The sequence below is a fragment of the Ranitomeya imitator genome, chromosome 8 (assembly GCF_032444005.1).
Source record: "Ranitomeya imitator isolate aRanImi1 chromosome 8, aRanImi1.pri, whole genome shotgun sequence".
Lineage (NCBI taxonomy): Eukaryota > Metazoa > Chordata > Amphibia > Anura > Dendrobatidae > Ranitomeya > Ranitomeya imitator.
This window is the reverse complement of record NC_091289.1, coordinates 132,291,444-132,363,532: the sequence shown is the minus strand read 5'-3', so window position 1 is coordinate 132,363,532 and position 72,089 is coordinate 132,291,444.

Here is a 72,089-nt window from a genome sequence, read left to right as displayed (position 1 = left end):
TATGGCCCACATTTGGAGAGAGAGAGAGATGGCACACCCAGGAGTCAAGACTGGCACACAAGCAGAAAGGGCAATATTAATCTCCCACTGATTTGATTTTTTTTTTGTTTCAGGGAGACTTTAGAAAAAAAAAATACAAAAAAAATGATTTTTTCAGGAATAATTTAGAAACCAAATAAAATAAAATGATTTTTTCAGGGAGAATTTAGAAAACAAATAAAACAAAAAATAGGCTTTCTAGGGCCCACTGAGTGAGAGATGACGCACACAGGAGTCAGGAGTGGCACACAAGCCCAGAGGCCAATATTTATCTCCCACTGATTGATTTATTGATTTTTTCAGGTAGAATTTAGAACCCAAATCAACCCAAAAAATAAATAGGCTTTCTATGGCCCACTATTTGTGAGAGAGATGGCACGCTCAGGACCGGCACACAAGCCCAGAGGCCAATATTAATCTCCCACTTTTTTTTTTTTTTCCAGGGAAAATTTATAAACCCAATAAAAAAAATAATAAATAGGCTTTCTATGGCCCACTATCTGAGAGAACGAGATGGCACGCTTAGGACTGGCACACAAGCCCAAAGGCCAATATTAATCTCCCACTGATTGATTTATTGATTTTTTCAGGTAGAATTTAGAACTCAAATCAACAAAAAAAATTAATAGGCTTTCTATGGCCCACTGAGTGAGAGATGGCACACACAGGAGTCAGGAGTGGCACACAAGCCCTGAGGCCAATATTTTTCTCCCACTGATTGATGTAGTGATTTTTTCAGGTAGATTTTAGAACCCAAATCAAGCAAAAAAATAAACAGGCTTTCTATGGCCCACTGAGTGAGAGATGACACAGACAGGGATGGCACTCTAGCAGAAATGCCAATCTTAATCTCCCACAAAAAAAAAAAAAAAAGGAACAGTCCTTCAATTACTATCTCCCTGCAGTAATCTCAGCCAGGTATGGCAGGCAGCAATAAGGAGTGGACTGATGCACAAATTAAATAAAAAGTGTGGACAAACAAACAAGATAGCTGTGCAGAAAGGAAGGAACAAGAGGATTTGTGCTTTGAAAAAAGCAGTTGGTTTGCACAGCGGCGTACACACAGCAATGCAGCTATCAGGGAGCCTTCTAGGGCAGCCCAATGAGCTACAGCGCTGAGGAAAAAAAAAATGTAGCTTCCACTATCCCTGCACACCGAAGGTGGTGTTGGGCAGTGGAAATCGCTACAGCACAAGCGGTTTGATGGTTAATGGACCCTGCCTAACGCTATCCCTGCTTCTGACGAAGCGGCAGCAACCTCTCCCTAAGCTCAGATCAGCAGCAGTAACATGGCGGTCGGCGGGAACGCCCCTTTATAGCCCCTGTGACGCCGCGGACTGCAAGCCAATCACTGCAATGCCCTTCTCTAAGATGGTGGGGACCAGGACCTATGTCATCACGCTGCCCACACTCTGCGTTTACCTTCATTGGCTGAGAAATGGCGCTTTTCGCGTCATTGAAACGCGACTTTGGCGCGAAAGTCGCGTACCGCATGGCCGACCCTGCACAGGGGTCGGATCGGCTTTCATGAAACCCGACTTTGCCAAAAGTCGGCGACTTTTGAAAATGAACGACCCGTTTCGCTCAACCCTAGTAAAAATCATTATTTCTTTGTTGCGTGGTGACCCTCAAGACTGGGCATTTTCCCTTGCGCCAGGAGATCCGGCATTGCGTGATGTTGATGCATTTTTTCTGGCGCTTGAATTGCTTTATGATGAACCAAATTCAGTGGATCAGGCAGAGAAAATGTTGCTGGCTTTGTGTCAGGGTCAGGATGAAGCGGAGGTGTACTGTCAGAAGTTTAGAAAGTGGTCTGTGCTTACTCAGTGGATTGAATGTGCCCTGCGCATGCGTGAGCACAAAGCTGTGCACCATCTGGCGGTATTCTCTGAGCATAGGCCTGAGCCTATGCGGTGTGATAGGACTTTGACCAGAGCTGAACGGCAAGAACACAGACGTCGGAATGGGCTGTGTTTTTACTGTGGTGAATCCACTCATGCTATCTCCGATTGTCCTAAGCGCACTAAGCGGTTCGCTAGGTCTGCCACCATTGGTACGGTACAGTCTAAATTTCTTTTGTCCGTTACTCTGATTTGCTCTCTGTCGTCCTATTCTGTAATGGCATTTGTGGATTCAGGCGCTGCCCTGAATTTGATGGACTTGGAGTTTGCCAGGCGCTGTGGTTTTTTCTTGGAGCCCTTGCAGTATCCTATTCCATTGAGAGGAATTGATGCTACGCCTTTGGCCAAGAATAAGCCTCAGTACTGGACTCAATTGACCATGTCCATGGCTCCTGCACATCAGGAGGATATTTGCTTTTTGGTGTTGCATAATCTGCATGATGTGGTTGTTTTGGGGTTGCCATGGCTACAGGTCCATAATCCAGTGTTGGATTGGTAATCTATGTCTGTGTCCAGCTGGGGTTGTCAGGGGGTACATGGTGATGTTCCATTGCTCTCAATTTCACCTTCCACTCCTTCTGAAGTCCCTGAGTTTTTATCAGATTACCGGGATGTATTTGAAGAGCCCAAATCTGGTGCCCTACCTCCTCATAGGGATTGCGATTGTGCTATTAATTTGATTCCTGGTAGCAAGTTTCCTAAGGGCCGTCTGTTTAATTTATCTGTGCCAGAGCACTCCGCTATGCGGAGTTATATAAAGGAATCCTTGGAGAAGGGTCATATTCGTCCGTCGTCGTCACCATTGGGAGCAGGGTTCATTTTTGTGGCCAAGAAGGATGGTTCTTTGAGATCTTGTATTGATTACCGCCTTCTTAATAAGATCACAGTCAAATTTCAGTATCCTTTGCCGCTGCTGTCTGATTTATTTGCTCGGATTAAGGGGGCTAGTTGGTTCACCAAGATAGAACTTCGTGGTGCGTATAATCTTGTGCGAATTAAACAGGGTGATGAATGGAAGACGGCATTTAATACGCCCGAGGGCCATTTTGAGTCCCTGGTTATGCCATTCGGGCTTTCTAATGCTCCATCTGTGTTTCAGTCCTTTATGCATGACATCTTCCGAGAGTACCTGGATAGATTCATGATTGTATATTTGGATGACATTTTGGTCTTTTCGGATGATTGGGAATCTCATGTGAAGCAGGTCAGAATGGTGTTCCAGGTCCTTCGTGCGAATTCCTTGTTTGTGAAGGGGTCAAAGTGTCTCTTTGGAGTTCAGAAGGTTTCATTTTTGGGTTTCATTTTTTCCCCTTCTACTATCGAGATGGACCCTGTTAAAGTTCAGGCCATTTACGATTGGACTCAGCCGACATCTGTGAAGAGCTTGCAGAAGTTCCTGGGCTTTGCAAATTTTTATCGTCGCTTCATCGCTAACTTTTCCAGTGTTGCTAAGCCGTTGACTGATTTGACCAAGAAAGGTGCTGATGTGGTCAATTGGTCCTCTGCGGCGGTAGAGGCTTTACAGGAGTTGAAGCGTCGTTTTGCTTCTGCCCCTGTGTTGTGCCAGCCAGATGTTTCGCTCCCTTTCAGGTGGAGGTTGATGCTTCTGAAATTGGTGCAGGGGCTGTTTTGTCGCAAAAGTTCTAATGGCTCGGTGATGAAACCCTGTGCCTTCTTTTCTAGAAAATTCTCGCCTGCTGAGCGCAATCATGATGTGGGCAATCGGGAGTTGTTGGCCATGAAGTGGGCATTCGAGGAGTGGCGACATTGGCTTGAAGGAGCTAAACATCGCGTGGTGGTCTTGACGGATCACAAGAATTTGACTTATCTCGAGTCTGCCAAACGGTTGAATCCTAGACAGGCTCGATGGTCGCTCTTCTTCTCCCGTTTTGATTTTGTGGTTTTATACCTTCCGGGATCTAAGAATGTGAAGGCTGACGCCCTGTCAAGGAGTTTTGTGCCTGATTCTCCGGGTGTTCCGGAGCCGGCGGGTATTCTTAAAGAAGGGGTAATTTTGTCTGCCATTTCCCCTGATTTGCGGTGTGTGCTGCAAAAGTTTCAGGCTGATAGACCTGACCGTTGTCCTACGGAGAAACTGTCCCTGATAGATGGACTAGTAGAGTTATCTCGGAGATTCATTGTTCAGTGTTGGCTGGTCATCCTGGAATCTTTGGTACCAGGGATTTGGTGGCTAGATCCTTTTGGTGGCCTTCTTTGTCACGGGATGTGCGTGCTTTTGTGCAGTCCTGTGGGATTTGTGCTCGGGCTAAGCCCTGCTGTTCTCGTGCCAGTGGGTTGCTTTTGCCCTTGCCGATCCCGAAGAGGCCCTGGACGCATATTTCCATGGATTTTATTTCTGATCTCCCTGTTTCTCAAAAGATGTCAGTCATTTGGGTGGTTTGTGATCGCTTCTCTAAGATGGTCCATTTGGTACCCTTATCTAAACTGCCTTCCTCCTCTGATTTGGTGCCATTGTTTTTCCAGCATGTGGTTCGTTTGCATGGCATTCCAGAGAACATCGTCTCGGACAGAGGTTCCCAGTTTGTTTCGAGGTTTTGGCGGTCCTTTTGAGCTAAGATGGGCATTGATTTGTCTTTTTCTTCGGCTTTCCATCCTCAGACTAATGGCCAAACCGAACGAACTAATCAGACTTTGGAGACATATCTGAGATGCTTTGTTTCTGCTGATCAGGATGATTGGGTGTCTTTCTTGCCTTTGGCTGAGTTCGCCCTTAATAATCGGGCCAGCTCGGGTACTTTAGTTTCTCCTTTTTTCTGTAATTCTGGTTTCCATCCTCGTTTCTCTTCAGGGCAGGTTGAGCCTTCGGACTGTCTTGGTGTGGATGCGGTGGTGGACAGGTTGCAGCAGATTTGGACTCATGTGGTGGACAATTTGACATTGTCCCAGGAGAAGGCTCAACGTTTCGCTAACTGCCGGCGTTGTGTTGGTCCCCGACTTCGTGTTGGGGATTTGGTTTGGTTGTCATCTCGTCACGTTCCTATGAAGGTTTCCTCTCCTATGTTTAAGCCTCGTTTCATTGGACCATATAAGATTTCTGAAGTTCTTAATCCTGTGTCATTTCGTTTGGACCTTCCAGCTTCTTTTGCCATCCATAATGTGTTCCATAGGTCATTGTTGCGGAGATACGTGGCGCCTATGGTTCCCTCCGTTGATCCTCCTGCCCCGGTGTTGGTCGAGGGGGAGTTGGAGTATGTGGTGGAGAAGATTTTGGATTCTCGTGTTTCGAGACGGAAACTCCAGTATCTGGTCAAGTGGAAGGGTTATGGTCAGGAAGAAAATTCCTGGGTTTTTGCCTCTGATGTTCATGCTGCCGATCTTGTTCGTGCCTTTCATTTGGCTCATCCTGATCGGCCTGGGGGCTCTGGTGAGGGTTCGGTGACCCCTCCTCAAGGGGGGGGTACTGTTGTGAATTCTGTTGTCGAACTCCCTCCTGTGGTCGTGAATGGTACTTCGGCGAGTTCTGTCTATGGGCTCCCTCTGGTGGCTGTGAGTGAAGCTGCTGCTTCTGAGGTTCCTTATACAGGTGACGTGGTTTATCCTTTGGTTGGCTGCTCTATTTAACCCCTCTCAGATCGTTACTCCATGCCAGCTGTCAATGTTTTTGCATTGGTTCAGTTTGCTCCTGGATCTCTCTGGTGACCTGCCTTCTCCTGTAGAAGCTAAGTTCCTGATAGTCATTATTTGTTCACTGTTTTCTTGTCCAGCTGGTTTTCATGATTTTGTCTTGCTAGCTGGAAGCTCTGGGATGCAGAGTGGCCCCTCTGCACCGTGAGTCGGTGCGGAGGTCTTTTTTGCACACTCTGCGTGGTCTTTTGTAGGTTTTTGTGCTGATCGCAAAGTTACCTTTCCTATCCTCTGTCTATTTAGTAAGTCTGGCCTCCCTTTGCTGAAACCTGATTAGGGCTTGCGGTCAGCAGAGCTCCCACATCCCAGAGCTCATCCTGTATGAGGTTTAACTATCAGGTCATTCCGGGTGCTCCTAACAGTACAGCTGGCCCAAAGTATTAATGCATCTCAATAGAGGGATAAGAGAACTTCTGAGACCATTTTTTTTTCTTTGCACTGTGTTTTGTCTTTCTTTTCCCCTAGACCTTTGGGTGGATCAGGACACAGGTGTAGATATGGACATTCAAGGTCTGTCCTCTTGTATGGATCATCTCTCTGCAAGGGTACAAAACATTCAAGATTTTGTGGTTCAGAATCCTATGTTGGAGCCTAAAATTCCTATTCCTGACTTATTTCTGGGGATAGATCTAGGTTCTTGAATTTCAAAAATAATTGTAAACTGTTTCTAGCTTTGAAACCCCGATCCTCTGGTGACCCCGTTCAACAGGTAAAAATCATTATTTCTTTGTTGCGTGGTGACCCTCAAGACTGGGCATTTTCCCTTGCGCCAGGAGATCCGGCATTGCGTGATGTTGATGCATTTTTTCTGGCGCTTGGATTGCTTTATGATGAACCAAATTCAGTGGATCAGGCAGAGAAAATGTTGCTGGCTTTGTGTCAGGGTCACGATGAAGCGGAGGTGTACTGTCAGAAGTTTAGAAAGTGGTCTGTGCTTACTCAGTGGAATGAATGTGCCCTGCGCATGCGTGAGCACAAAGCTGTGCACCATCTGGCGGTATTCTCTGAGCATAGGCCTGAGCCTATGTGGTGTGATAGAACTTTGACCAGAGCTGAACGGCAAGAACACATACGTCGGAATGGGCTGTGTTTTTACTGTGGTGAATCCACTCATGCTATCTCCGATTGTCCTAAGCGCACTAAGCGGTTCGCTAGGTCTGCCACCATTGGTACGGTACAGTCTAAATTTCTTTTGTCCGTTACTCTGATTTGCTCTCTGTCGTCCTATTCTGTAATGGCATTTGTGGATTCAGGCGCTGCCCTGAATTTGATGGACTTGGAGTTTGCCAGGCGCTGTGGTTTTTTCTTGGAGCCCTTGCAGTATCCTATTCCATTGAGAGGAATTGATGCTACGCCTTTGGCCAAGAATAAGCCTCAGTACTGGACTCAATTGACCATGTCCATGGCTCCTGCACATCAGGAGGATATTTGCTTTTGGTGTTGCATAATCTGCATGATGTGGTCGTTTTGGGGTTGCCATGGCTACAGGTCCATAATCCAGTGTTGGATTGGTAATCTATGTCTGTGTCCAGCTGGGGTTGTCAGGGGGTACATGGTGATGTTCCATTGCTCTCAATTTCACCTTCCACTCCTTCTGAAGTCCCTGAGTTTTTATCAGATTACCGGGATGTATTTGAAGAGCCCAAATCTGGTGCCCTACCTCCTCATAGGGATTGCGATTGTGCTATTAATTTGATTCCTGGTAGCAAGTTTCCTAAGGGCCGTCTGTTTAATTTACCTGTGCCAGAGCACTCCGCTATGCGGAGTTATATAAAGGAATCCTTGGAGAAGGGTCATATTCGTCCGTCGTCGTCACCATTGGGAGCAGGGTTCATTTTTGTGGCCAAGAAGGATGGTTCTTTGAGACCTTGTATTGATTACCGCCTTCTTAATAAGATCACAGTCAAATTTCAGTATCCTTTGCCGCTGCTGTCTGATTTATTTGCTCGGATTAAGGGGGCTAGTTGGTTCACCAAGATAGAACTTCGTGGTGCGTATAATCTTGTGCGAATTAAACAGGGTGATGAATGGAAGACGGCATTTAATACGCCCGAGGGCCATTTTAAGTCCCTGGTTATGCCATTCGGGCTTTCTAATGCTCCATCTGTGTTTCAGTCCTTTATGCATGACATCTTCCGAGAGTACCTGGATAGATTCATGATTGTATATTTGGATGACATTTTGGTCTTTTCGGATGATTGGGAATCTCATGTGAAGCAGGTCAGAATGGTGTTCCAGGTCCTTCGTGCGAATTCCTTGTTTGTGAAGGGGTCAAAGTGTCTCTTTGGAGTTCAGAAGGTTTCATTTTTGGGTTTCATTTTTTCCCCTTCTACTATCGAGATGGACCCTGTTAAAGTTCAGGCCATTTACGATTGGACTCAGCCGACATCTGTGAAGAGCTTGCAGAAGTTCCTGGGCTTTGCTAATTTTTATCGTCGCTTCATTGCTAACTTTTCCAGTGTTGCTAAGCCGTTGACTGATTTGACCAAGAAAGGTGCTGATGTGGTCAATTGGTCCTCTGCGGCGGTAGAGGCTTTTCAGGAGTTGAAGCGTCGTTTTGCTTCTGCCCCTGTGTTGTGCCAGCCAGATGTTTCGCTCCCTTTTCAGGTGGAGGTTGATGCTTCTGAAATTGGAGCAGGGGCTGTTTTGTCGCAAAAAGTTCTAATGGCTCGGTGATGAAACCCTGTGCCTTCTTTTCTAGAAAATTCTTGCCTGCTGAGCGCAATTATGATGTGGGCAATCGGGAGTTGTTGGCCATGAAGTGGGCATTCGAGGAGTGGCGACATTGGCTTGAAGGAGCTAAACATCGCGTGGTGGTCTTGACGGATCACAAGAATTTGACTTATCTCGAGTCTGCCAAACGGTTGAATCCTAGACAGGCTCGATGGTCGCTCTTTTTCTCCCGTTTTGATTTTGTGGTTTCATACCTTCCGGGATCTAAGAATGTGAAGGCTGACGCCCTGTCAAGGAGTTTTGTGCCTGATTCTCCGGGTGTTCCGGAGCCGGCGGGTATTCTTAAAGAAGGGGTAATTTTGTCTGCCATTTCCCCTGATTTGCGGTGTGTGCTGCAAAAGTTTCAGGCTGATAGACCTGACCGTTGTCCTACGGAGAAACTGTCCATGATAGATGGACTAGTAGAGTTATCTCTGAGATTCATTGTTCAGTGTTGGCTGGTCATCCTGGAATCTTTGGTACCAGGGATTTGGTGGCTAGATCCTTTTGGTGGCCTTCTTTGTCACGGGATGTGCGTTCTTTTGTGCAGTCCTGTGGGATTTGTGCTCGGGCTAAGCCCTGCTGTTCTCGTGCCAGTGGGTTGCTTTTGCCCTTGCCGATCCCGAAGAGGCCCTGGATGCATATTTCCATGGATTTTATTTCTGATCTCCCTGTTTCTCAAAAGATGTCAGTCATTTGGGTGGTTTGTGATCGCTTCTCTAAGATGGTCCATTTGGTACCCTTATCTAAACTGCCTTCCTCCTCTGATTTGGTGCCATTGTTTTTCCAGCATGTGGTTCGTTTGCATGGCATTCCAGAGAACATTGTCTCAGACAGAGGTTCCCAGTTTGTTTCGAGGTTTTGGCGGTCCTTTTGAGCTAAGATGGGCATTGATTTGTCTTTTTCTTCGGCTTTCCATCCTCAGACTAATGGCCAAACCGAACGAAGTAATCAGACTTTGGAGACATATCTGAGATGCTTTGTTTCTGCTGATCAGGATGATTGGGTGTCTTTCTTGCCTTTGGCTGAGTTCGCCCTTAATAATCGGGCCAGCTCGGGTACTTTAGTTTCTCCTTTTTTCTGTAATTCTGGTTTCCATCCTCGTTTCTCTTCAGGGCAGGTTGAGCCTTCGGACTGTCCTGGTGTGGATGCGGTGGTGGACAGGTTGCAGCAGATTTGGACTCATGTGGTGGACAATTTGACATTGTCCCAGGAGAAGGCTCAACGTTTCGCTAACTGCCGGCGTTGTGTTGGTCCCCGACTTCGTGTTGGGGATTTGGTTTGGTTGTCATCTCGTCACGTTCCTATGAAGGTTTCCTCTCCTAAGTTTAAGCCTCGTTTCATTGGACCATATAAGATTTCTGAAGTTCTTAATCCTGTGTCATTTCGTTTGGACCTTCCAGCTTCTTTTGCCATCCATAATGTGTTCCATAGGGCATTGTTGCGGAGATACGTGGCGCCTATGGTTCCCTCCGTTGATCCTCCTGCCCCGGTGTTGGTCGAGGGGGAGTTGGAGTATGTGGTGGAGAAGATTTTGGATTCTCGTGTTTCGAGACGGAAACTCCAGTATCTGGTCAAGTGGAAGGGTTATGGTCAGGAAGAAAATTCCTGGGTTTTTGCCTCTGATGTTCATGCTGCCGATCTTGTTCGTGCCTTTCATTTGGCTCATCCTGATCGGCCTGGGGGCTCTGGTGAGGGTTCGGTGACCCCTCCTCAAGGGGGGGGTACTGTTGTGAATTCTGTTGTCGAACTCCCTCCTGTGGTCGTGAATGGTACTTCGGCGAGTTCTGTCTATGGGCTCCCTCTGGTGGCTGTGAGTGAAGCTGCTGCTTCTGAGGTTCCTTATACAGGTGACGTGGTTTATCCTTTGGTTGGCTGCTCTATTTAACTCCTCTCAGATCGTTACTCCATGCCAGCTGTCAATGTTTTTGCATTGGTTCAGTTTGCTCCTGGATCTCTCTGGTGACCTGCCTTCTCCTGTAGAAGCTAAGTTCCTGATAGTCATTATTTGTTCACTGTTTTCTTGTCCAGCTGGTTTTCATGATTTTGTCTTGCTAGCTGGAAGCTCTGGGATGCAGAGTGGCCCCTCCGCACCGTGAGTCGGTGCGGAGGTCTTTTTTGCACACTCTGCGTGGTCTTTTGTAGGTTTTTGTGCTGATCGCAAAGTTAACTTTCCTATCCTCTGTCTATTTAGTAAGTCGGGCCTCCCTTTGCTCAAACGTGTTTCATTTCTGCGTTTGTGACTTTCATCTTTACTCACAGTCAATATATGTGGGGGGCTTCCCTTACATTTGGGGAATTTCTCTGAGGCAAGGTAGGCTTTATTTTCTATCTCTAGGGCTAGATAGTTCTTAGGCTGTGACGAGGCGCCTAGGTCTGGTCAGGAGCGCTCCACGGCTATTTCTATTGTGTGTGATAGGATTAGGGCTTGCGGTCAGCAGAGCTCCCACATCCCAGAGGTCGTCCTGTATGAGGTTTAACTATCAGTCATTCCGGGTGCTCCTAACCACCAGGTCATAACAGTGTCAGCTGACTATCAAACATGATCGCAGTGTGCCGGAGGTACAGGGAAGCATCGCGCAAGGAGGGGGCTCCCTGTGTGCTTCCCTGAGATAATCGGTACAAAGCGATGTGCTCACCTTGTACCGAGCGTCTCCTCCAGGTCCTGCAGAGAGTACTTCCGGGTCCAGAGAAGGCTCTGGCAACCTAGCAGCAGGGCACGCCAGATCGCTGATCTGACACAGTGCTCTGCAAAGTGTCAGATCAGCGATCTGTCACTATACAGTGATATCCCCATGGGACAAAGTAAAAAAAAAATTTTTTAGATGTGTAAAAAAAAAAAAAATTCCTAAATAAAGAAACAAAATATATATTGTTCCCATAAATACATTTCTTTATCTAAATAAAATAAAAATAAAAGTACACATATTTAGTATCGCTGCGTCTGTAACAACCCGACCTATAAAACTGTCGCACTAGTTAACCCCTTCAGTGAACACCGTAAAAAAAAAAAGGCAAAAAACAACGCTTTATTATCATACCACTAAACAAAAAGTGGAATAACGCGCGATCAAAAAGACGGATATAAATACGCATGGTACCGCTGAAAACGTCATCTTGTCCCACAAAAAACGAGCCACCATACAGCATCATCAGCAAAAAAATAAAAAAGTTACAGTCCTCAGAATAAAGCGATGCAAATATAATTATTATTTCTATAAAATAGTTCTTATCATATAAAGCGCCAAAACATAAAAAAATGATATAAATGAAGTATCGCTGTAAACATACTGACCCGAAGAATAAAACTGCTTTATACATTTTACCAAACGCGGAATGGTATAAACGCCCCCCCCAAAAGAAATTCATGAATAGCTGGTTTTTGGTCATTCTTCCTCACAAAAATCAGGATACAAAGCGATCAAAAAATGTCACATGCCTGAAAATGTTACCAATAAAAACGTCAACTTGTCCCGCAAAAAACAAGACCTCACATGACTCTGTGGACCAAAATATGGAAAGAGTATAGGTCTCAAAATGTTTTTGCAATTTTTTTGCAATAAAAAGCGTCTTGTGTGACGGCTGCCAATCATAAAAATCTGCTAGAAAACCCGCTAGAAAAGTAAATCAAACCCCCCTTCATCACCTCCTTAGTTAGGGAAACATAATTAAAAAAAAAATGTATTTATTTCCCATTAGGGTTAGGGCTAGGGTTAGGTTTAGGGCTAGGGTTAGGGCTAGGGTTAGGGCTAGAGTTAGGGTTAGGGCTAGAGTTAGGGTTAGGGCTAGGGTTAGGGCTATGGTTAGGGCTAGGGTTAGGGTTGGGGTTAGGGTTAGGGCTAGGGTTAGGATTAGGGCTAGGGTTAGGGCTAGGGTTAGGGTTAAGGCTAGGGTTAGGGCTAGGGTTAGGGTTGGGGTTAGGGCTAGGGTTAGGGTTAGGGCTAGGGTTAGGGTTGGGGTTAGGGCTAGGGCTAGGGTTAGGGCTAGGGCTAGGATTAGGGTTAGGGCTAGGGTTAGGGTTAGGGCTAGGGTTAGGGTTAGGGCTAGGGTTAGGGTTGGGGTTAGGGCTAGGGTTAGGGTTAGGGCTAGGGTTAGGGTTGGGGTTAGGGCTAGGGTTAGGGTTAGGGCTAGGGCTAGGATTAGGGTTAGGGCTAGGGTTAGGGTTAGGGCTAGGGTTAGGGTTAGGGCTAGGGTTAGGGTTAGGGTCAGGGTTAGGGCTAGGGTTAGGATTAGGGCTAGGGTTAGGGCTAGGTTTAGGGTTAAAGTTAGGGTTAAGGTTAGGGTTAGGGTTGGGGTTGGGGTTGGAGTTAGGGTTAGGGTTGGGGCTAGGGTTAGGGCTAGGGTTAGGGTTGGGGCTAAAGTTAGGGTTGGGGCTAAATTTAGGGTTAGGGTTGTTGCTAAAGTTAGGGTTGTGGCTAAAGTTAGGGTTAGGGTTACATTTACGGTTGGGATTAGGGTTAGGGGTGTGGTTAGGGTTAGGGGTGTGTTTCAGTTAGAATTGGGGGTTTCCATTGTTTAGGCACATCAGGGCTCTCCAAACCCGACATGGCGTCCGATCTCAATTCCAGCCAATTCTGCGTTGAAAAAGAAAAACAGTGGTCCTTCCCTTACGAGCTCTCCTGTGCGCCCAAACAGGGGTTTACCCCATCATATGGGGTATCAGCATACTCAGGACAAATTGGACAACAACTATTGGGGTCCAATTTCTCTTGTTACCCTTGGGAAAATAAAAATTGGGGGGTCTAAAAAAACATTTTTGTGGGAAAAAAAATAATTTTTATTTTCACGACTCTGCGTTATAAACTGCAGTGAAACACTTGGGGGTTCAAAGCTGTCAAAACACATCTAGATAAGTTCCTTAGGGGGTCTACTTTCCAAAATGGTGTCAATTCTGGGGGGTTTAAACTGTTTAAATGCATCAGGGGCTCTGCAAATGCAACGTGACGCCTGCAGACCAATCCATCTAAGTCTGCATTCCAAATGGCACCCCTTCCTTACCGAGCTCTGCCATGCGCCCAAACGGTGGCTCCCCCCACATATGGGGTATCAGCGTACTCAGGACAAATTGGACAACAGCTTTTGGGGTCAATTTTGCATTGAAAATTCAAACGGCACTCCTTCCCTTCCGAGCTCTGCCGTGCGCCCAAACAGTGGTTTACCCTCACATGTGGGGTATCGGCATACTCAAAACAAATGGCACAACAACTTTTGGGGTCCAATTTCTTCTCTTACCCTTGGGAAAATAAAAAATTGGGGGCAAAAAGATCATATTTGTGAAAAAATATGATTTTTTATTTTTACAGCTCTGCATTATAAACTTCTGTGAAGCACTTGGTGTGTTAAAGTGCTCACCACACATCTAGATAAGTTCCTTAGGGGGTCTACTTTCCAAAATAGTGTCACGTATGGGGGGTTTCAATGTTTAGGCACATCAGGGGCTCTCCAAACGCAACATGGCGTCCCATCTCAATTCCAGTAAATTTTGCATTGAAAAGTCAAACGACACTCCTTCCGTTCTGAGCTCTGCTGTGCACCCAAACAGTGGTTTACCCCCATATGTGGGGTATCGACATACTCAGAACAAATGGCACAACAACTTTTGCAGTCCAATTTTTTCTCTTACCCTTGGGAAAATAAAACAAATTGGAGCTGAACTAAATTTTTTGTGAAAAAAGTTAAATGTTAATTTTTTTTAAAACATTCCAAAAATTCCTGTAAAACACCTGAAGGGTTAATAATCTTCTTGAATGTGGTTTTGAGCACCTTGAGGGGTGCAGTTTTTAGAATTGTGTTGCACTTGGTTATTTTCTATCATGTAGACCCCTCAAAATGACTTCAAATGTGATGTGGTCCCTAAAAAATATTGGTGTTGTAAAAATGAGAAATTGCTGGTCAACTTTTAACCCTTATAACTCCCTAACGAAAAAAAAATTTGGTTCCAAAATTGTGCTGATGTAAAGTAGACATGTGGGAAATGTTACTTATTAATTATTTTACATGACATATCTCTCTGATTTAAGGGCATAAAAATTCAAATTTGGAAAAGTGCAAAATTTTCTAAATCTTCGCCAAATTTACGTTTTTTTTCACAAATAAACGCAAGTTATATCGAAGAAATGTTACCACTATCATGAAGTACAATATGTCATGAGAAAAGAGTGTCAGAATCGCCAAGATCCGTTGGAGCGTTCCAGAGTTATAACCTCATAAATGGACAGTGGTCAGAATTGTAAAAATTGGCCCATTAATGTGCAAACCACCCTTGGGGCTTAAGGGGTTAGGTATGCATTGTTCACTAGAGGAGAAATCTTTTAATGAAAAAGGTAATTTCCCCCCCCCCCAAAAAAAAAAAAAAAAAATAAAAAAGAAAGTGTACAAAAATTGCACCAGATTTTTGGTATAAACTCAACTTATCAAAGGGTGTCAGAAGGAAGAGTCAGGAGTCCAACATCCCTAAAATACATTTGACAGATCTCCTGTGTAATATTGATTTAAGCCGTAAATCTGCCCAATGTTTTAAGACTTTGTAGACACTTTCCAGCATACAGCATGGTGTAGATTTGATGTTTTGAGTGTGGTTATTACCTATAGTCTCAATTTTACAAAAAACGCAAAAAAATAAATCTGCCTTTGGAACCTTGTTGCTGTTTTTGCAACGGCAATTAAAAGTATTATGTAGATTTTTTTTGTCCAATTTTATGGCCAAATATGTCTTTTAGAGGAAGCCTGTGCTATGCAGACTCTTAACGGAAGAGGTGCAGCCTAGCATGCTCTCATTCTTTATTTTAATAGGTGAAGGGAATTTATGCAGGGGTTCCTTTTATAAATACCTGATAATATCATCAAACAATCAGACCATGACCCCATACGGTCAGACAAGGCCATTCAACAGTACACAGCAGGAGCGCATTTATAAGATTATCTCAGCACAGGAACATTTTATTTAAACACATACAATTGTGTAAGTTATAAGTATTCCAAGATCAATTTATTAAAATTAACTTGTGTTCATAGGAAAGCCCCTTTAAAGGATACAATGGCATTAACCAGCATTAGCAGAAAGACGTATTTTATTTACTTTAATGAAATCTGTTAACTGCTCTGTATGGCCCTGAATGGATTTAGTTTCGGCATATAGAGCATAACTACTTTAATGGTTTCCTGTAACTTCAGTTGAACTGGTGATTAACCATAGGGGGTGCAAAGGCAGCAGTCACACTTAGAAGGCCCTTTCTATATAAGAAACGTTCTACTGACCATGAAATTTTTGAGGAAAGAACTGAGAAGATGGTAATGGAGTATTAATTTATTAGGATTGGACCTGCTAATGGGTGGTGTCTATATGCAAAGGAAGTACAGTATTAGGCATTAGTAGGGTTGAGCGACCTTGACCTTTTTAGAGTCGAGTCGTGTTTCGCGAAACCCGACTATCTTAGAAGTCGAGTCGAGTGGAATCGGCCGATTATGGCGAAAAGTCGGGTATCGCCCGAAACATGAAACCCAATGCAAGTCAATGGGGGAGCATAGTCGGCAGTGAGTGGAGGCCAGGAAAACACCTACACTGCCCATTTTAATGGCAAAAACATCCATTCTTGTTACAGAAGCTTGTCAATCGTAATTTAGCTTATAATAATTGGAAGGCATTTGAAATTGGGGGTCATTTGGCTAAAGTTGTGGGGGGTAGGGCTGGTTCAAGTAATTAGTGGGCCCAGGAAATCTGGACCACGTCACGGCAGTGGAGCAGGGAGAGGTAAGTATTTCAACTTTGCAAGTGCTGTGATCCTGAGCAAGCGGGGGGGGGCCCACTCGTTGGCATTGGCACTGGCACAGGGCCCCTCAAAATACAGCGGTGTGTTTGCACGGCGGCGGCGCCTCCCACCGGCAGCAACACTTTTGTGTACTATGAGAGGCCCTGTGCAAGTGACGTCGCCAACTAGTATTCCTCCCCCCACCTGATGAAGGAACCTGCACTTTCATCTGCACCTTCCTCTTTGTCCCCGTGTAAGGTGGTATGGTATGCGGGAAGAGGAACCTGACTTTCAGCAGGGTCACAATTTTGCTGTGTAGCGTGCACGGGGAATGTTGCGTTATGGGTCAATGTACCAGCAGACTCATATATCACTGGCTGGGCAATGGGCAGGATGAGGAGGAAACACAGATATAGGCCCAAAGAATAAAGTTGGCTAAATGCAGTTCAAAATTGGTAACACAGGACTAACCAGGGGGCATTGCAGTGGAGGACAACTGGAATGAGAGGCTGACACAGAGAGTAGGCCAAAATCAGTAAGTAGTCGAAATGCAGTTCAAAATTGGCAACCGTAGTAAACAGGCGGCACAGCTTTGTTCAGTGGAGGAGAACAGCAAGGAGTGGCAGACACCAATAGTAGGCCCCAACCCAACTAGTAGGCCAAACGCAGTCTAACATTAACAACTACTTAACGAGAGCCTGAAAATAGAATTTCAGGACAGGAAACCAGGAGAACAGCAAGGAGCGGCAGACACTGTTAGTAGGCCGCAAACCAACTAGTACGCCAAATGCAGTTGTTCCATTTAACCACTATTTAACAAGAGCCTGAAGATAGACGCTCAGGAAAGGCAACCTGGAGAACACCTTGGAGTGGAAGACACCGTCTCCACACCCCATACCCAATTTGTAGGCCTAATGCAGTGTAGTTTCCAACAACTACTAAACGAGAGAATTAAGATTGAAGCAATGGAGAGGAAACCTGGGGAACACCTTGGAGTGGAACACACCGTCTCTCTACACCCCATACCCAATTTGTAGGCCTAATGCAGTGTAGTTTCCAACAACTACTAAACGAGAGCCGGAAGATCGAAGCTCAGGAAAGGCAACCTGGAGAACACCTTGGAGTGGAACACACCATCTCTCTACACCCCATACCCAATTTGTAGGCCTAATGCAGTGTAGTTTCCAACAACTACTAAACGAGAGCATTAAGATTGAAGCAATGGAGAGGAAACCTGGGGAACACCTTGGAGTTGAACACACCGTCTCTACACCCCATACCCAATTTGTAGGCCTTATGCATTGTAGTTTTCACCAACTACTAAACGAGAGTAGGAAGATCGAAGCAATGTGGACGAAACCTGGGGAACACCTTGGAGTGTAACACACCGTCTCTACAACCCATACCCAATTTGTAGGCCTAATGCAGTGTAGTTTCCAACAACTACTAATCGAAAGCATTAAGATTGAAGCAATGGAGAGGAAACCTGGGGAACACCTTGGAGTGGAACACACCGTCTCTACACCCCATACCAAATTTGTAGGCCTAATGCAGTGTAGTTTCCAACAACTACTAAACGAGAGCATTAAGATTGAAGCAATGGAGAGGAAACCTGGGGAACACCTTGGAGTGGAACACACCGTCTCTCTACACCCCATACCCAATTTGTAGGCCTAATGCAGTGTAGTTTCCAACAACTACTAAACGAGAGCCGGAAGATCGAAGCTCAGGAAAGGCAACCTGGAGAACACCTTGGAGTGGAACACACCATCTCTCTACACCCCATACCCAATTTGTAGGCCTAATGCAGTGTAGTTTCCAACAACTACTAAACGAGAGCATTAAGATTGAAGCAATGGAGAGGAAACCTGGGGAACACCTTGGAGTTGAACACACCGTCTCTACACCCCATACCCAATTTGTAGGCCTTATGCAGTGTAGTTTTCACCAACTACTAAACGAGAGTAGGAAGATCGAAGCAATGTGGACGAAACCTGGGGAACACCTTGGAGTGTAACACACCGTCTCTCTACACCCCATACCCAATTTGTAGGCCTAATGCAGTGTAGTTTCCAACAACTACTAAACGAGAGCATTAAGATTGAAGCAATGGAGAGGAAACCTGGGGAACACCTTGGAGTGGAACACACCGTCTCTACACCCCATACCCAATTTGTAGGCCTAATGCAGTGTAGTTTCCAACAACTACTAAACGAGAGCATTAAGATTGAGCAATGGAGAGGAAACCTGGGGAACACCTTGGAGTGGAACACACCGTCTCTACACCCCATACCAAATTTGTAGGCCTAATGCAGTGTAGTTTCCAACAACTACTAAACGAGAGCCGGAAGATCGAAGCTCAGGAAAGGCAACCTGGAGAACACCTTGGAGTGGAACACACCATCTCTCTACACCCCATACCCAATTTGTAGGTCTAATGCAGCGTAGTTTCCAACAACTACTAAACGAGAGCATTAAGATCGAAGCAATGGCGAGGAAACCTGGGGCACACCTTGGGGAGGCAGACACCGTTAGTAGGCCCTACCAAAGTTGTACCCCCAATGCAGTTTTAAAATTCCTAGAGGCTGAAAACAAGACTATTGACGCTCAGCTTTTTTCAAAGGAACACAGCTGAATTGAGTGGCGCAGACGGACACAGGTAGTAGGACTTAAACCAAAAATGTGGCTCACTGCAGCTTAAAAAAGTTACAGGGGTACACAAGCAGCAGTGCTCTGGGCAGTGGAGGACAATTTCAATAGTGGACCGCAGACAGACTTTGTACGCCTACTATTAAAAAAAGGATGCTCTATGCAATTAAAAATAGGTTCCAGGGGTCCACGGGCAGCAGTGGTGTGGTCAGTGGACAAGTATTGGAAGGAGGGACCGCAGACAGGCGTAGTAGGCCTAACATAACAAAATTAGGCTGTAGACACTGTAAAATTGGTTCAAGGGGTACACGGGCAGCAGTGGTGTGGTCAGCGGAGGAAAATTGGAATTAGGGACTGCAGACAGACTTTGTAGGCTGTCCCCTGTGGACCATGCATCCAACACATTAACCCAGTGCGCCGTAATGGACACGTAACTTTTTGTGGACATGCCTACTGGTCAATGCGTCTCTTGTCAGGTGCACCTTTCTACTGTTTGATTGCCTGAGTGCTATGACAATGCAGACTTTTTCATGCCGGTGGAGGGCTGGGATGGCTTTTCTCGCAAAAGAAATGTCGACTGGGTAGCTTGAACCGTTGCACAGCGTAGTTCATCTGGGCTCTCTAAATATAAAACAAAGAAAAAAAGGAGGCTACTTGCACTTTCAGCTGGGTTCCAGGGGTACACGGCCAGCATTGGTCTGGTCAGTGGAGAACTATTGGAAGGAAGGACCGCAGACACGCTTCGAAGGCCTAACATAATAACAGATGGCTGTAGGCAATTTAAAATTGGTTCCGTGGGTACACGGGCAGCAGTGGTGTGGTCAGTGGAGGCCTAGTGGAAGGAGTGACCGCAAACAGGCATCGAAAGCCTAACATAATAACACATTGCTTTTGGCAATTTTAAATTGGTTCCAGGGGAACACGGGCAGCAGTGGCCTGGTCAGTGTAGTAGTAGTAGAAAGAACGGACCGCAGACAGGCATCGAAGGCCTAAAATAAAAAAATTGGGCTGGCTGTAGGCAATTTTAAATTGGTTCCAGGGGTACACGGGCAGCAGTGGTGTGGTCAGTGGAGGCCTAGTGGAAGGAGTGACCGCAGACAGGCATCGAAGGCCTAACATAATAACACATTGCTGTTGGCAATTTTAAATTGGTTCCAGGGGAACACGGGCAGCAGTGGCCTGGTCAGTGTAGTAGTAGTAGAAAGAACGGACCGCAGACAGGCATCAAAGGCCTAAAATAAAAAAATTGGGCTGGCTGTAGGCAAATTTAAATTGGTTCCAGGGTTACACGGGCAGCAGTGGTGTGGTCAGTGGAGGCCTAGTGGAAGGAGTGACCGCAGACAGGCATCGAAGGCCTAACATAATAACACATGGCTGTAGGCAATTTTAAATTGGTTCCGTGGGTACACGGGCAGCAGTGGTGTGGTCAGTGGAGGCCTAGTGGAAGGAGGGACCGCAGACAGGCTTCGAAGGCCTAACATAAAAAAATAGGGCTGTTGGCAATTTAAAATTGGTTCCAGTGGTACAAAGGCAGCAGTACAATGGTCAGTGGAGGCCTAGTGGAAGGAGGGACCGCAGACAGGCTTCGAAGGCCTAACATAAAAAAATAGGGCTGTTGGCAATTTAAAATTGGTTCCAGGGGTACACGGGCAGCAGTACAATGGTCAGTGGAGGCCTAGTGGAAGGAGGGACCGCAGACAGGCTTCGAAGGCCTAACATAACAAAAATGTCAATATAATGGTATTGTCAGTGCCAGGCATTGAAGGATGTCAGCGCATAGACTAAACATTGGTGGAGCTGTGAGATATAATTTTGCAAGTGGTAGAGCACTGTTTGAGCTGGGGGGGGGGGAACTGTCTTGTGGCCGGCGGTACAGGCCCAGGGCCCCTCATATTACAACGGTGTGTCTGATGTTGGGTGCGCACCACCACCGCCAGAGACACTTTATTGTACTATGAGGGACCCAGTGGCAGTGCCGTCGACCAAAAGCGGGCACACCCACCTCTTTAGACAAACAGCACTCTCACGGGTGCTGGCGCCAAGTGGCGATACCACGGCCCCGTGTGGGGAGTTTGGCCATTTAGTGAGGTGTAAACATGTCGTATGCTGGACGATCAGGTGCAGAAAATTACGAGATTGGAAAAGTCATTCAGAATAGTCTACAGGCAAGACCTTTTCATAGGAAAGCTAGGTGTTAGCCGGGCAAGGTGGGGCAAAAGATTTCGAAATCCAGTTGTGGTTCATTTTAATGAAGGTTAGATCATCTACATTTTGGGTAGCCAGACGAGTCCTTTTTTCTGTTAGTATTGAACCTGCAGCACTGAATACTCTTTCTGATAGGACACTAGCTGCCGGGCAAGCAAGCTCCTGCAATGCATATTCTGCCAATTCTGGCCAGGTGTCTAATTTGGATGCCCAGTAATCAAATGGGAATGACGGTTGAGGGAGAACGTCGATAAGGGATGAAAAATAGTTTGTAACCATACTGGACAAATGTTGTCTCCTGTCACTTTGAATTGATGCTGCAGTACCTGTCCTGTCTGCGGTCATAGCAAAATCACTCCACAACCTGGTCAGAAAAGCCCTCTGGCCAACGCCACTTCTGATTTCTGCCCCTCTAACACCTCTGGTCTGCTGGCCCCTGCAGCTCGTGTGAGAACGATCACGGGCGCTGTGTGCAGGGAATGCTAGAAGCAAACGGTCAACAAGAGTTGATTGTTTGGTTGCTAATATTAGTTCCAAGTTCTCATGTGGCATTATATTTTTCAATTTGGATTTATAGCGAGGATCAAGGATGCAGGCCAACCAGTAATCGTCATCGTTCATCATTTTAGTAATGCGTGTGTCCCTTTTGAGGATACGTAAGGCATAATCCGCCATGTGGGCCAAAGTTCCTGTTCTCAAATCTGCGGTTGTGCTTGGTTGAGGGGCAGTTTCAGGCAAATCCACGTCACTTGTGTCCCTCAAAAAACCAGAACCCGGCCTTGCCGCGCCACCAATTTCCAGTGGCCCCGGAAAAGCTTCCTCATTAAAAATATAATCATCCCCATCATCCTCCTCGTCCTCCTCCTCCTCTTCGCCCGCTACCTCGTCCTGTACACTGCCCTGGCCAGACAATGGCTGACTGTCATCAAGGCTTTCCTCTTCCTCAGCTGCAGACGCCTGATCCTTTATGTGCGTCAAACTTTGCATCAGCAGACGCATTAGGGGGATGCTCATGCTTATTATGGCGTTGTCTGCACTAACCAGCCGTGTGCATTCCTCAAAACACTGAAGGATTTGACACATGTCTTGAATCTTCGACCACTGCACACCTGACAACTCCATGTCTGCCATCCTACTGCCTGCCCGTGTATGTGTATCCTCCCACAAAAACATAACAGCCCGCCTCTGTTCGCACAGTCTCTGAAGCATGTGCAGTGTTGAGTTCCACCTTGTTGCAACGTCTATGATTAGGCGATGCTGGGGAAGGTTCAAAGAACGCTGATAGGTCTGCATACGGCTGGAGTGTACGGGCGAACGGCGGATATGTGAGCAAAGTCCACGCACTTTGAGGAGCAGGTCGGATAACCCCGGATAACTTTTCAGGAAGCACTGCACCACCAGGTTTAAGGTGTGAGCCAGGCAAGGAATGTGTTTCAGTTGGGAAAGGGAGATGGCAGCCATGAAATTCCTTCCGTTATCACTCACTACCTTGCCTGCCTCAAGATCTACAGTGCCCAGCCACGACTGCGTTTCTTTCTGCAAGAACTCGGACAGAACTTCCGCGGTGTGTCTGTTGTCGCCCAAACACTTCATAGCCAATACAGCCTGCTGACGTTTGCCAGTAGCTGCCCCATAATGGGAGACCTGGTGTGGAACAGTGGCAGCTGCGGATGGAGTGGTTGTGCGACTGCGGTCTGTGGACGAGCTCTTGCTTCTGCAGGAGGACGAGGAGGAGGAGGAGGGGGTGCGAACGGCTACAGCCAACTGTTTCCTAGACCGTGGGCTAGGCAGAACTGTCCCAAACTTGCTGTCCCCTGTGGACCCTGCATCCACAACATTCACCCAGTGTGCCGTGATGGACACGTAACGTCCCTGGCCATGCCTACTGGTCCATGCATCTGTTGTCAGGTGCACCTTTGTGCTCACAGATTGCCTGAGTGCATGGACGATGCGCTCTTTAACATGCTGGTGGAGGGCTGGGATGGCTTTTCTGGAAAAAAAGTGTCGACTGGGTAGCTCGTAGCGTGGTACAGCGTAGTCCATCAGGGCTTTGAAAGCTTCGCTTTCAACTAACCGGTAGGGCATCATCTCTAACGAGATTAGTCTAGCTATGTGGGCGTTCAAACCCTGTGTACGCAGATGCGAGGCTAAGTACTTCCTTTTTCTAACCATAGTCTCATGTAGGGTGAGCTGGACTGGAGAGCTGGAGATCGTGGAACTAGCGGGGGTGCCGGTGGACATGGCAGACTGAGAGACGGTGGGAGATGGTATTGTTGCCGCCGGTGCCCTAGATGCAGTGTTTCCTACTACGAAACTGGTGATTCCCTGACCCTGACTGCTTTGGCCTGGCAAAGAAACCTGCACAGATACGGCAGGTGGTGCAGAAAATGGTGGCCCTACACTGCCGGAAGGGATGTTGCGTTGATGACTAGCTTCATTGGCCGAGGGTGCTACAACCTTAAGGGACGTTTGGTAGTTAGTCCAAGCTAGCAAATGCATGGTGGTTAAATGTCTATGCATGCAACTTGTATTGAGACTTTTCAGATTCTGCCCTCTGCTTAAGGTAGTTGAACATTTTTGACAGATGACTTTGCGCTGATCAATTGGATGTTGTTTAAAAAAATGCCAGACTGCACTCTTTCTAGCATCGGATACCTTTTCAGGCATTGCAGACTGAGCTTTAACCGGATGGCCACGCTGTCCTCCAACAGGTTTTGGCTTTGCCACGCGTTTTGGGCAAGATACGGGTCCGGCAGATGGAACCTGTTGCGATGTTGATGCCTGCTGCGGCCCCTCCTCCTCCGCTTCAGAACTGCTGCCGCCTGCACCCTGTTCCCCCAATGGCTGCCAATCGGGGTCAACAAGTGGGTCATCTATTACCTCTTCTTGTAGCTCGTGTGCAACTTCGTCTGTGTCACCGTGTCAGTCGGTGGTATAGCATTCGTGATGGGGCAACAGTCTCATCAGGGTCTGATTCTTGATCATTACCCTGCGAGGGCAATGTTGTGGTCTGAGTCAAAGGACCAGCATAGTAGTCTGGCTGTGGCTGTGCATCAGTGCACTCCATGTCAGATTCAACTTGTAATGGGCATGGACTGTTAACTGCTTCACTTTCTAAGCCAGGGACGGTATGTGTAAAGAGCTCCATGGAGTAACCCGTTGTGTCGCCTGCTGCATTCTTCTCTGTTGTTGTTTTTGCTGAAGAGGACAAGGAAGCGACTTGTCCCTGACCGTGAACATCCACTAACGACGCGCTGCTTTTACATTTACCAGTTTCACGAGAGGAGGCAAAAGAGCTAGAGGCTGAGTAAGCAAGATAAGCCAAAACTTGCTCTAGCTGCTCCGGCTTTAAAAGCGGTTTTCCTACTCCCAGAAAAGGGAGCGTTCGAGGCCTTGTGTAGCCAGACGACGAACCTGGCTCCACAGCTCCAGACTTAGGTGCAATATTTTTTTTCCCACGACCACCTGATGCTCCACCACTACCACTACCCTCATTACCAGCTGACAATGAACGCCCCCGGCCACGACCTCTTCCACCAGACTTCCTCATTGTTTTAAAAACGTAACCAAACTAACGGTATTTGTTGCTGTCACACAACTTACACGGTGAGCTATAACTTCAGTATGATTTAGCTACCCCTTTACAGGTGGGTGAGACCGCAAGGAAAATCAGGCACAATGTTACACACTCTGTTTTTGTGGCAACAAATGAGAGAGATGCCACACACGCAGGACTGTCACTGAAGCACAAATGTAAATATTAATCTCCCACTGATTTGTTTTTTTTTGTTTTTTTTTCAGGGAGACTTTAGAAAAAAAAATAATAGAATAAAATGATTTTTTAAGGAAGAATTTAGAAACCAAATAAAATAAAATGATTTCTTCAGGGAGAATTTAGAACACAAATAAAATAAAAAAATAGGCTTTCTATGGCCCACTGAGTGAGAGATGACGCACACAGGAGTCAGGAGTGGCACACAAGCCCAGAGGCCAATATTGTTCTCCCAATGATTGATGTAGTGATTTGTTCAGGTAGATTTTGGAACCCAAATCAAGCAAAAAAAATAATAGGCTTTCTATGGCCCAGAATTGGAGAGAGAGAGAGAGATGGCACACCCAGGAGTCAAGACTGGCACACAAGCAGAAAGGGCAATATTAATCTCCCACTGAATTGTTTTTTTTTGTTTTTTTTTTCAGGGAGACTTTAGAAAAAAAAATAATAAAAAAAATGATTTTTTCAGGAAGAATTTAGAAACCAAATAAAATAAAACGATTTTTTCAGGGAGAATTTAGAAAACAAATAAAACAAAAAATAGGCTTTCTATGGCCCACTGAGTGAGAGATGACGCACACAGGAGTCAGGAGTGGCACACAAGCCCAGAGGCCAATATTGTTCTCCCACTGATTGATTTAGTGATTTTTTCAGATAGATTTTGGAACCCAAATCAAGCAAAAAAAATAATAGGCTTTCTATTGCCCACAATTGGAGAGAGAGAGAGAGATGGCACACCCAGGAGTCAAGACTGGCACACAAGCAGAAAGGGCAATATTAATCTCCCACTGAATTGCTTTTTTTTGTTGTTTTTTTCAGGGAGACTTTAGAAAATAAAAATAATTAAAAAAAATGATTTTTTCAGGAAGAATTTAGAAACCAAATAAAATAAAACGATTTTTTCAGGGAGAATTTAGAAAACAAATAAAACAAAAAATAGGCTTTCTATGGCCCACTGAGTGAGAGATGACGCACACAGGAGTCAGGAGTGGCACACAAGCCCAGAGGCCAATATTGTTCTCCCACTGACTGATTTAGTGATTTTTTCAGGTAGATTTTGGAACCCAAATCAAGCAAAAAAAATAATAGGCTTTCTATGGCCCACAATTGGAGAGAGAGAGAGAGAGATGGCACACCCAGGAGTCAAGACTGGCACACAAGCAGAAAGGGCAATATTAATCTCCCACTGATTTGATTTTTTTTTTTTTTTTCAGGGAGACTTTAGAAAAAAAAATAATAAAAAAAAATGATTTTTTCAGGAAGAATTTAGAAACCAAATAAAATAAAACGATTTTTTCAGGGAGAATTTAGAAAACAAATAAAACAAAAAATAGGCTTTCTATGGCCCACTGAGTGAGGGATGACGCACACAGGAGTCAGGAGTGGCACACAAGCCCAGAGGCCAATATTGTTCTCCCACTGATTGATTTAGTGATTTTTTTCAGGTAGATTTTGGAAACCAAATCAAGCAAAAAAAATAATAGGCTTTCTATGGCCCACAATTGGAGAGAGAGAGAGAGAGATGGCACACCCATGAGTCAAGACTGGCACACAAGCAGAAAGGGCAATATTAATCTCCCACTGATTTGTTTTTTTTTTTTTTTCAGGGAGACTTTAGAAAAAAAAAATAATAAAAAAAAATGATTTTTTCAGGAAGAATTTAGAAACCAAATAAAATAAAACGATTTTTTCAGGGAGAATTTAGAAAAGAAATAAAACAAAAAATAGGCTTTCTATGGCCCACTGAGTGAGAGATGACGCACACAGGAGTCAGGAGTGGCACACAAGCCCAGAGGCCAATATTGTTCTCCCACTGATTGATTTAGTGATTTTTTCTGGTAGATTTTGGAACCCAAATCAAGCAAAAAAATAATAGGCTTTCTATGGCCCACAATTGGAGAGAGAGAGAGAGAGAGAGAGAGATGGCACACCCAGGAGTCAAGACTGGCACACAAGCAGAAAGGGCAATATTAATCTCCCACTGATTTGTTTTTTTTGTTTTTTTCAGGGAGACTTTAGAAAAAAAAAATAATAAAAAAAATGATTTTTTCAGGAAGAATTTAGAAACCAAATAAAATAAAACGATTTTTTCAGGGAGAATTTAGAAAACAAATAAAACAAAAAATAGGTTTTCTATGGCCACTGAGTGAGAGATGACGCACACAGGAGTCAGGAGTGGCACACAAGCCCAGAGGCCAATATTTATCTCCCACTGATTGATTTAGTGATTTTTTCAGGTAGATTTTGGAACCCAAATCAAGCAAAAAAATAAATAGGCTTTCTATGGCCCACATTTGGAGAGAGAGAGAGAGAGATGGCACACCCAGGAGTCAAGACTGGCACACAAGCAGAAAGGGCAATATTAATCTCCCACTGATTTGATTTTTTTTTTTTTTCAGGGAGACTTTAGAAAAAAAAAATAATAAAAAAAAATGATTTTTTTTCAGGAAGAATTTAGAAACCAAACAAAATAAAATGATTTTTTCAGGGAGAATTTAGAAAACAAATAAAACAAAAAATAGGCTTTCTATGGCCCACTGAGTGAGAGATGACGCACACAGGAGTCAGGAGTGGCACACAAGCCCAGAGGCCAATATTGTTCTCCCACTGATTGATTTAGTGATTTTTTCAGGTAGATTTTGGAACCCAAATCAAGCAAAAAAAATAATAGGCTTTCTATGGCCCACAATTGGAGAGACAGAGAGAGAGATGGCACACCCAGGAGTCAAGATGGCACACAAGCAGAAAGGGCAATATTAATCTCCCACTGATTTGTTTTTTGTTTTTTTTCAGGGAGACTTTAGAAAAAAAAATAATAAAAAAAAATGATTTTTTCAGGAAGAATTTAGAAACCAAATAAAATAAAACGATTTTTTCAGGGAGAATTTAGAAAACAAATAAAACAAAAAATAGGCTTTCTATGGCCCACTGAGTGAGAGATGACGCACACAGGAGTCAGGAGTGGCACACAAGCCCAGAGGCCAATATTTATCTTCCACTGATTGATTTATTGATTTTTTCAGGTAGAATTTAGAACCCAAATCAACCAAAAAAATAAATAGGCTTTCTATGGCTCACTATTTGTGAGAGAGATGGCACGCTCAGGACTGGCACACAAGCCCAGAGGCCAATATTAATCTCCCACTTTTTTTTTTTTTTTTCAGGGAAAATTTATAAACCCAATAAAATAAATAATAAATAGGCTTTCTATGGCCCACTATCTGAGAGAGAGAGATGGCACGCTTAGGACTGGCACACAAGCCCAAAGGCCAATATTAATCTCCCTTTTTTTTTTCAGGGAGAATTTATAAAACCAAAAAATAAAAAATAAATAGGCTTTCTATGGCCCACTATTTGTGAGAGAGATGGCACGCTCAGGACTGGCACACAAGCCCAGAGGCCAATATTAATCTCCCACTTTTTTTTTTTTTTTCAGGGAAAATTTATAAACCCAATAAAAAAAATAAATAGGCTTTCTACAGCCCACTATCTGAGAGAGAGAGATGGCACGCTTAGGACTGGCACACAAGCCCAAAGGCCAATATTAATCTCCCTCTGATTGATTTATTGATTTTTTCAGGTAGATTTTGGAACCCAAATCAAGCAAAAAAATAAATAGGCTTTCTATGGCCCACTGAGTGAGAGATGGCACACACAGGAGTCAGGAGTGGTACACAAGCCCTGAGGCCAATATTTTTCTCCCACTGATTGATGTAGTGATTTTTTCAGGTAGATTTTAGAACCCAAATCAAGCAAAAAAATAAATAGGCTTTCTATGGCCCACTGAGTGAGAGATGGCACAGACAGGGATGGCACTCTAGCAGAAATGCCAATCTTAATTTCCCACAAAAAAAAAAAAAAGGAACTGTCCTTCAATTACTATCTCCCTATCAGGGAGCCTTCTAGGGCAGCCCAATGAGCTACAGCGCTGAGGGGGAAAAAAAAAATGTAGCTTCCACTGTCCCTGCACACCGAAGGTGGTGTTGGACAGTGGAAATCGCTACAGCACAAGCGGTTTGGTGGTTAATGGACCCTGCCTAACGCTATCCCTGCTTCTGACGAAGCGGCTGCAACCTCTCCCTAAGCTCAGATCAGCAGCAGTAAGATGGCGGTCGGCGGGAACGCCCCTTTATAGCCCCTGTGACGCCGCAGACAGCAAGCCAATCACTGCAATGCCCTTCTCTAAGATGGTGGAGACCAGGACCTATGTCATCACGCTGCCCACACTCTGCGTTTACCTTCATTGGCTGAGAAATGGCGCTTTTCGCGTCATTGAAACGCGACTTTGGCGCGAAAGTCGCGTACCGCATGGCCGACAACGCACAGGGGTCGGATCGGGTTTCATGAAACCCGACTTTGCCAAAAGTCGGCGACTTTTGAAAATGAACGACCCGTTTCGCTCAACCCTAGGCATTAGCATTCCTTCTAAAATTACTTTATCGTGAAAGGAACACAAACCCACCCACAAACCCACCCACCCCTATTTCTTAAGTAAATGATAGGTTTAGAAGTGGTATGGCACAATAATTTTAAATGCAAGGTTAGCGGATGGGGTTAGGTTGTGTTTTCTTTTTCAGATTTTGCCTGATATCATAGCTTGGTGGCAAATCATGCTCTGTGAATTTCAGATATGATGTCTACAGGCTCTCTATATCAGTCTGCTGTCTTTCGGGATGGTTATGGAAACAGAGGGCTAGCACTCAACTTAGGGAGTTGGACGGTGCTAGCAAGAAGGGACTCCATACTCAGACACGGCAGTGTCAGCACCTGCAGCTGTACCACCACCGATTGGCGGCTGCCTTATACCTCACAGACTGGCCGTACTTCTCATGCGTCAGTAGGGGACACAATAGCATATGTTCCCTGCACAGTGTGACTATGTGACCAAGGCCGGAACCTTTTGCTACAAATCACTTGTTGTAAATAAAATTACACTACTAAGCATAAAGCTTCATTTTGACGAGTGCAGTATTTTTCGGAATCATTGGCTTTCTGGATGGTGGCAAGTCTGGATTGAATTAATTGGATACTTCAGAAGAAGGGGCACAAAGTTGATTATGTTTCAGATGAAAGGCTTATGATAATTTCTAATAAAGCTTTTCCAATGCACTTGATCCTAAAAGGAAGATCTTATGCATTTTCGTTATTTGAGATCATGGAAGCGATTGACTATTACATACAGCAAGTAGATATGATTGAATACATTTAATACAAACTGAATTTAAGTTGAATTTGCTGAAATTTGCAGGTCTGGGCAAATTTGAACAATGGGCAATTTGATTTGTGTGACTGGCCAAACAACAGCTGTCACTAGTTTAGACATTGTAGTAGATTGCATGAGTCACAGACAATGTGAGATTTCCCAAAATACTTTGCAATCATCATATAACAGAGTAGAGCACCAACAATCGGATGATACTACGTTTCTGATTGTAGTGCTCACTTACTGTACTTGCATTTGAAAATTGAAAATATCTCTCTTTGTCTCGAACACACATATCCCCACATATTTGACTATAATGTTAAGGTACTGTCACACTAGACGATATCGCTAGCGATCCGTGACGTTGCAGCTTCTTCGCTAGCGATATCGTCCAGTGTGACAGGCAGCAGCGATCAGGCCCCTGCTGTGCTGTCGCTGGTCGGGGAAGAAAGTCCAGAACTTTATTTCGTCGCTGGACTCCCCGTAGACATCGCTGAATCGGCGTGTGTGACACCGATTCAGCGATGTCTTCGCTGGTAACCAGGGTAAACATCGGGTAACTAAGCGCAGGGCCGCGCTTAGTAACCCGATGTTTACCCTGGTTACCATCCTAAAAGTAAAAAAAAACAAACACTACATACTTACCTACAGCCGTCTGTCCTCCAGCGCTGTGCTCTGCTCTCCTCCTGCTCTGGCTGTGAGCGTCGGTCAGCCGGAAAGCAGAGCGGTGACGTCACCGCTCTGCTTTCTGGCTGCCCGGCGCTCACAGCCAGACCAGAGAAGCAGAGCGCCGAGGACAGACGGCTGTAGGTAAGTATGTAGCGTTTGTTTTTTTACTTTTTAGGATGGTAACCAGGGTAAACATCGGGTTACTAAGCGCGGCCCTGCGCTTAGTTACCCGATGTTTACCCTGGTTACCAGAGACCTCGGGATCGTTGGTCGCTGGAGAGCGGTCTGTGTGACAGCTCTCCAGCGACCAAACAGCGACGCTGCAGCGATCCGGATCGTTGTCGGTATCGCTGCAGCGTCGCTATGTGTGACGGTACCTTTAATGAAATCCACACTTCTGGTATTGCAATGTCATTTTTGGCATAAAACCCCTCTAATAAGACTAAGGGTTGTAACAAGCTCCCTTGGTGACATAGTTTTCATATCCAACCCATAATTTCAATCACACTTGCGCCCAATTTTTCTCTACCTTATCCTCTCCACACATATGTAGTTGTCTGACAGGATTTACTTGTATTTGTAGCTTCTCTTTCACTCTCTTCCAAATTTCTGATACCCGTTATTCCCATTAAAATAAGTAGCATATACTATTAGGAAAGAATGCTAGCTTCATCATTTCAAAGCAAATGAACTACCTGCAGTTTGTGACAAATTTATTCACCACAAATCAAATTTTGGCGCAAGTTTGGTGAGCCTGGCAAATTTGAATTTCAAAAGGTTCAATTGTTTCTAGTTTTATCTTCTATATATTTGGGGTTTTTTATATAGATTTAGATTTTAGTGATACTTTCAGTCATGCCCTTGTAAATGATTTGGCTTAAAATATTTCTGCCACTTTAAAATGCGTTACTAATATAAATGCTCATGATAGGTGCGGGATCCTGTTACAAATTTGCATTGGGATGTAGGACCTTTAAAGGTTTTTTCCAATAAACAATGTTCATTTTAAATAATAGATCATGGAATAAAAATAAATTCCACAATTGGGCAATTGGTTGTGTAAAAAAATGTTCCTGAGCTGGGATAATCTTCTAAATGTACCCCTGCTGTGCACTGTGTAATGGCTGGGTCTGACCATGCAGGAACATGGTCTGATCATACCACATCTCCTGGGCAGGGGAGGAAGCAAAAGACTATACAGACAGGACAGCATGGGATCACAAATGATTGTTTCTTTCACGTAACACATTTCTTAAAAACAGATAGTGAAATGTTTTATCTCCCAGAAAGGATAAGCTGTGATCCTGTGCTGTAATGTCTGTATACTCTTATGCTTCCTCCATTGACCAGGAGATGTGGCATGATCAGACCATGTTTCTGTACGGTCAGACACAGCCAATACACAGAAGGAGAACATTTATAAGATTACACATGCACAGGAATATTTTTTACACATCCAATTGTGGAACTTATTTTTATTCCAAGAACTGGTGATTAAAATGGACTATATTTGGGGGGGGAAACCATTTTAAGTTTTATTGTTGCCACTGACATACGTAGATCTTAAACATATTCATAGCCTTAACACCTAATATAATTTCACATATCTCTGCTATGTGCATGAAATATAGAGGAAGGTCTTTGATTATTTTTTAGTTCATGGAAGAAATTCAATACAATGGCAAGTGATGGCTGGGTGCAGTGTCACTTTTCTATCATGATATCAAAAGGAAATTGTTACGTTTGGGCTTACTGTCTCAAAAACAATTAGAATTTTACAAAGGGCAACATATATTTGTTGATGAATTGATGAATGTACACAAAGGAAAGATGGCATGAGGGGTGTTCAACTTAAATGAGGAAATAAATGGAGATCAGTTAATTTCACCTTAATTGGATTAAGAATCAGTCTCAAGAATGCAGAACGGATGAGATATCAGCATCATGGAAACTGCTAGCTTAACAAAAAGGGATTAATCTATGGGTCCTTGTCAGCTTGTTGACTAATAACCTATTGATTTATCTGTGATATATGCACCCAGTCCATGCAACTGGAAACTGCTAACTTTCCTGACACCATCACATTAACTTAATGATGAACGCCCATTTTCTTGCTGCCTAAGCTTTGTTTCCTTTGGTGGAAAGTATTGGGTTAAGCATGAAAAGCTGAATAACTGTAATTATTTCAATAGTAGATGGTTTACAACACCTATAAAGTAAAATAGACTAAATAAGTAGTGTGACCCTAATAACAGAAGATTTTACAGGGCGCTATGACAAACCGATGTCAGCTGATATCTTGTAGAGATTAAGGCTAAGGTTACATGGCAACTTTTTGGGCAATACATGTAGAGTGGCCAAAAATATCTACATGGCAGAATAATGACTAAGTGTATCACCAGCCTAATTGGTATGAGCTGTTTGTCATCTGAATTAAAGAGTTCCGATACAAGATGAGTAGTTCACTTTGTCCAATCCTCGGTCCACCATCCAGGTCATTGCTCTCAGGCCATGAAAAGGAGCTGAGCAAATTAACTAAGCTTCCATTTTCCCTCGCTTGGTGTCTTATTTTCTGGCCTGGTGAGATGTTACCAGGTAATAAGTCACCAGTCCGGTGGTTCCCTGTGGGTAAGGAAATTTGCACATCTTCTGTTCATAGCCAGAGAGCAAGGACCTTCAACATGGACCTTGGTTTCACTCATCTCTGATTCTGACTGCTGATACCCCCAGGGGTCCTGATATTGGAGCTCTAGAACAAAAGAATGGTGCTCTGCAGTCAAATCCAGAAGTAGAAGTGCACATATTTGGCCTCCACTGCATTGATTATCAATTATAGGGCTGTCGTAATTAGCAGTACCCTAGAAAAGGACTAGAGAAGAAGGCCAATCATGCACATCTCTGTTTCCTGCCGGCTGCAGAGCCCATTTTGTATGGTTCAAGAGCCACAATCTCAGGAGTCCTATGGTTAAATAGGGATAATTTCATTATTTTAATAACTCTTCAAAGTTAGGTTGCAAGGATCCTGTTACTCTAGAGTTTACCACCTCCCCTTACTTTGATCCCTTCTGATACTAAACATCTGCCTACCAAAAATACCCCATCAAGACTTTTTTGCAGATACTCAATGTTAGGGCTAGCGGAACGCACCAAATATTAAGACAGATAGAGTATGGTGCGTTCGCAACCCGGGGTCCACCGTGCAGAGATGGAACCTGCTGCCAAGTAACGACGGACTATATGGCGGTACTCATAAGTATACACACGTGGGTTAAACTTCACCCAACGTGAAGGAAGCGATCCTGTTGCGTCACAGGACCGCGGTACCGCACATAGAGCGCGAGCAAGTAGTCAGCGAACTCAACCCCAACTAGGATTGAAGTCCGATTAGACCCTTGCTGGCATAACACCGCAACTGGGTGAGTAAGGAAACTAAATAACGATTTTAAGGCACAAGAGTGCATGCGGTGCCGCACTGACGAACGCCACTAACCACCCAGGCTTGGGTAAGGAAAGCACAGAGGAAGTGCACAGCGCCGTACTGGCGGTCACAGCAACTGGACGCTGTAATGTGTGATTCGTGCTGTAGGCTAAGTCGGGCGCTAGATAGCAACCATACACCTTCCGCGAACAGACATTCAATAGGGTAGGGGTATCCAAGGACGACTTGCACTCACAACATACACACATTAACAATTGTACACTAGCGCATGGCCGTGCGGTCATGCGCAGTTTATATAGTTGCAGCACAGGAAGTGGCCACAGAAACTTTGCCCTTCCAAGACCTGCCAAGAGGACCAATGGAATGTGCTGCAGAGCCTGAGCACATGACCCTCGATCTCCAACCGGAGATCTTGCCCTGGGCATGCTCAGTGTGTGCAGACAAGGACTTAGTCCCAGAGAAGTCCGCTCGCTGCTGACCAGCACTGACTTTAATGGCAGAAGCTGAAGAAGCAGCAGTAACTCTCTGTACAGCGTGAGACTGAGCAAGATGCTGGGACCGACGTCCCTGCTGAGCAGACTCCACTGCGGCTGGATAAGAATGGGAGACCGCAGCGGAGATGGCTCGAGATTCCCCCTCTGCAGAAGCGGGAACTCGAGACCTAACATTACCCCCCCTCCTAGGGCCCCCCCTCCTTGGGCCTCGCTACGCTCGAAGGCAGCAATGAGCTGTGGGGCACGAATGTTTTCAGCAGGCTCCCATGACCTGTCCTCTGGGCCATAACCCTTCCAATCCACCAGATAGAACTTTTTGCCGCGTACCACCTTGCACCCCAAAATAGCGTTCACCTCGTAATCGTCCGTAGACGAACCCGATGTCCCGGCAGATTACTCGGAAAACCGGGACATGTATACGGGTTTCAAGAGGGACACATGAAAGGTGTCGGTGATACCCAAGCGAGGAGGAAGAGCCAAACGGTAGACCACAGGATTAACCTGTTCGAGAACCTTGAAGGGACCCAAGTAGCGAGGAGCAAACTTAGTGGACTCAACACGCAGCCTGATGTTACGGGCGGAGAGCCACACCAAGTCGCCAGGAGCAAAGGTCGGAGCGGGACGCCGATGAACATCGGCGGAGGACCTCATTCTCTCCTTGGAGGCCCGAATGGCATCCTGCGTGCGGTCCCAAATGTCCCGTGCCTCCACAGCCCAGTCTGCCACCCTGGAGTCAGCAGAAGACACAGCATGGGCACAGGAACACGCGGATGCTGGCCGTAATTTAGGAGGAATGGAGTCTGACCGGTAGAGTCGGCTACGGCATTGTTAAGTGCAAACTCTTCCCACGGTAGCAAGGATGCCCAGTCATCCTGCCTAGCAGAAACAAAATGTCGTAAATATGTGACCAAGGTCTGGTTGGCCCTCTCTACCAACTCATTCGTCTCGGGATGATATGCCGAAGAGAGATTCAACTCAATACTGAGTAGACGACAAAGCTCTCTCCAGAATCGAGACGCAAACTGGGGACCCCGGTCACTAACAATTTTGTCTGGCATACCGTGTAGGCGAAAGATATGCTTGACGAACAAGACAGCCAATGCCCGTGCAGAAGGTAGACGTGGAAGAGGCACCAAGTGCACCATTTTGGAAAAATGGTCGGTGATCACCCAGATAATGGTGCAGTTACGAGACTTGGGTAAGCCCACCACAAAGTCCATCCTGACCATCTCCCAGGGCCTGTCCGCCACCGGCAGAGAATAAAGCAAACCAGCTGGCCGTTGCCGAGGAGTCTTGTTCTTGGCGCAAGAGACACACGCCCGAACATACTCTGCGACATCACGAGCCATATGCGGCCACCAGTACGTCCTCGCCAGTAACTCAGATGTCCTTTTGGTACCAAAATGTCCACCCACCCTGGACGAGTGTGCCCAAGAGAGAACCTCCGGTCGCAAATTGGATGGAACAAAAGTCTTGCCCGGGGGCACAGACTCTAGCGAAACCGGGGCCACAGTTCTCAAGCTCTCGGTGGGGACAATAAGCCGAGGCTCCTCCTCCTCCTCTGCAGATGACACAACGGAGCGAGAGAGAGCATCGGCCCAAATGTTCTTCTCCCCAGAAAGAAAATGGAGGGTGAAATGAAACCGGGAGAAGAATAAGGACCATCTGGCCTGGCGAGAATTCAACCGCTGGGCTGTCTGCAGGTACACCAAATTTTTATGGTCTGTGAAGACTTGGAAGGGAAAACGTGCACCCTCCAAGAGATGTCTCCACTCCGAGAAAGCCAACTTCATGGCTAGCAACTCCCTGTCCCCGATGGAATAATTCCTCTCTGCTGGTGAGAAGGTCTTGGAGAAAAAGAAGCAAGGATGCTTCCGACCTTGAGCATCCTTTTGGAAGAGGACTGCTCCTGCACCAACAGAAGAGGCATCCACCTCCATGATAAATGGCTTATCAACATCGGGGCGATGTAGGATGGGAGCGCTAGCGAAGTGTGACTTTATAGAGTTAAAGGCCTTAGAGACCTCCTCAGACCACAATTTGGGATTCGCCCCCTTCTTGGTGAGGGCAACCAAGGGAGCTACCAAAGTTGAGAAGTGCGGAATGAACTGGCGATAATAATTAATGAACCCCATAAAGCGCTGCACCGCTTTAAGAGAATGGAGTTCCTGCCAGTCCATCACAGCCTGTAGTTTGGCAGGATCCATAGCCAATCCCTGGGCAGAGATAATGTAGCCTAGGAAAGGTAAGGACTCCTGCTCAAACATACACTTCTCCAACTTGGCATAGAGGGAGTTTGCCCGTAGGAGGTCGAAGACTTTGCAAACATCTCTCCGGTGGGAGTCAATATCTGGAGAGTAGATGAGAATATCATCCAGATAGACTACGACCGAGGTGGAAAGCATATCCCGGAAGATATCGTTCACAAAGTCTTGGAAAACGGCTGGGGCATTACAGAGCCCGAAGGGCATCACCAGATATTCATAGTGCCCATCCCTGGTGTTAAAAGCCGTCTTCCATTCATCCCCCTCACGGATGCGAATCAGGTTGTAAGCACCCCGCAGATCTAATTTAGTAAATACCCTTGCTCCCCGAAGCCTATCGAAGAGCTCAGATATCAAGGGCAAAGGATACTTGTTCTTAACGGTGATGGCGTTAAGACCCCTGTAGTCTATGCATGGACGCAATTCTCCATTCTTCTTCTGCACGAAGAAGAACCCTGCCCCAGCAGGTGACACTGACTTCCTAATGAATCCTCTTGCCAGATTTTCCTGGATGTACTGTGACATTGCCTCCGTCTCCAGGAGAGATAGCGGATAGACTCGACCCCGGGGAGGCTCAGCACCAGGCAAGAGATCAATAGGACAGTCATAGGGGCGATGGGGCGGAATGATCTCCGCCGCCTTTTTGGAGAACACGTCTGCATAAGACCAATACTGCTTGGGGAGAGAGGAAAGATCTGCGGGTACCTCTGTAGTGGCAACCTGAACGCACTCCCTCTGACACCTACCCCCACAAGATTCGCCCCATCCCAGGATTCTGCCAGAGGACCACTCGATATGAGGAGAGTGGTACCGTAGCCAAGGTATTCCCAACAGGACCTCATCAATTCCCTCAGGAATGACGAGCAGAGATATAATCTCCTGATGAGATGGCGACATGGACAGAGTAAAAGGGATGGTCTGGTGTGTTATCTGTGAGGGCAGTGCCGACCCATTCACCACTCGTACCGTTACTGGTTGAGCTAGCATAACCAGGGGTATTGCGTGACGTTGGGCGAAGGCAGAAGACATAAAATTGCCCTCCGCCCCAGAATCCACGCAGAGCTCTACCAAGTGGGAGAATGAGCCTATAGTAATTGTCCCCTTAAAGGACAATTTAGAGGCAAACATCGCCGTGTTTAGTGTACCTCCACCTACTACCACTAAACGCTGACGTTTCCTCGATCGCTGAGAACATCTGGTGGCTAGATGTCCTGACTGCTGGCAAACATGACAGACCTTGAGTGCACAAGCGGTCCGGGACTTAGATCCCGCTTGTGACACTTCCCTGGCCTCATGTGACTCGGGAACCAGGACCGGAGATTCCAGAGGTTTGGCGAAGGTAGGAGCCAGCCGAAACCTCTGCCTACACTGGGCTCGCTCTAACCTCCGCTCGTTAAAACGGAGGTCAATTCGAGTGGAGACAGTTATCAACTCCTCCAGTGTGGCAGGAATCTCCCTAGTGGCCAGAGCGTCCTTAACGTGGTCAGCCAGGCCCCTCCAAAATATGGGGATAAGAGCTTTATCCGACCAATCCAGCTCAGAAGCTAAAGTGCGGAATTGGACGGCGAATTGGCTGACCAAGGACTCACCCTGAGTTAATGCCAGCAGTTGGAGCGCCGTATCATGGGTGACTTGAGGACCTAAAAAAACCTGTTTCAGAGTGCTCAGAAACAGCGGAGCACTCTGCACCACATGATCGCCACGCTCCCACAGCGGCGTAGCCCATTCCAACGCCCTGTCCGACAAGAGAGACACTATAAATCCCACCTTAGCCCGCTCTGTGGGAAAACGTGCAGCCAGGAGCTCGAGGTGAATAGAGCACTGACTCACAAATCCCCTACAAAACTTGCTATCACCAGAAAATGTTTCTGGCAGCGGGAGGCGAGAAAATGTCGGAGCAGGGGTGGCAATGGACAGGGTTGCTGCAGCCATGCTAGCAGCCTGTACAGCAACCGCGGTAACATCCACAGCTGAGGTTGCGCTCTCAAGAGCCGCCATCCTACCCTCCAGCTGCTGGATATACCGCACGGATTTCTGTTTGTCCGTCATTACTAGCCAGACCCTGGCGCTAGTGTAATGTTAGGGCTAGTGGAACACACCAAATATTAAGACAGATAGAGTATGGTGCGTTCGCAGCCCGGGGTCCACCGTGCAGAGATGGAACCTGCTGCCAAGTAACGACGGACTATATGGCGGTACTCATAAGTATACACACGTGGGTTAAACTTCACCCAACGTGAAGGAAGCGATCCTGTTGCGTCACAGGACCGCGGTACCGCACATAGAGCGCGAGCAAGTAGTCAGCGAACTCAACCCCAACTAGGATTGAAGTCCGATTAGACCCTTGCTGGCATAACACCGCAACTGGGTGAGTAAGGAAACTAAATAATGATTTTAAGGCACAAGAGTGCATGCGGTGCCACACTGACGAACGCCACTAACCACCCAGACTTGGGTAAGGAAAGCACAGAGGAAGTGCACGGCGCCGTACTGGCGGTCACAGCAACTGGACGCTGTAATGTGTGATTCGTGCTGTAGGCTAAGTCGGGCGCTAGATAGCAACCATACACCTTCCGCGAACAGACATTCAAAAGGGTAGGGGTATCCAAGGACGACTTGCACTCACAACATACACACATTAACAATTGTACACTAGCGCATGGCCGTGCGGTCATGCGCAGTTTATATAGTTGCAGCACAGGAAGTGGCCACAGAAACTTTGCCCTTCCAAGACCTGCCAAGAGGACCAATGGAATGTGCTGCAGAGCCTGAGCACATGACCCTCGATCTCCAATGGGAGATCTTGCCCTGGGCATGCTCAGTGTGTGCAGACAAGGACTTAGTCCCAGAGAAGTCCGCTCGCTGCTGACCAGCACTGACTTTAATGGCAGAAGCTGAAGAAGCAGCAGTAACTCTCTGTACAGCGTGAGACTGAGCAAGATGCTGGGACCGATGTCCCTGCTGAGCAGACTCCACTGCGGCTGGATAAGAATGGGAGACCGCAGCGGAGATGGCTCGAGATTCCCCCTGTGCAGAAGCTGGAACTCGAGACCTAACACTCAAAACCTAGTTGCATTGATATTCAATTCTTGTTGACTAGATATTTCCTTTTGTCTGCTTTTACTGCTTCAAGCACATCAAGTGAATTAACTAACTTTTTACCTACCGCCTAACAAATACAACTCAATTTCTTTGCTGTTGATGTTGTAGTTGAGCTTATATGCTTTGCTACAAACACTATGCAGACCATATGTCTCAGAGGGAGGCTCATATCAGCAGGGGGGGGCTACATTATAATTTTCCACACTCCCTGTGACATGCAGTGATCTTCCTGTCACATGACCTAAACTGTTAATTTGCTTTTATTTTCTTTGAATAAGTCATATCCTCATTTCTTCCTGTGACCAATGAATTTCTTTTGTTGCTTATTTATTATTTTGATTGATGCTTTATGTCTTTAGTTTTAGGTCCTCGTTTACTGTACTCTCTAAGGTTTGTACTTTAGACTATTACTAGCTCTTCATTTTGACTCATTTTCAGTGAAGCGTTGCTGCACTAGTCACACTTCCTGTCACCTTGACATATATAGCGATTCATTATTTTTACCATACCTGAGGAACTAAAACCCAAAATATATATTCACCCAAATGTTTTTCCTGCTCATTGTACAAAATCCTAAAGTTGGTGAATTATTTCACTGTAGGGAAATGTTTTCTGCTGTAAGATATGCTCCTCTTGATGCCACTATTAAAGTGGAAAAAAAATGATCAATAAAAGGAAAAATAAGATATCTCCCCAGAGATCTTTGATGATATTTTGGGAACCAGGAAGAAGCATCATTGTGGAACGGCATTTGTTGGGTGCAGGGTTGGAAAGCTGCTCTTACCAAGCCGCACTGGCCCACAGCAACACTGTACACTAGGGTTGAGCGAAACGGGTCGGCCAGATTCAGAAGTCGCCGACTTTTGGCAAAGTCGGGTTTCATGAAACCCGACCCGACCCCTGTGTGGGGTCGGCCATGAGGTCGGCGATCTGATCTGGAATCGGAATTCCGATACCGATTCCCGATATGTTTAAGATATCGGGAATCGGTATCGGAATTCAAAATAATGTGTAAAATAAAAAATCAAAATAAAAAATATTGAAATACTTACCCTCGGACGCGCCCTGGTTGTAACCGGGAGCCTTCCTTCCTAAGAATGAGCGCCTGAAGGGCCTTCTATGACGTCGCGGCTTGTGATTGGTCGCGTGAGCGGTCACATGGGCGTCACGCGACCAATCACAAGCCGCGACGTCATCTAAGGTCCTTCAAGCGCTGATTCTTAGGAAGGAAGGCTGCGGGTTAGAACCAGGGCGGGTCCGAGGGTGAGTATATACCTATTAGGAATATACTCACCCTCGGATGCGCCCTGGTTCTAACCCGCAGCCTCTCCTTCAGACCCTGGGAACCATTAGAAACCCAATGCACTGCATTGGGTTTCGTGTTTCGGCCGACCCCGACTTTTCTATAGGATCGGCCGATTTCACTCAACCCGACTTTGGAAAAAGTCGGGTTTCGTGAAATCTGACCCGATCCTATAAAAACAAAAGTCGCTCAACCCTACTGCACACCTAACAGGTAAAATAACCCTATACAGTACTGATATATGGGTGTTTTTTGTTTGGTTGGCCTGTATATACTCCTATGACACATAAATGTATCTCCAAATTGTGTATCCTACTTACTGGCTCAATTTTTCCTCTGAGATTTATCTAACTCTGCTCTGGCAAAACCCAGCTCCTTCAAGCACCTCTTTGGTGCCCACTGGGCTTTATGCAAGTAGTTTTCAATCTCTATAGGAAATAGCTGAGCACCTGTTTTTAGTGATCTGCTTTGTTTGCCATATTTTTCAATCCTACTGGCCCACAGTGCATTTGTTTGTGCTATTTATTTGCTGCTTTCCACCCCTTTATTGGAAGCCTTTTCCCCCTGCCCTGTCTTTTTAATATGTTCTTTTACATTTTTTGGTAACTAATAAAGATATATATTTAACTTCATCCTCCTGTTTTTTCATCACTTCTTATCGTTATGGAACCTACCATAATCGATTATGTTGTGTTTACAATCCTGAAGTGTAATTAGCCTTCATAAATTTAGGACTATGGGAATAAATAATAAAAAACAAGTACAATAGTGTTGAACAAAACGAGTCACCGACTGGTACAGGAGGAGAAAAGACCATGCCTGCGAGGGCTCACAATCTATTATGAGGTATATATTTAGATACACACACATTTACATTCTTGTACACACACGACTATAGACTGAGGTTCTGCAGCAGCTGAGATGTCTATTATGAGGTTCTGCAGCAGCTGGAGTGTATTATGAGGTTATTATGAGGAATATATGTAGATACACACACCTACACTCTTGCACACACACGTGACTATAGACTCTTCACTTCACAGCACTTATGTCACTGGTGATGGGGGGACATGTAAAGTTCTATCACCACTATGGATGTGGTGTGGAGTGCAGTAATTGTGCTTCTTTCCCCAGGTGAGGACACTGCTATTTCCAGTACTGGAGTGAAGATAGAGGTCAGCGCAAGAGCAGATTGCTGACAGCCAATGAGTGTGCAGAGGAAGGGGCTGAGGACAGGGTGGGACATTGAGGCCGGGCGGTGCCAGCTCTGACTGTGAGGTTAGATAATAAAGCACTGCGAGCTGTCAAGTTTGGTAGAGCTGCAAGTAAACAAAGTGGGTGCAGGGAATGTAGTGAAATTCCGGAGGAATTAAAGGGACACTGTCACCTGAATTTGGAGGGAATAATTTTCAGCCATAGGGGCGGGGTTTTCGGGTGTTTGATTCTCCCTTTCCTTACCCGCTGGCTGCAATATTGGATTGAAGTTCATTCTCTGTTCTCCGTAGTATGTGACGCCCGAGAGACCGGGTTACCCAGCACCGGACCAATGGGGTCTGTCTCTTGAGGGGGATGTCACGGGTGGCTTGACCCGGTGCTGTGGCCTCAGGCAATGCACAGTGTAAAGGGTATCGTGAGGGAACAGGCACTTACTTGATCAGCAGCAGGTTCTCCCAGCAGTGATGATCCCAATCCTGGATAGATGGCTATTGTCCAAATGAAAGACTGAGGCACTGAAACGTTTAACCAGTTTACTTTAACAAAAAAAGGATTTACAACCAGTCCTGTCACCGGAGTCTGTATGGGAACTCTGAGTTACTTTGACCCTGCCGGGGTCTTCGCCTCTTATTGTACGCAATATCTGTGTGGCCCTGCTGCTGTATGTGAACTGGCTGCCGGCCCAATCTGTCCCCTCCGGGTCCTGGTTCGACGGGCAACCCGAGTCCTTTTATCGGCTTACCCCCTCCGGGAGTACCGCTGAACTCTGTGTCTGTTGCTGCGTCCGGCCCTAGTGAAGCCGGTATCACCTCACGTTTTTCCGGTTTCTGTATTATATGTAATGAATACAGCCACGGATCCGGTATCCGTCTTTGCGCCTGTTCTGGGTAGTGATTAATGCTACCCGGTTCTCACAATGTCCTTTTTCTCTATCCCTCTTCTCCTCAGGCCGGTGATTTAGGCCTGGAAACCGTCATAGGGCTGTTAGAAATTCAGCTGTATGACCTCTCACTTTCAGCTCCTTAGCCCAACTGCCCAACTGCCAGTTCTTCTCTCAGACCAGAATGGATCAAGGGGAGTCTCTGGAGCTCCCCCTTCTGGCCGGAGGAGGTAGTGCAGTCTTGCTATTTTAGTATTTGTATTCAGTGTCAGTAACTATATTTGTGGCAAATACCTCTAGGGGTGCCACATTCCCCCTTAGTTAAGAACAGTACTCCGGGACTGTGGGACGATAACATTTTGAAATAACAATTAATATGTACAGAGTCTTAAAAATGAAAAGTTACAAAAACCACTCAAGGAAACAAAAATAGAGTTCTGTAAAAAGTCACTTCAAATAGCGTCCATTAATACAGTTCTATCCTTGAAGGTACTAGGAAAGGCACTGCACTTTGTGTCCAAGAATTTAGTTCAATTTTTCCAACGGAGTTACCAATATAAAGTCTAAAGAAAGTTCAAAAAGAGCAAAAAGCAAAGTTCAAAAAGCAGTCTTTCCGGAGCTTTGATTTAGTGCCTCCGGGCTGATAAAAAGTTCAAGAATATGCATTAAGTTCATACAGACAAGTCTCTGTAGGTACTGGGCTTAAACGTTGCAGAATGATAACAATGACTATAGTTTTATAGTTGGTAATCCGCATACCTGGCCGGTAATTGACCCTGGGTACTACGCTGTGATCTACGTAATAGCGGTGTCTCTTCATGTGGTGTACTACTGTCTACTGCGTATGTAGTATCTGCCCGCTCTGCTAAAGATAATTCCACGACTATGGATTTGGCAAGTCCACCGTGAATGGGATCACTCTGATCAGGAATCTGTTCTTCCTGGCCTGGAATCTCCTGTAGTACGGGGTCAGCCTCTTCCTGTCTTGGGACTTCTGGTATTGGGTTCGGTGTTGGGTAAAAGGCCACCATGGGAACCACTACTGCACCATGGTATGTTAGTAGGGTTTTGGGAAAGTCTCCTATACAGGTGTGATACATTTCCTCTTCTTTTTCCTTTACTGGTTGGACCTGCATGGGTTGAATAACTTCTGGTTCTGGCTGGACAACTTCTGTCTCTTTCAATGCTTCCGGACATAATTTAAGATTGTCTCTTGACACTAGTACAGATGGTAAGCCCCCGTTTTTGCTAATGAGACACATTTTAGGATTAACCATTCTTGTTGGTAAAACTGTGTAGGGTACGGTTTCCCACTGATTGTCTAGTTTATTGGTTCGACGATTTCTCTTGAGCACTTGGTCACCCGGTCTTAATGGGGTCGCTAGAGCATTCTGGTTGAAAGTTCGCTCTTGTCTTTCTCTAGTTTGCTGAAGGCTTCTTTCCATACTCTCTTGCACTTGGCGATACTGCTTTTGCCGTATGATATCCCAATTGGAGTCTTGAACTTCTGCGTCTGGTTTCAGAATTCCCATTTCTAGATCGATTGGTAATTGGCCGGGTCTTGCACGCATAAGGTAAGCTGGGGTGCAGTTGGTGGAGCTCACCGGGACATGATTATACAGATCCACCAAGTCAGGCAATTTCTCTGGCCATTGATTCCTTTCTGTCTCAGGTAAAGTCTTTAGTAGGTCTATTACAATATGGTTCATCTTCTCGCATAAGCCGTTTGTGGATGATAGGCCGTCGTCCGGATCTTTTTGCAACCATACATATTACAGAATTCTCTGAAGATCTCTGATTCAAAGGCTGTACCTTGGTCGGTGAGAACCTGTTCCGGATATCCATGGGGTCTACAAAAGTACGTTTGGAACGCTTTGGCTGCTGTTTTTGCTGTCAGATCTTTTACGGGTACTACTACCAAGAAGCGTGAATAATGGTCCACGATGGTCAAGGCATAAACATAGCCAGACCGGCTTGGTGTCAACTTCACGTGGTCTATGGCTACAAGTTCAAGTGGTTGTTTGGTGATAATGGGCTGCAGTGGTGCTCTTTGGTTCTTTTGATTGTTTCTTCTGAGGTTGCACGGGCCACAGTTTCTGCACCACTGTTCAATTGATTTTCTCATCCCGACCCAATAAAATCTTTCTCTTAGAAGTACTTCTAACTTTTTCCAACCGAAGTGACCAGCACCATTATGGTAAGCTTCGAGGACCATCTTGATATCTTGTTTAGGCACGATAATCTGCCAAACCAATTCATGTGTTTTCGGATTGGTGTACCTTCTACAGAGCTTCCCTTGATACAGGAACATTTTGCCTCTCTCTTTCCAGAGTTGATGCGTCTCTTCTGGGGCATCCTCATCGGGATATGCACTTTGCTCAGTTAACAGTTCCTTCACCAACTTCACAGCCGGATTGCTGTCTTGGGTGTCAGCCCATCTATGGTGTGCTAACGGATTAAAATTCACCTCTTGTTGTTTCTGATAGGTACTTGACTGATGATGTTTTGCCTTGGGATGATGGAAGGCTGGTAGTTCAATTTCTTCAAGCTCCCCCGTTTCTTCTTCTACATCTCTCAAGTGTGGCATCCGGGATAGGGCATCGGCATTTCCATTCTTGCGACCTGCTCGATACTTGATCTTGAAGTTGTAATTAGATAACCGGGCTATCCATCGCTGTTCTAACGCACCTAATTTGGCTGTGTCCAGGTGGGTCAACGGATTGTTGTCAGTATAGACAATAAATTCTGCAGCAGCCAGATAGTGTTTGAAACGTTCAGTCACAGCCCAAACTACTGCCAGTAGTTCCAATTTGAAGGAGCTATAATTTTCTGGATTTCTTTCAGTAGGCCGGAGCTTTCTACTTGCAAAGGCGATGACTTTCTCCCGACCTTCTTGCTTTTGTGACAGCACCGCTCCTAGTTCCACATTACTGGCATCGGTGTAGAGGATGAAAGGTTGATGGTAATCTGGGTATGCCAGAACCTCTTCTCCAGTTAGTGCCTTCTTTAGTTGTTCAAAGGAGTCTTCCCTTTCATCGTTCCACTGAAAAGGAGGGTTTCGGTTTGAAGGTTTCTTCGTCTGCCCTACCAAGGCGTCTTGCAAGGGTGCTGCCAATTTGGTAAATCCTTTTATAAATCTGCGATAGTAACCCACCAATCCCAGGAATTGTCTCACTTCTTTTGCGTTGGTAGGTCTTGGCCAATCCCTTATGGCGCTTATTTTCTCGGGATCCGGTGCTACTCCCTTCGAACTCACGATGTGTCCCAGGTACTGTACCTTTGGCTTGAGAAGGTGACATTTGGATGGCTTGATTTTCATGCCATACCTGGATAAGGCTTTGAACACTTCTGCCAGGTCTATTAAGTGTTGTTCGTAAGTCTTTGAGTAGACGATCACATCATCTAGGTACAGGAGGACGGTCTCGAAGTTCTTGTGTCCGAGGCAGCATTCCATCAGCCGCTGGAAGGTACCGGATGCGTTGCAGAGTCCGAATGGCATGCGATTAAATTCACATAGACCCATTGGTGTGGTGAATGCTGTCTTTTCCTTATCTCTCTCAGCCACAGGGACTTGCCAATACCCGCTTGTTAAGTCTAAGGTGGAAAAATAATTAGCAGATTTCAAAGCAGTCAAGGACTCTTCTATCCTAGGCAAGGGGTAGGCGTCTTTATGGGTGATGTTATTAATCCGCCGGTAGTCTACGCACATTCTCATGGTTCCGTCCTTTTCTTTGACAAGCACTAGAGGGGCCGCCCAGGGGCTACAGCTGTCTCTTATTACCCCGGCCTGTTTCATCTCCCTCAGCATATCTTTTGCACATTGATAGTGAGCGGGCGGTATGGGTCTATATCTTTCTTTTATTGGGGGTTGGTCACCGGTGGGGATTGTGTGCTCTACTCCTTCTATCCGTCCGAAGTCCAATGGGTGTTTACTGAAGACTTGTTCATATTCCGTCACTAGCCTATACACCCCTTGTTTTTGATGGGTAGGTGTTGAATTTATGCCCACGTGTAGCTGTTGACACCAATCCTCCAATTCTCCGTCTGAGCCGTTGCCTTCCACCTGACAGGTTGGTTCTAAGGGCTCAATGGTTGTGATGGCATTGTTGTCAACAGTATATAGCTTTGCCACTGTAGCATACCTTGGCAAAGTGACCTCTTCCTCTCCACAGTTCAAAAGTCGTACCGGCACTCGTCCCCGGTGTACCTCGACTACCCCTCGTGCTGTGAGTATAGTGGGCCTGCTGTCGGTGTACACTGGTTCTATTAAGGCTTGATAATCTCGTCCCTTAGTACCAATGGCTGCTCTACACCATACCAGCATTTCTGTTTTTGGTGGGATTACAATAGATGTTGGATCACTTACCCTCACACTGCCGATTTCTCCACCTGCAACTTCTACCTGTTGCCTTTACATCAATACTTTTATTTCCCTTTGGAGAACTCTCTGCTGGCAGGATTGGGCAGTTTCAGCAATTTGCTGTAAGACAGAAATAACTTCGGCAAAGCAGTTCTCTAACACATTCATTCATATCAATACAGTTGGTTCACAGTTCCGCCGGTCAACATCAACAACAATTATACCCTGTTTCTTCAATTCTACTTTACCAATCTTTATGGTCATCTCCCTGAATCCTAGTTTCGGTACCAACTTACCATTACTGGCCCATATATCTAGTTCAACATCAGAGGGCTCTTTATCAATATCTGCATCAGCCCAGTACCTCTTATAAAGGATATACGGTATAGATGAAATCTGGGAACCTGTGTCCAGCAAAGCGTTGAGGGGAATTCCGTCCAGCACGATAGGGATAATGGGTCGTCCTCCGATGTACCTGTCGTGCCAGGGTGTTGGGCCTTGAAAGTTCATTCCTGCGAAGCGGCACGCATTCACAGCGGATTCCCGTTTAAATCACAATCTCGTGCAAAGTGGCCTGGCTGCTGGCAACGGCGGCAAATGGGCTGTCCATCCGGTTGGTAGCGGTCGCGGGGTCGTCCTCTCCATGTCGGGTATCTCCGGGGTCTCATCCATGGAACATCCTCTCTACGGTTTGCGAACTCTATCTTGGGTCCTCTCATCTCCTGCATGGTTTTAGCCATTGAAGCAAAAACATCAGTTAAAGAGTCAAGCTTTTGTTGAAGAGCCTCATTAGTACTGGGCCCCAGGGGCTTAGCAATGGCCCCGGACATAGCTGATGTCACTGGCACTCCCTGTTGTTGAGGTGCCTCTGCCATAGGTTGTGCAGGATCCTGATCCCGAGGTGCCTCTGCCAGCTGGAGACGTATAGCGCTCTCCTTTAATTGAGCAAATGTCAATTCAGGGTTCTTAAAAACAAGCATGCTCACATGCCCCTGGTGAGAAGGGGTGTAGAGTCCCTCCATAAATTGATCTCTTAGCAGTTTATCCGCTCCGGTGTTAAAAATGGGTTCAGCCAGTGTAAGTGATTTAAGGGCTTCCTGCAGGTTTAAGGCAAAGTCTCTCACACTCTCATTAGCTTTTTGTTTGCAATTAAAGAATCGTATTTTAGCTTTGCTGCTGGCAGTGGTTTCAAATGTAGCTTTTAATCCAGCAAATATGCGTTCAACAGTGCCTTTTAGATCAGCTGCCCATGCTGTGACTTCTCGCTTAGCTTGGCCACTTAACTGCATCATCAGGAGACTAACACGCTGAACTTCACCCACGGGGAACATGTCAAAATGGGCCAGCATCTTTTCTCTGAAATCGTCAAGGGTATTAGGCTCACCTTCATACATTGGAAGCAACGGGCCACCCGGGGTATATGGCATCAGCACCGGCATGATGGGCGCCACTCCTTGCACCGCTGCGCTACCGGACTCTCTATCGACACTCTGTCTTTCAGCTGCATTAGCGTCGCCGGGTGCTGCGGCGTCTCCGTGCTGCGACATACTGTGCCCCCTTAGTTAATCCGGACCCTTCCGGTCCTCCGCTTCCGTCGGGATAGTGTAGATTCGTTCCGCTGTGCAGCAGGATTGGTTTTCCCCTTGCTCTGACGTCAGAGCGCTCAGCTTGGTGCCGCCCACAATGACACGCCCCCTGCTGCTCTTGCCCGCCACGCGCTCTGTAATGGCGGATTCTGAAGTTTTTCAGTCAGACTGGGGCTCAGGTAATGGCGTAGCTCAATTAACAGTCTCGTGCCTAACGGTTATGAGGTGATGGCGGCCATCTTTACTCCATTATAACCAATGGGCAAAAGTCACTTTCAATAGTTTTTAATGGGAAATGGAATTTTCTTTAATAAAGTCAATTTTCAAGATTTTTCATCCAAGTTTTCACAGTTTTGGGCTCCAATCATGGCACACAATACCCGGTATACGGGCTGGCTGAATCCTGTTCGTGACGCCAATTGTGACGCCCAGGAGACCGGGGTACCCAGCACCGGACCAATGGGGTCTGTCTCTTGAGGGGGATGTCACGGGTGGCTTGACCCGGTGCTGTGGCCTCAGGCAATGCACAGTGTAAAGGGTATCGTGAGGGAACAGGCACTTACTTGATCAGCAGCAGGTTCTCCCAGCGGTGATGATCCCAATCCTGGATAGATGGCTATTGTCCAAATGAAAGACTGAGGCACTGAAACGTTTAACCAGTTTACTTTAACAAAAAAAGGATTTACAACCAGTCCTGTCACCGGAGTCTGTATGGGAACTCTGAGTTACTTTGACCCTGCCGGGGTCTTCGCCTCTTATTGTACGCAATATCTGTGTGGCCCTGCTGCTGTATGTGAACTGGCTGCCGGCCCAATCTGTCCCCTCCGGGTCCTGGTTCGACGGGCAACCCGAGTCCTTTTATCGGCTTACCCCCTCCGGGAGTACCGCTGAACTCTGTGTCTGTTGCTGCGTCCGACCCTAGTGAAGCTGATATCACCTCACGTTTTTCCGGTTGCTGTATTATATGTAATGAATACAGCCACGGATCCGGTATCCGTCTTTGCGCCTGTTCTGGGTAGTGATTAATGCTACCCGGTTCTCACAATGTCCTTTTTCTCTATCCCTCTTCTCCTCAGGCCGGTGATTTAGGTCTGGAAACCGTCATAGGGCTGTTAGAAATTCAGCTGTATGACCTCTCACTTTCAGCTCCTTAGCCCAACTGCCCAACTGCCAGTTCTTCTCTCAGACCAGAATGGATCAAGGGGAGTCTCTGGAGCTCCCCCTTCTGGCCGGAGGAGGTAGTGCAGTCTTGCTATTTTAGTATTTGTATTCAGTGTCAGTAACTATATTTGTGGCAAATACCTCTAGGGGTGCCACAAGTACATGCCTGTACAAGGCAAGATTGCTTTGTGCAGGCGTGTACTACGGAGGACACAGAATGAACTTCAATCCAATATTGCAGCCAGCATGCAGCCGGCGGGTAAGGAAAGGGTGAATCAAACACCTGAAAACCCCGCCTCCATGGCTGAAGATGGTTCCCTCCAAATTCAGGTGACAGAGTCCCTTTAAAGATAGAAACAAAAAAAACAAAATTTGTAGGGCTGTTGTATATTACAATACAGCTCAGATTAGCTTTAAAAAAAAATTGGATTTCACAGTTGGACAACCTTTTTAATCCATTAAGGGGAGTCTATCACCAAGTTTTTCCCACTTAAACTGTATCCACGATCCTTGTGCTGTTTTTAATACGACTCCAGAGACCCATACTTAAGATTACAGCTCCCCACATACCTAAGAAAATGTCTGTTATCATATTTTCTCTACATATGCATACCGGCACTAATCAGTGCGACTGGTGTTTGTGGCCTGTGCTTGACGCCTCTTTTGTCCTCGCAGTTAAGGTACCGTCACACTAAACGATATCGCTAGCGATCCGTGACGTTGCAGCGTCCTAGCTAGCGATATCGTTCAGTTTGACACACAGCAGCGATCAGGATCCTGCTGTGATGTCGTTGGTCGCTGCAGAAAGTCCAGCTGACATCGCTGAATCGGCGTGTGTGACGCCGATTCAGCGATGTCTTCGCTGGTAACCAGGGTAAACATCGGGTTACTAAGCGCAGGGCCGCGCTTAGTAACCCGATGTTTACCCTGGTTACCATCCTAAAAGTAAAAAAACAAACGCTTCATACTTACCTTCCGCTGTCTGTCCTCCGGCGCTGTGCTTTCCTGCACTCACTGTGAGCACAGCGGCCGGAAAGCTGAGCGGTGATGTCACCGCTGTGCTTTCCGGCCACTGTGCTCACAGCCAGTACAGAGAAGCACAGCGCCGAGGACAGACAGCGGAAGGTAAGTATGAAGCGTTTGTTTTTTTTACTTTTAGGATGGTAACCAGGGTAAACATCGGGTTACTAAGCGCGGCCGTGCGCTTAGTAACCCGATGTTTACCCTAGTTACCTGCATCGTTGGTCGCTGGAGAGCTGTCTGTGTGACAGCTCTCCTGCGACCAAACAGCGACGCTGCAGCGATCCGGATCGTTGTCGGTATCGCTGCAGCGTCGCTTAGTGTGACGGTACCTTTACTGTCTCTCCAGCCTTGATCGACATCATCCACACAGCTTGTTGGGCCTGTGCTGCTCTCCTCCTCCAATATACAGGCGTGACACACTCTGTGGATGATGAAAACATGTCAGATAAGATGAGTAATGCAAGAAAGACTGCAATTGCAGGGACAGAGAAGATGCCAAAAACAGTCTGGAGATGCCCATTGCACCATTCAGCGCTAATAAGCATATGAGAGGAACAATTACAAAAGACATTTTCTTGGCATGTGGGGAAGCTGTGATATCATGAAGGGGTTGCCGTAGTGCTAATAAAGAAAGCATTGGGTGGTGTATGCAGTTTATTTAGAGAAAACTTGATAACACCTTCGCCTTAAAGGGGATTCCTCTACTATGACAACCTCTTGTCACTCTGAATGTTTGTCCCCATTAAAATAAGAACATCAATACTCACCTCTTGAGCCTGCGTCATTCCAGTGGTGTAGGAACTCGCGCTCCCGTGGCTCACGTTAGGTACATCACCTGAGTGCTGCGCCCAATTATCACTGGTGCAACTGTCCCCTTTTTCGGACATATAAATAATTGACAGGAAGTGAGAGCTGGGGCTGGCCTTTAAGCATCAAGCCTAATTTGGCGCTAATGAATACCTATCACCTCTCTGTGGCTGCCCTTTTTATATATCATTGGCACTGCATGGTGTTTCTGCTCGGTGGGGCTTCATGTCCTAAGTCTCCCACTGATCCATGAAAACAACTCTTTGAAGTATTTAGCTCTTGTATGAGTAGCATGTAAAGAGTTGTATGGGCTTAGTATTTAATCTACTGTATGTGTCCATATAGAGCTCTAAGAGAGTGAGGTTTCAGACCCACAGACTAACTATTGAACCCATATACTGCTCTGTTTCCACAGCTCATGTAGGAGCTTCGGACTTCAGAGACAAGTTTTGACCAATCTCTAGAAGTCTCAGTTGTAAGCAAACTGGATGAAGATTTTTTTTTACTTAAATTGACCTAAATTGCAGATTTCACATTTTGAAATATATAATTTTCTGTTGCAGATGTTCAATACCGGCTTCATTACTTGAAATGCAAAAAGTTAAATCTGTGGCAAGTCTGTATCATTTCCACAATTAGAGGGGTTGCCCAGTCTTAAACTACAAATCAGCAGTAGGGATGAGCGGACCAGTGGAAGTTTGGATTGTGATACCTGACCAAAACTTTATTCCAAAGTCAGGTTTGGGTACCAGAACTGTACTCGAACTTCAACCAGAACATCATTGAAACCAATGGGGATCTGGACATTGGAGCTGCAAAATTTTCTCTCTCTCCGCAACAGAATTTCCCTGGAAATTACGAACATTGCGATTGACCTCTGGTGACAGCCAGAGTTCGGTTTTTAGCACTGGATACTAACTGTCCAGTAAAGCCAAACTTTTGCATTGCACACCACTGTGAGGATTCTTCAGGATTGGCACTCGGAATGACGGCGTGTGACCACAGGTATATGATTTACATACAGTACATGCAGTCACGTGCCTACTACATGGGCCAATCATTTTTTCAATGCAAGAGCGCTGAGTGACACTGGACAAGTCTGGTAGGAATGTGGCTGGAAGTATTCAACATGTATACTTACGGTCACAAGACTGCCGGCTCCCTAGCGTTGACACTGAAGAATTCTTACAGCTTGCAGTGCACGTGTTGTGAGGGTTCATAAGTTTGCTGTTATTGCAGACTTGTTACTTTAGACCAGACATCCTCTTAAATTAAGCACACAAGAAAAAATCCACGAGCAGTCCATTGTGCACATACTGTACCTTCATAATGTCATCATGTGGGTATTATTAATAGCAAAACAATTAGGGCATGGTCTGATCTTTACATTTTCAGTTGTAACAATGCTGCCGCTATGTAGATACGTGGATTGATTACTAATATTGCTACGCTTTTTTCTTAATTCATCACTATCATTGATATCTACAGTGCTGACATAATGATGAGGGCTAAGTGAAGAACACAGCTTGCAAGGTATTACTGTCCAGTGTAGGGTCTGTCTCTCACATTACTATAGACATCTTATAACTATTGGCAGCAGATGCCCATTGCGCTAAAACTGAATTATTGCGAGTTCTTGGATAAATACCAATAGACGTTTGAGTGTAACGAAGGAGTGATGGGTGATCAATAGCATTGATTTTAATGTCAGCTTATGCAGATGAGACTCTGGGTGATTATAACTATTAGTGGTTTTGTATGTTCCTTCAGCAATTCATTTTAGCATTGAGGGATGACTCCCTCAGGTTCCACAAGCGTCCCCCTGACGTGTATCAATTAGTTGCTCTTAGAGGTTTAAATGGGGAGAGAACCGGAAGTGGCATATGGGCACACGCACACTCGGGATCTGGCCCACATCACCCTGGTGGCTGTCATCGCTGCGCGCGCATAGGGCGGAAGTCCGCCTATTGACGTCCTATGCGCGCGCAGCGATGACGGCCACCAGGGTGATGTGGGCCGGATCCCGAGTGCGCGTGCGCCGATATGCCAGCGGTACTTCCAGTTCTCTCCCCATTTAAACCTCTAAGAGCAACTAATTGATACACCCCTTTTGAAAAAGAAGACCGCGAAACGTGCGTCAGGGGGCCGCTTGTGGAACCTGAGGGAGTCATCATGATTTATGGGTAAGCTTGGTTGACTTGCACTGGTGTCCATGTTCACTGATATGGTGGCACTTCATGACTCTAGTATCATGGACACTTGTACTGAGGTCTTTAAATTTATGAAATGACTCTATGAGTCGGCAATGTGATGTGGTGACCTGTTTTGCTGTACCCTGGATGTAACATATTTTACTCCCTCCTATTCCCCAAGCATATCACCAGTTTCCTCCACACCTCATCTTTTGGCTATGTGCCTGCTCTGTATTTGTATATTATGATGTAGCTCACAGATGTATTAGGTAAAGATTCCTGTGAAAACTTATGTAGAGCGGAGGGGTGAGGAGAAGCAATGAGTGAGGAGATGCACTGACACAGACAGAGAACCATCGATCCATACTGCAGCTTCAAACAAGTAATTTATATCCTGTGCAGAGCTGGATTCACAGAAACTCAGCTCAGTACTGCTGGATAAAATTATTTAAGCTGCTGATACTTCTGTCTCTATGCTACACACACAAAAAAATCTTTCTGTGGTTACATTGTAAAACATAATAGCAGCAAGTCTCTGCACACCAGTTCAGAAAGAACTGAAAATTTGTGAAAACTGCAGGATATAACATATAATTGTAAGTGGCACAATGAGGTGTCCGTAAATATGAATGTTTGCCTTCCTTGTTATGCTATTGTAAATAATTCATGTTGTGCATATTTATGGTACTCGTTGTGTAAATGCTATGTATGATTACTGTTATAGTTGTAGGGAAAGCGTAGTACCCTAGTTTGGCCACTGGATGTGGTGCAGAGTTATTCAGCTTATAAATAGTAAGTGGGAGGAGCTAACGGAATTTAATCTGGGAAACATCTGGAAATTTTAATCAGTTGGGCGGGAGCGCCCTCTAAGGGCAGTCAGCTGTGCAGAAGTCCAAGGTCCAGTCAGGCAGCATCAGGGCCAGGAAGGCCAGCCGAGAGAGAAGAAGGGCATTGAAAGGGTCACTGGCAGCACAGTGCAAGTGGGACTGTGGCTGACAGGAAGGAAGGAACTAAGCAGTATGGACAGGTCACTCAGAATGTGGCGACTTGCTAGGTGAATGGATATACTCGGGACCAGGGCGAAATGGTTAGTGGAATCTGTAGTAAAGTAAGACTGTGCACAGAGGAGGCTGGAGGACCGATATACACGGTCCTTTCTGGAAGCGGGCTTAGTAAAGATGAAGGAAAGGTAGAGAAAGAGAAAAAGCTGTGTAATGCAAAGCCTGAGGTAAATGCTGATAAGGAAAGAGAGGAGAGCGGGACAGCAAGGAAACTGTTAAATGTAAAGCCTGCTGTAAATGCTGAAGAGAACTGTTATGTGCCCGTCTTTAGTAAAGTTTAACGTTCAAGCGTTCAATGGAACTGTGACCCTGTTTATTCTGTTTCGCCTGAGGAAAATGTGCAGATCTTTATAGGAAGCCCTGAGAGAAAAAGAGCAGCAGGTATGCTGACTGGGAGTTGTGGAGGGTATGTGAGGGGAGGCCAGGGTGTGATGGAGCAGAAGTCCTCAGCCACGACTACCCGCCTGGTAGACCCTTACATAATAAGTAGAAATCTCAGAGGCTTATTGCATCCAAGCCATAGAGAAAAACAGCAACAGTGTTTCAGCTCATCTACTGTATGCAGCAATTTGTATGCTCTGACATTGCCCTTGAAAGGTTGCTGCTGCTTTTGTCTCATATGGCTTGGATGCAATAAGCCACTAAGATTTATTTTTCTGGGGTGCAGCTCTTCTCTTGTTACTAATTACTATACTATAGCTTTTGAGAACTAGAGTTAACCAATTGGATGCTTGCACCCATGCATATTGGACTGACCTTTTTGTGCTGTTGCTGATATCCTCTTAATGTGATAGCCAGAAACAGTCTTAATCCTCATGTAGAATGAGACCTGACACATAACAACCTAATGTGAAATATCAGGTACCCTTTAACTTTTAATATATTTGAGAACAGAGGATGAGCCAGAAGCTGCGTGTGTTTAATGTGCAGGATGAATAGCTCAGGATGTTATGCTTGTGGTGATACATATGTACTGCGGTTTTTTAAATAAACTTTTGCATTTTTTGTTTTGTTTTGCTTTTTACTTAAGGTACCTTCACACATAACGATATTGTTAACGATATCGTTGCTATTTGTGACGTAGCAACGATATCGTTAATGAAATCGTTATGTGTGACAGCGACCAACGATCAGGCCCCTGCTGGGAGATCGTTGGTCGCTGAATAAAGTCCAGAACTTTATTTGGTCGCTGGATCTCCCGCTGACATCGCTGGATCGGCGTGTGTGACACCGATCCAGCGATGTCTTCACTGGTAACCAGGGTAAACATCGGGTAACTAAGCGCAGGGCCGCACTTAGTAACCCGATGTTTACCCTGGTTACCATGCTAAAAGTAAAAAAAAACAAACACTACATACTTACCTACAGCCGTCTGTCCTCCAGCGCTGCGCTCTGCACTCCTCCTGTACTGGCTGTGAGCCGGAAAGCAGAGCGGTGACGTCACCGCTCTGCTTTCCGGCTCACAGACAGTACAGGAGGAGAGCAGAGAAGCAGAGCGCAGCGCTGGAGGACAGACAGCGGTAGGTAAGTATGTAGTGTTTGTTTTTTTTTACTTTTAGCATGGTAACCAGGGTAAACATCGGGTTACTAAGCGCGGCCCTGTGTTTAGTAACCCGATGTTTACCCTGGTTACCGGCATCGTTGGTCGCTGGAGAGCGGTCTGTGTGACAGCTCTCCAGCGACCAAACAGCGACGCTGCAGCGATCCGGATCGTTGTCGGTATCGCTGCAGCGTCGCTTAATGTGAAGGGGCCTTTAGTATTGGTGCCACTAATGAAATTCAACATGCATTCTGTTGATCACTTATATAATTTGTTACAATAATTTTTATTGCAATATCTAAGGCCTGCCAGTGACACAAAATTAAATTAAGTCTCAGGGCCAGCATAAGGCCAGTCTCACACGACCAGATAATTCGGGTACCAGAGAACTAAGGTTACATAAGTTCATGAAAAAACACCATTGCAAATGTAAAAAAAAGCAGGGGATAAGTTAAATTAACAAAAAGAAAGCGTTCCAGCTCCATAAAACAATGTTTCTTTATTCATTCATTAAAATTCCTTCAATTCCATAATTCCTTGCTATTGTGCAAATGCTTAGGTACAGAAGAATATGCGACGCGTTTCGATCTTAGTCAATGCATAATCCTAACAGGCATATACTGATTCTTTTATATTGTGCTTGGACCAATACCAAGGACAGTCCAAGTCACTTGACTGGAACTGCAGGTCCTGAACAGAAATTCTTTCTTTTGCATATATAAATGTGGATATAACACTTCATTTTGTACAAAACTATTAGCTACATTTACAAAAGTTAAAATATAAACACATAATGCAATTTAACAATAATGATACATTTTTTCGGTTGAGACCTAATGGATATCTAGTTTGTAAATTCTATATCCAGAAGGCTTCTCTAGTGAGAAGCCGTCTTTTGACATCACCTCCACGCTGCAACATTTTAACATGTTCAATTCCTTGAATCCTCATACTAGACGAGCTTCCTGCGTGATGTGTAGCAAAGTGTTTGGCAACTGCTGATATATTACGATTTCCAGCATTAATATTCGCCATTAGTGTTGAGCGATACCTTCCGATATCGGAAAGTATCGGTATCGGATAGGATCGGCCGATATTCAAAAAATATCGGATATCGCCAATACCGATACCCGATCCCAATGCAAGTCAATGGGACCAAAATATCGGAATTAAAATAAACCCTTTCTTTCCTTGTAGGTTCATTCTACTTGAAGGAAAACAACTAAGAATAATGCAGGATGTATTTGGGGAGGTGGCGGAGACATTAAAGTCATAGAGGTTTAGCCCAATCAAATAGAATAGCATGTTTTTTTTTTTTTTTTAAAGACGTTCGGAGTGACAAAGATATTGAATATGTCAATTTTTTTTTTATTTTGTCAGATATTGATGTTTCACTATTCCACGCCCTTCCCCTTCTTTTTTTTTTTCCTTTTCCCACACTTTCATCTTCATCATCATCAGCATCTTTGACATCAACTTCTTCTTCACCTTATTCATCTTCTTCTTCATCCTTTACCTTTTTTTTTTTTTATTACATTCTTCATATTCATTTTATTCAACTATTATTATTCTTCTAATTCTACATATTCATTTTATTCAACTGTTATTATTCTTCCTATTCTACTTCTTTATCATATTCTCATTTGTGACAGGCATTCCCAAAGTTGTTATCTATAAAAGTTGGAAGATTACACCTTCCGTTCTGCCAGTCACAAAAGTTACATTTGTCCGCGTTCAGTTTGGCCTGCAGCATCAGGCTTTATCCAGGGGCACCACGAGGAGGAACGGACTCACCCCCATACACTGCTTAGTCTTCTTCTGCATATAATTTAGATAATATCTTTTGCTCTGATATTAAGTGTTATGCTTAATGTTCTTCTGCTCTTTGTTCTGCAGCCTCTTGTTCTTCTGCTTCTCGGTCTTCCATGTCGTCGTCTCCAGGGTCGTCGTCTCCAGTGTCGTCGTCTCCGCCGTCGTCGTCTCCGCCGTCGTCGTCTCCGCCGTCGTCGTCGTCGTCATCGGGGTGGTCTTTCTGGTCGTCGACGTTAGGGTCTTCAACTTGGAAATGTAGCAGAAGGTACAAGAAGGCTGAGAAAATGCCAAGAACCAGCTGATGGAACTGGAACTCGGATGGCTACCCGAAGGTTCAAGAGCCTATGGAACTACCGAGGACCAGCTGACGTTACTGGAACCCGGTTACTAAGCAGGAGGTACCGGTGCTAAAAAGCACTACCAAGGACCGCCTGACGTTGGCGGAACTCGGATACCCAGAAGGAGGCACCTAAGCCAAAGGCTCTGCCCGGAACCAGCTGACGGTACTGGAACCAGGATGGGGAGCAGAAGGTAGAAGAGCAAAAGACACTGCCGAGAACCAGCTGACGGTACTGGAACCCGGATGGGTAGCCGAAAGTCCAAGAGCCAATGGAACTACCGAGGACCAGCTGACGTTACTGGAACCCGGTTACTAAGCAGGAGGTACCCGTGCCTGAAAGCACTACCAAGGACCACCTGACGTTGGTGGAACTTGGATACCCAGAAGGAGGCACCTAAGCCAAAGGCTCTGCCCGGAACCAGCTGACGGTACTGGAACCAGGATGGGGAGCAGAAGGTACAAGAGCAAAAGACACTGCCGAGAACCAGCTGATGGTGCTGGAACCAGGTGGTGGACCCGAAGGCCCACAGGAGAGGAGAGAACAGCTAGGCCGCGAGGCAGCCGCAGTTACCGAACCCCAACAGTCCTACAGGGGGAGCTGGGCCTACTGGCACTACAGAACCAGCCTTGACTACCAGTTCATGCAGCCCACATAGGAAGCTCCTAAACTGGAGGCACCCTGGAGTTGGCTAACCCGACCGCAACACGACGGGGCAAGCATAGGCGTCTCAGCGAGTTTGACACAACCCGGAAACAGCTGACGGTGCTGAAACCAGGTTTGGCACGAGGGAGTACCTGTGACAAAAACACTGCCGAGAACCAGCTGGCGGTGCTGGAACCCGGATGCGTTGCCCCAGTGTGCAAGAGCCAATGGCACGACCGAGGACCAGCTGACGGTGCTGGAACCCGGTTACTAAGCTGTAGGTGCCCGCGCTTAAAAGCACTACCGAGGACCGCCAGGCGTTGGCAGAACTCGGATACCCAGGAGGAGGCACCTAAGCCAAAGGCTGGGCCCAGAACCAGCTGACGGTGCTGGAACCAGGTGGTGGACCCGAAGGCCCACAGGAGAGGAGAGAACAGCTAGGCCGCGAGGCAGCCGCAGTTACCGAACCCCAACAGTCCTACAGGGGGAGCTGGGCCTACTGGCACTACAGAACCAGCCTTGACTACCAATTCATGCAGCCCACATAGGAAGCTCCTAAACTGGAGGCACCCTAGAGTTGGCTAACCCGACCGCAACACGTCGGGGCAAGCATAGGCGTCTCAGCGAGTTTGACACAACCCGGAAACAGCTGACGGTGCTGAAACCAGGTTTGGCACGAGGGAGTACCTGTGACAAAAACACTGCCGAGAACCAGCTGGCGGTGCTGGAACCCGGATGCGTTGCCCCAGTGTGAAAGAGCCAATGGCACGACCGAGGACCAGCTGACGGTGCTGGAACCCGGTTACTAAGCTGTAGGTGCCCGCGCTTAAAAGCACTACCGAGGACCGCTAGGCGTTGGCGGAACTCGGAAACCCAGGAGGAGGCACCTAAGCCAAAGGCTCGGCCCGGAACCAGCTGACGGTGCTGGAACCAGGAGTCTGCGCTCTTGTGTTATCCCTTGGCAATGCCCTGTTAGCGCTGCCCGTCTTATGACCTCATTTCATGTTGGCCGGTGCGGTTAACGATGGCCATAAATCCCAGACCCACAGTGCCTTTTCATAAAGTCACACTGCGGTGCTGGGATTCGTGGCCTTGAGCAGTAAATATTTTGGCCGCTCACACACGTCCTTACACCTGCTTCAGACTGGGCGGCCTCTGCTGATCCCTTCTCGCATGCCGCGGCCATGAGGCTGCACAGTCTGAAGAAGGCGGAAGGAAATGAGTGACGACAGGCGAACATATGCACTGCTCGTGCCCATAAACCACATCCTCGCTGACAAAATAAATAAGAAACCGAGGGGCGTTGTTTGGAGCAGGGCGGACGCACAGGCGCAGCCAGCTAACCAATGATGTCAAAAGACGGGAAGCGCTACCAAGGGTGGTGCTGCGTATCATTAGAAAGGAAAGTCACACCTCAGGGACAGTGGAATGGTCTCAAAGAGACACATTTTGTACGTGTTGAGTTCCACGTGGGGAAGTAGAAAAAGTCAGCCACCTTGTACAAATGCAGCAGTACTGCTGTACAAGGTGGCTGTTATACATAGAAACACCTGGGGGTGGGGGGCAGGCTTCCTTCAATTTCAGTTCATGTGCCTGCGTGGCGTTTGCAGGTCACGTTGCCGGCTACACAGCAGGGGAACAGCTGGCGTTGCTGAACCCCACTAACACATTGGCTGATGTTTTTCTCTGTGCAGCTAGCACTTCCGGGCCAAAACTAGCGGTGTTTGAGCCCAGGGGCAGCAGCAGGAGGAGAGGAGCAGAGTGTAGGCCGAAGCCTAGTTGAACCAATTTCAAAGGTAACTTTTATCCCCCCCTCAGGTGTTGCAAGGTACAAGAGCCACACCTTGTGCAGCATTAATGCTGCACAAGTCAAAGCTTGCTCTCTTAATTTTGCTCCTTGCACACGCTGAATGAAACACGTACACTATTTAGCCCATTATACTGTCAAACAGTAGTGGAGGCGTGACTTTTCTTTTGAAGAAGACGCAGCACAGGTGTCAAAATTTACACCTAGGTGCTGGGCGCAGATTCCTTACCGTTGTTATTTGCAGTACAGGAGACTGCGCTCTTGTGTTATCCCTTGGCAATACCCTGTTAGTGCAGGCCGTCTTATGACCTCATTTCATGTTGGCCGGTGCGGTTAACGATGGCCATAAATCCCAGACTCACAGTGCCTTTTCATAAAGTCACACTGCGGTGCTGGGATTCGTGGCCTTGTGCAGTAAATATGTTCGCCGCTCACACATGTCCTTACACCTGCTTCAGACTGGGCGGCCTCAGCTGATCCCTTATCGCCTGCCACGGCCATGAGGCCGCACAGTCTGAAGAAGGCGGAAGGAGGGGAGTGAAGACAGGCGAACATATGCACTGCTCGTGCCCATCAATCACACCCTCGCAGTCAAAATATATGAGACAACGAGGGGCGTTGTGTCAGGCAGGGCGGACGCACAGGCACAGCCAGCCAACCAATGGTGTCAGAAGACGGGCAGCGCTAACAATAGGGGGGCTGCGTGTCATTAAAAAGGAAAGTCACACCTCAGGGACATTGTAATGGTCTCTAATGAGACACATTTTGTACGTGTTGAGTTCCACGTGGGCAAGGAGAAAAAGTCAGCCACCTTGTACAAAATGCAGCAGTACTGCTGTACAAGGTGGCTGTTATACATAGAAACATCTGGGGGTGGGGGGCAGGCTCCCTTCAATTTCAGTTCATGTGCCTGCGTGGCGTTTGCAGGACACGTTGCCGGCTACACAGCAGGGGAACAGCTGGCGGTGCTGAACCCCACTAACACTTTTTCTGGTGTTTTTCTCTGTGCAGCTAGCACTTCCGGGCAAAAACTAGCGGTGTTTGAGCCCAGGGTCAGCAGGAGGAGGAGAGGAGCAAAGTGTAGGCCGAAGCCTGCACTGGTGGCAGCTTTTGGTCGGTTGTGCCAGCGTGGCTTGTGCTGGACACGATGCCGGCTACACAGCAGGGGAACAGCTGGCGGTGCTGAACCCCACTAACACATTGGCGGGTGTTTTTCTCTGTGCAGCGCGCATTTCCGGGCAAAAACTAGCGGTGTTTGAGCCCAGGGGCAGCAGGAGGAGGAGAGGAGCAGAGTGTAGGCCGAAGCCTGCACTGGTGGCAGCTTTTGGTCGGTTGTGCCAGCGTGGCTTGTGCTGGACACGATGCCGGCTACACAGCAGGGGAACAGCAGGCGGTGCTGAACCCCACTAACACATTGGCGGGTGTTTTTCTCTGTGCAGCGCGCATTTCCGGGCAAAAACTAGCGGTGTTAGAACACAGGGTCAGCAGGAGGAGGAGAGGAGCAGAGTGTAGGCTGAAGCCTAGTTGAACCAATTTCAAAGGTAACCTTTAACCCCCCCTCAGGTGTTGCAAGGTACAAGAGCCACACCTTGTGAAGCATTAATGCTGCACAAGTAAAAGGTTGCTCTATTTATTTTGCTCCTTGCACACGCTGAATAAAACACATACACTATTTAGCCCATTATACTGTCAAACAGTAGTGGAGGCGTGACTTGTCTTTTTAAGGAGACGCAGCACAGGTGTCCAAAATAACACCTTGGTGCATGGGCGCAGCTTCCTGAGCGTTGTTATTTGCTGTACAGGAGTCTGCGCTCTTGTTATCCCTTGGCCATGCGCTGTGAGCGCTGCCTGTCTTCTGACCTCATTTCAAGTTGGCCGGTGCGGTTAGCGATGGCCATGAAACCCAGACCCGCAGTGTCTTTTCTTTAAGTCACACTACGGGGCTGGGATTCGTGACCTTGCGCAGTAAATTTTTTCGCCTGTCACTCATGTCCTTACACCTGCATCAGACTGGGCGGCCTCAGCTGATCCCTTCTCGCTTGCCGCGGCCATGAGGCCGGACAGTCTGAAGAAGGCGGAAGGAGATGAGTTAAGACAGGCGAAGATATGCACTGCTCGTGCCCATCAATCACACCCTCGCAGTAAAAATAAGTAAGACAACGAGAAGCATTGTTTCAAGCAGGGCGGACGCACAGGCGCAACAAGCCAACCAATGATGTCAGAAGACGGGAAGCGCTACCAAGGGGGGTGCTGCGTATCATTAGAAAGGAAAGTCACACCTCAGGGACAGTGGAATGGTCTCAATGAGACACATTTTGTACGTGTTGAGTTCCACGTGGGCAAGTAGAAAAAGTCAGCCACCTTGTACAAATGCAGCATTACTGCTGTACAAGGTGGCTGTTATACATAGAAACACCTGGGGGTGGGGGGAAGGCTCCCTTCAATTTCAGTTCATGTGCCTGTGTGGCATTTGCAGGTCACGTTGCCGGCTACACAGCAGGGGAACAGCTGGCGGTGCTGAACCCCACTAACACATTGGCTGGTGTTTTTCTCTGTGCAGCTAGCACTTCCGGGCCAAAACTAGCGGTGTTATAGCCCAGGGTCAGCAGGAGGAGGAGAGGAGCAGACTGTAGGCCGAAGCCTAGTTGAAACAATTTCAAAGGTAACCTTTAACCCCCCCTCAGGTGTTGCAAGGTACAAGAGCCACACCTTGTGCAGCATATATGCTGCACAAGTAAAAGGTTGCTCTATTACTTTTGCTCCTTGCACACGCTGAATAAAACACGTACACTATTTAGCCCATTATACTGTAAAACAGTAGTGGAGGCGTGACTTGTCTTTTTAAGGAGACGCAGCACAGGTGTCAAAATTTACACCTAGGTGCTGGGCGCAGCTTCCTGAGCGTTGTTATTTGCTGTACAGGAGTCTGCGCTCTTGTTATCCCTTGGCCATGCGCTGTGAGCGCTTCCTGTCTTCTGACCTCATTTCATGTCGGCCGTTGCAGTTAGCGATGGACATGAATCCCAGACCCACAGTGTGTTTTCAAAAAATCACACTGCGTGGCTGGGATTCGTGGCCTTGTGCAGTAAATATGTTTGCCGCTCACACATGTCTGTTGTGAATTCTGTGGCTGAGTTCACTTCTGTGGTCACAAGTGGTATTGCAGTCTCTGGGCTTCCTCCCTCAGGTGTTTTGGTGAGCTCGTTGGCTGCCTTGCTATTTAGCTCCACCTGAGTCTGTCTTCCTTGCTCCTTGTCAATGTTCCAGTGTTGGATCTGAGCTACTGCATCTTTCCTTTGGCCTGCTGCTCTGCTAGATAAGTGCTTCTAGTTTGTTTTCTGTTTTTTCTGTCCAGCTTGCTATTATCTTTTGCTGGAAGCTCTGAGAAGCAAAGGGGTGCACCGCCGTGCTGTTAGTTCGGCACGGTGGGTCTTTTTGCCCCTTTGCGTGGTTTTCGTTTTAGGGTTTTTTGTAGACTGCATAGTTCTCTTTGCTATCCTCGCTCTGTCTAGAATATCGGGCCTCACTTTGCTGAATCTATTTCATTCCTACGTTTGTCTTTTCATCTTGCTAACAGTCATTATATGTGGGGGGCTGCCTATTCCTTTGGGGTATTTCTCTGAGGTAAGTCAGGCTTGTATTTCTATCTTCAGGCTAGTCAGCTCCTCAGGCAGTGCCGAGTTGCATAGGTAGTGATAGGCGCAATCCACTGCTGCTTATAGTTGTGTGAGGATAGATCAGGTACTGCAGTCTACAGAGATTCCACGTCTCAGAGCTCGTCCTATTGTTTTTGGTTATTGCCAGATCTCTGTATGTGCGCTGATTACTGCACGCTGTGTTGCCTGATTGCCAGCCATAACAGTACAAGGAGACACACCAATGATTCCCAATAGAGGGAAAAAAGAAATCCTGACATCATTTTTTTTTCTTAGCTCTGTCTTCAGTCTTTTTTTTCCCCTAGACATTAGAGTGCTTCAGGACACAGCTGTGGACATGGATATTCAGGCTCTGTGCTCCTCAATGGATAATCTCGTTGTAAATGTACAAAAGATTCAAGATACTATTGGTCAGAAATCGATGCTAGAACCAAGAATTCCGATTCCTGATTTGTTTTTTGGTGACAGAACTAAGTTCCTGAGCTTCAGAAATAATTGTAAGCTATTTTTGGCCTTGAAACCTCATTCTTCTGGTAATCCTATTCAACAGGTTTTGATTATTATTTCTTTTTTGCGCGGCGACCCACAGGACTGGGCGTTTTCTCTTGCACCAGGAGATTCTGCATTGAGTAATGTTGATGCATTTTTCCAGGCGCTGGGATTGCTTTACGATGAGCCTAATTCAGTGGATCAGGCTGAGAAAAATCTGCTGGCTTTATGCCAGGGTCAGGATGATGTAGAAGTATATTGTCAGAAATTTAGAAAGTGGTCAGTACTCACTCTGTGGAATGAATCTGCACTAGCGGCTTTGTTCAGAAAGGGTCTCTCTGAAGCTCTTAAGGATGTAATGGTGGGATTTCCTATGCCTGCTGGTTTGAATGAGTCTATGTCCTTGGCCATTCAGATCGGTCGTCGCTTGCGCGAGCGTAAATCTGTGCACCATCTGGCGGTATTGTCTGAGAGTAAACCTGAGCCTATGCAGTGCGACAGGACTATGACTAAAGTAGAACGGCAAGAACACAGACGTCTGAACAGACTGTGTTTGTATTGTGGTTATTCTACTCATGCTATTTCTAATTGTCCTAAACGCACTAGGCGGTTCGATAGCTCTGCCGTTATTGGTACTGTACAGTCCAAATTCCTTTTGTCCATTACCTTAATGTGCTCTTTGTCATCGTATTCTGTCATGGCGTTTGTGGATTCAGGCGCTGCCCTGAATCTGATGGATTTGGATTATGCTAAACGTTGTGGATTTTTCTTGGAGCCTTTGCGGTGTCCTATTCCGTTGAGAGGAATTGATGCTACACCTTTGGCCAAGAATAAGCCTCAGTACTGGGCCCAGCTGACCATGTGCATGGCTCCTGCACATCAGGAGGTTATTCGCTTTCTGGTACTGCATAATTTGCATGATGTGGTCGTGTTGGGGTTGCCATGGCTACAAACCCATAATCCAGTATTGGATTGGAACTCTATGTCGGTGACCAGCTGGGGTTGTCAGGGAGTACATGGTGATGTTCCATTTTTGTCTATTTCATCATCCATTCCTTCTGACATCCCAGAGTTCTTGTCGGACTTTCAGGATGTATTTGAAGAGTCCAAGTCTGATGCCCTACCTCCGCATAGGAATTGTGATTGTGCTATCGATTTGATTCCTGGTAGTAAATTCCCTAAGGGTCGTTTATTTAATTTGTCCGTACCTGAACACACCGCTATGCGCAGTTATGTGAAGGAGTCCCTGGAGAAGGGATATATTCGCCCATCGTCGTCACCATTGGGAGCAGGGTTCTTTTTTGTAGCCAAGAAGGATGGTTCGCTAAGACCGTGTATTGATTACCGCCTTCTTAATAAGATCACTGTTAAGTTTCAGTATCCCTTGCCATTGATTTCTGACTTGTTTGCTCGGATTAAGGGGGCTAGTTGGTTTACTAAGATTGATCTTCGTGGTGCGTATAATCTGGTGAGAATCAGGCAGGGAGATGAATGGAAAACGGCATTTAATACGCCCGAGGGTCATTTTGAGTATCTGGTGATGCCGTTCGGACTTGCCAATGCTCCATCTGTTTTTCAGTCTTTTATGCATGACATTTTCCGTGAGTATCTGGATAAATTCTTGATTGTTTACTTGGATGACATTTTGATCTTCTCTGATGATTGGGAGTCTCATGTGAAGCAAGTCAGAATGGTTTTCCAGGTACTGCGTGCTAATTCCTTGTTCGTGAAGGGATCAAAGTGTCTCTTCGGTGTGCAGAAAGTTTCATTTTTGGGGTTCATCTTTTCCCCTTCTACTATCGAGATGGATCCGGTTAAGGTTCAGGCCATCCAGGATTGGACTCAGCCGACATCTCTAAAAAGTCTGCAGATATTCCTGGGCTTTGCTAATTTTTATCGTCGCTTCATCTGTAATTTTTCTAGCATTGCCAGACCATTGACCGATTTGACCAAGAAGGGTGCTGATTTGGTTAATTGGTCTTCTGCTGCCGTGGAAGCTTTTCAGGAGTTGAAGCGTCGTTTTTGCTGTGCCCCTGTGTTGTGTCAACCTGATGTTTCTCTTCCGTTCCAGGTCGAGGTTGATGCTTCTGAGATTTGTGCTAGGGCTAAACCCTGCTGTTCACGTGCCAGTGGGTTGCTTTTGCCCTTGCCGGTCCTGAAGAGGCCTTGGACACATATTTCGATGGATTTCATTTCTGACCTTCCCGTTTCTCAAAAAATGTCGGTCATTTGGGTGGTCTGTGATCGCTTTTCTAAAATGGTCCATCTGGTGCCCTTGGTTAAATTGCCTTCCTCCTCTGATTTGGTGCCTTTGTTCTTCCAGCATGTGGTTCGTTTACATGGCATTCCTGAGAATATTGTTTCTGACAGAGGTTCCCAGTTTGTCTCGAGGTTCTGGCGAGCCTTTTGTGGTAGGATGGGCATTGACCTATCTTTCTCCTCGGCCTTCCATCCTCAGACTAATGGCCAGACCGAACGAACCAATCAGACCTTGGAAACATATCTGAGATGTTTTGTTTCCGCTGACCAGGATGATTGGGTGTCATTTTTGCCGTTGGCTGAGTTCGCCCTTAATAATCGGGCCAGCTCGGCTACCTTGGTCTCTCCTTTTTTCTGCAATTCTGGGTTCCATCCTCGTTTCTCTTCAGGACAGGTTGAGTCTTCGGACTGTCCTGGTGTAGATTCTGTGGTGGACAGGTTGCAGCAGATCTGGACTCAGGTAGTGGACAATTTGACCTTGTCCCAGGAGAAGGCTCAGCTTTTCGCTAATCGCAGACGCCGTGTGGGACCCCGACTTCATGTTGGGGATCTGGTTTGGTTATCTTCTCGTCATATTCCTATGAAGGTTTCCTCTCCTAAATTTAAACCTCGTTTTATTGGTCCGTATAGGATTTCTGAGATTCTCAATCCGGTGTCTTTTCGTCTGACCCTCCCAGACTCCTTTTCCATACATAATGTATTCCATAGGTCGTTGTTGAGGAGATACGTGGCACCTATGGTTCCATCTGTGGAGCCTCCTGCCCCTGTTTTGGTGGAGGGGGAATTGGAGTATATTGTGGAGAAGATTTTGGATTCTCGTGTCTCTAGACGGAAACTCCAGTATCTGGTCAAATGGAAGGGTTATGCTCAGGAAGATAATTCCTGGGTTTTTGCCTCTGATGTCCATGCCCCAGATCTTGTTCGTGCCTTTCATGTGGCTCATCCTGGTCGGCCTGGGGGTTCTGGTGAGGGTTCGGTGACCCCTCCTCAAGGGGGGGTACTGTTGTGAATTCTGTGGCTGAGTTCACTTCTGTGGTCACAAGTGGTATTGCAGTCTCTGGGCTTCCTCCCTCAGGTGTTTTGGTGAGCTCGTTGGCTGCCTTGCTATTTAGCTCCACCTGAGTCTGTCTTCCTTGCTCCTTGTCAATGTTCCAGTGTTGGATCTGAGCTACTGCATCTTTCCTTTGGCCTGCTGCTCTGCTAGATACGTGCTTCTAGTTTGTTTTCTGTTTTTTCTGTCCAGCTTGCTATTATCTTTTGCTGGAAGCTCTGAGAAGCAAAGGGGTGCACCGCCGTGCTGTTAGTTCGGCACGGTGGGTCTTTTTGCCCCTTTGCGTGGTTTTCGTTTTAGGGTTTTTTGTAGACTGCATAGTTCTCTTTGCTATCCTCGCTCTGTCTAGAATATCGGGCCTCACTTTGCTGAATCTATTTCATTCCTACGTTTGTCTTTTCATCTTGCTAACAGTCATTATATGTGGGGGGCTGCCTATTCCTTTGGGGTATTTCTCTGAGGTAAGTCAGGCTTGTATTTCTATCTTCAGGCTAGTCAGCTCCTCAGGCAGTGCCGAGTTGCATAGGTAGTGATAGGCGCAATCCACTGCTGCTTATAGTTGTGTGAGGATAGATCAGGTACTGCAGTCTACAGAGATTCCACGTCTCAGAGCTCGTCCTATTGTTTTTGGTTATTGCCAGATCTCTGTATGTGCGCTGATTACTGCACGCTGTGTTGCCTGATTGCCAGCCATAACACATGTCCTTACACCTGCTTCAGACTGGGCGGCCTCATCTGATCCCTTATCGCATGCCGCGGCCATGAGGCCACCCAGTCTGAAGAAGGCGGAAGGAGATGAGTGAACACAGGCAAACATATGCACTGAACATGCCCATCAATCACACCCTCGCTGTCCTAAAAAATAAGACACCGAGGGGCGTTGTTTCGAGCAGGGCAGACGCACAGGCACAGCCAGCTAACCAATGATGTCAAAAGACGGGCAGTGCTACCAAGGGTGGTGCTGCGTATCATTAGAAAGGAAAGTCACACCTCAGGGACAGTGGAATGGTCCCAATGAGACACATTTAGTAAGTGTTTATTTAAACGTGGGCAAGGAGAAAAAGTCAGCCACCTTGTACAAATGCAGCAGTACTGCTGTACAAGGTGGCTGTTATACATAGAAACACCTGGGGGGTGGGGGCTGGTTCCCTTTAATTTCAGTTCAGGTGCCTGCATGGCGTTTGCAGGACACGTTGCCAGCTACACAGCAGGGGAACAGCTGGCGGTGCTGAACCCCACTGACACATTGACTGGTGTTTTTGTCTGTGCAGCTAGCATGTCCGGGCAAAAACTGGCGGTGTTAGAGCTCAGGGTCAGCAGGAGGAGGAGAGGAGCAAAGTGTAGGCCGAAGCCTGCACTGGTGGCAGCTTTTGGTCGGTTGTGCCAGCGTGGCTTGTGCTGGACACGATGCCGGCTACACAGCAGGGGAACAGCTGGCGGTGCTGAACCCCACTAACACATTGGCTGGTGTTTTTCTCTGGGCAGCTCGCATTTCCGGGCAAAAACTAGCGGTGTTATAGCCCAGGGTCAGCAGGAGGAGGAGAGGAGCAGAGTGTAGGCCGAAGCCTGCACTGGTGGCAGCTTTTGGTCTGTTGTGCCAGCATGGCTTGTGCTGGACACGATGCCGGCTACACAGCAGGGGAACAGCTGGCGGTGCTGAACCCCACTGACACAATGGTGGGTGTTTTTCTCTGTGCAGCCAGCACTTCCGGGCCCCAACTGGCGTAGATAGAGCCCAGGGTCTGCAGGAGGAGCAGAGTGTAGGCCGAAGCCTAATTGAACCAATTTCAAAGGTAAACTTTAACCCACCCTCAGGTGTTACAATGTTGAAGAGCCACACCTTGTGCAGCACTAAAACTACACAAGTTAAAGGTTGCTCTTTAAGTTTTGCTCATTGCACACGCAGAATGAAAGACGTACACAATTTAGCCCATTGAACAGTAGAACTGTATTGGAGGCGTGACTTGTCTTTTTAAGGAGACGCAGCACAGGTGCACATAAATAACGCCTTGGTGCTGGGCGCAGCCTCCTGAGCGTTGTTATTTGCTGTACAGGAGTCTGCGCTATTGTGATCCCTTGGCCATGCGCTGTGAGCGCTGCCTGTCTTCTCACCTCATTTCATGTTGGCCGGTGTGGTTAGCAATGGCCATGAATCCCAGACCCGCAGTGTGTTTTCAAAAAACCACACTGCGTGGCTGGGATTCGTGCCCTTGTGCAGTAAATATGTTTGCCACTCACACATGTCCTTACACCTGCTTCAGACTGGGCGGCCTCAGCTGATCCCTTATCGCCTACCACGGCCATGAGGCCGCACAGTCTGAAGAAGGCGGAAGGAGATGAGTTAAGACAGGCGAACATATGCACTGCACATGCCCATCAATCACACCCTCGCAGCCAAAATATATGAGACAACGAGGGGGGTTGTGTCGGGCAGAGCGGACGCACAGGCACAGGCAGCCAGCCAATGATGTCAGAAGACGGGCAGCGCTACCAAGGGTGGTGCTGCGTACCATTAGAAAGGAAAGTCACACCTCAGGGACAGTGGTTAGAGAAAAAAAAAAATTTCCTTTCTAGGCGCTTCCGGAAGACAAGGATAATTTGAAGGTTGAGATAATTTGCTCAGTACCAAATTTATTAGAACACTTTAATAAGAACAAAACAACGCGTTTCAGCCCACAACGGCCTTCATCAGGTATTATATGTGCTTTTAAAAATGTTTTACAAGAAAGTTATCTTTATAGACTACTGACTCCTAACACATAGCAGGGGTGTGCCTGAATTGATTAGGATTAACACTCCACCCCAAGTGAGTCAGTGTGATCTTAAACCAATCCTGGTATAATAATAAAAAAAAAAAAATTATATATATGTAAATAAATATACAAGACATATTATAAATTGTAAAGTTACACAGTAAATCCTTTCAAAAAGTATTTAAAAAGCAATTAAATTACATATCGTCTTAGTAAAATTTAAAAGTTAGGAAAGGAGAGAATAATTAAAAAATGAAAAATAAAAATAAAATAAATAAATAAATTAATAAATATGCGAAGCACATTATA